The sequence below is a fragment of the Chamaea fasciata genome, unplaced genomic scaffold (assembly GCF_029207755.1).
Source record: "Chamaea fasciata isolate MVZ Bird 193981 ecotype frontalis unplaced genomic scaffold, bChaFas1.0.hap1 SCAF_616, whole genome shotgun sequence".
NCBI classification, from domain to species: domain Eukaryota; kingdom Metazoa; phylum Chordata; class Aves; order Passeriformes; family Sylviidae; genus Chamaea; species Chamaea fasciata.
In genome coordinates, this window is record NW_027094701.1 from 1 (window position 1) to 62,344 (window position 62,344).

Below are 62,344 nucleotides of genomic sequence, written 5' to 3' on the forward strand. Positions count from 1 at the left end.
CGCCAACCCCGCGCTGTGATTGGCCGCTCCACCTGCCAATCAAACCAATCCCCGCCTCCCGGAAGCTTCGCCCTCGCCCTCCTCCCTCTCCGCGCTTCCCATTGGCTGCGCTCCCGCCAGTCACCGCCGTTCAAACCGGCGGCCCGCCCCTTTTCCGCCGACCGTTACGGCGCAAACAACGCGCCCCCTGGCCCCGCCCCCCGCGCTTCCTCTGCGAAACCCGCCAATCAGCGCGCAGAGCCCGCCCTCCCCCTCGCTGCCCATTGGCTCTTGAGCCCAGAGCGCGGCGCCGATTGGTCCGCGGCGGTGTGGGCGGGGCCCGGAGGTGATAAAAGCGGCGGCGCGGGCGGGGGGTCCCTCAGCGCGGCGGGCGGGCGGCGGCGCCGGGAGCGGGAGATCGCTGCCGGGGGAGGGGACACGGGGCCAGCCCCGGCCTCCCCCCGCCCCAGGGGTCACCCCCGCACCGCGGGGACCCCGATCCCAGCCCGGGACACCCCCAGAACTCCGCTCCCCGCTCGGGGCCCGCCCGGGGCCCAGCCCGGCGCCATGGTGAGGGAGGCCCCGGGACGGGGATCGGCGGGTTTTGGGGGGTCCCGGGGGGGATTTGGGGGGTTTCGGGAGGGTTTGGGGGGTCCCGGGTGAGGTGAGGCCGCTCCGGGCCCGGGCCGGGGCTTCCGAGCCGGACCAGGCCCGGGCCGGGGCCTCAGGGGCCTGAGGGGCTTTGGCGGCGATTTGGGGAGCTCTGGGGGGATTTTGGGGTGGTTTCGGTGAAATTTAGGGAGCCCTGAGGGGATCTTGGGGTCCTGAGGTGATTTAGGTGGGATTTAGGGAGATCTGAGGGGGGCCGGGGTCCTGACGTGACTTGGGGAACTCTGAGGGGATTTCTGAGCTTCTGGGCTGATTCGGGGAGAGCTGAGGGAATTTTTGGGGTCCGGGGCAGATTTGGGGAGCTCTCGGGGATTTCTGAGGTTTTGGGGCGGTTTGGGTGGGATTCGGGGAGATCTGAGGGAATTTTTGGGGTCCGGGGCAGATTTGGGGAGCTCTCGGGGATTTCTGAGGTTTTGGGGCGGTTTGGGTGGGATTCGGGGAGATCTGAGGGAATTTTTGGGGTCCGGGGCAGATTTGGGGAGCTCTCGGGATTTCTGAGGTTTTGGGGCGGTTTGGGTGGGATTTAGGGAGTTCTGAGGGAATTTTTGGGGTCCGGGGCAGATTTGGGGAGCTCTCGGGGATTTCGAGTGGCTTGAGGGGATTTGAGGAGCTCTAGGGGGATTTTTGGGGTCCTGAGGAGATTTAGGTGGAACTTGGGGAGGTTTTTTGGGTATTTCGGTCATTTTTCGGGGATCAGAGCAGCCCTGAGGTGATTTTGGGGCAATTTGAGGTGTTTTTGGGGCTTTCAGGGGGTCCCGAGAGAAACTGGGGGGAACGAAAAGGTCCCGGACGATTTTGGGGCTTCCCCACCCCAAAATTTCACAAATTCACCCCAATTTTCTCGGTTTTTGCCCGCAGGAGCCCCGAGGTGGTGCCTGGCAGGTGAGTGGGGAGGGAGGGGACACAAATTTTGGGGATTTTTTGGGGGGGATTTGAACATTTTGGGGCTCCCAAACCTCTTTTTTCCCCAGATTTTGAGGACCTTCCCTTCAATTTTTAGGTTGTTTCCGGGGATTTCAACATTTTTGGTGGGTTTAATCCCCGTTTTTGGGGGATCTCTGGGTGACTTCTGCCTGATTTTTCAGCGGGATTTTTGGTAATCTCTGACCCGTTTTGGGGCGATTTTTGACCCGTTTCTGGGCGGTTTCTGCCGGATTTTTGGGGTGATTTCGTCCCCATTTTTGGGCGGTTTCTGACCGAATTTCGGGCGATCTTCTGTGCGGTTTTTGCCCGATCCCCTGTGGGGTTTCTGGGTGGTTTCTGCCCCAGTTTTTGGTGTGATTCCAGACCCCGAACGCCGAGAACCTGCCCCCCCAGACGCTGCGGCTGCTCTGCCGGGAGGTTTCCCTGCTCAGCTCCGACCCCCCCGACGGCATCAAGGTGTTCCCCAACGACGACGACGTCACCGACGTGCAGGTGGCCCTCGAGGGGCCAGGTAAAGGACCCAAAATCGCCCCAAAATCGTCATTATTCACCCCAAAATCACCCCCAAAATCATCATTATACATCCCAAAATCACCCCAGGAATCACCGACGTGCAGGTGGCCCTCGAGGGGCCAGGTAAAGGACCCAAAATCACCCCAAAATTGTCATTATTCACCCCAAAACCTCCCCAAAATTGTCATTATACACTCCAAAATCCCCCCAAAAATATCATTATACACCCAAAAATCATCCTAAAATTATCATTACACACCCCAAAACCTCCCCAAAATCACCGATGTGCAGGTGGCCCTCGAGGGGCCAGGTAAAGGACCCAAAATCGCCCCAAAATTGTCATTATTCACCCCAAAATCATCCTAAAATTATCATTATACACCCCAAAGTCACCCCCAAATCACCCCAAAACTCCCGGGGATCCCTCCCTGGAAGTCCTGGGCATCCTCCCAAAAAAGCCCCTGGGGATTCCAGCTCCGAAGTTCCTGGGGATCCCCCCGAAAATCCCAAGAGCTCCCCCGAGAACCTTGGGGGTCCCGCCCCGAGATCCTGGGGTCCCCCCAGACATTCCCGACTCTCAGGATTTATTGGGGGTAGTTTGGGGTGGTTTGGGGATGTTTTGGGGCTGGTTTGGGGGTTAATTTTGGGTCCATTTGAGCCGTTTCTGGCCGGTTTTGGGTTATTTTGGGTCCATTTGAGCCGTTTCTGGCCGGTTTTGGGTTATTTTGGGTCCATTTGAGCCGTTTCTGGCCGTTTTTGGGTTAATTTGGGTCAATTTGAGCCGTTTTTGGCCGTTTTTGGGTTATTTTGGGTCAATTTGAGCCGTTTTTGGCCGTTTTTGGGTTATTTTGGGTCAATTCGAGCCGTTTCTGGCCGTTGTTGGGTTATTTTGGGTCAATCTGAGCCATTTTTGGCTGGTTTTGGGTTAATTTGGGTCAATTTGAGCCGTTTTGGGCCATTTTTGGGTTATTTTGGGTCAGTTTGAGCCGTTTCTGGCCGTTTTTGGGTTATTTTGGGTCAATCTGAGCCGTTTCTGGCCGTTTTTGGGTTATTTTGGGTCAATTCGAGCCGGTTTTGGCCGTTTTTGGGTTATTTTGGGTCAATCTGAGCCGTTTTTGGGTTATTTTGGGTCAATTTGAGCCGTTTCTGGCCATTTTGGGGTTAATTTGGGTCAATTTGAGCCGTTTTTGACCATTTTTGGGTTATTTTGAGTCGATTTCAGCCAGTTTGGGGTTATTTTGGGTCAATCTGAGCCGTTTTTGGCCGTTTTTGGGTTATTTTGTGTCAGTTCGAGCCGTTTCTGGCCATTTTTGGGTTATTTTGGGTCGATTTCAGCCGTATTTGGGTTGTTTTGTGTCAGTTCGAGCCGTTTCTGGCCGTTTTTGCGCCGTTTTCGGGGTGGTTTGGGGGGCGCAGCTCAGGACGTTTCGGGCCGGGTTTTGGGTCAATTCCTGGTGTTTTTGGGTTCCCCAGAGGGCACCCCGTACGCCGGGGGCGTGTTCAGGATGAAGCTGGTGCTGGGGAAGGATTTCCCGGCCTCGCCCCCCAAGGGATTCTTCCTGACCAAAATCTTCCACCCCAACGTGGGGCCCAGCGGGGAGATCTGCGTCAACGTGCTCAAGAGGGACTGGAGGGCCGAGCTGGGGCTCAGACACGTGCTGCTGGTGCGACTGGGGGCACTGGTTTATACTGGGATAGACTGGGAGGGACTGGGAGGGGGCTTGGGGGGGATTTGGGGAGGTTTGGGGGCACTGGGATAGACTGGGATATACTGGGAGGGACTGGGAGGGCCGAGCTGGGGCTCAGACACGTGCTGCTGGTGCGACTGGGGGCACTGGTTTATACTGGGATATACTGGGAGGGACTGGGATATACTGGGAGGGGGTTTGGGGGGGATTTGGGGAGCTTTGGGGGCACTGGTTTATACTGGGGTATACTGGGAGGGACTGGAGGGCCGAGCTGGGGCTCAGACACGTGCTGCTGGTGCGACTGGGGGCACTGGTTTATACTGGGATAGACTGGGAGGGACTGGGATAGACTGGGAGGGGGCTTGGGGGCGATTTGGGGAGGGTTGGGGGCACTGGGATGTACTGGTTTATACTGGGAGGGAATGGGAGGGGGTTTGGGGCCGATTTTGGGATCAGATGAGTGGGATTTGGGCTGTTTTGGGGGTAGAATTCTCAGATTTTGGGGCCGTTTTTTGGGGTAGAATTCTCCGATTTTGGTGCCGTTTTTTGGGGTAGAATTCCCAGATTTTGGGGTCGTTTTTTTGGGTATTTTGGTGCCGTTTTTTGGGGTAGAATTCTCCGATTTTGGGGCCGGTGTTGAGGGTCCAGTCACCGTATTCTGGGGCCGTTTTTTGGGGTAGAATTCTCCGATTTTGGTGCCGGTTTTTGGGGTAGAATTCTCCGATTTTGGTGCCGTTTTTTGGGGTAGAATTCTCCGATTTTGGTGCCGTTTTTTTGGGGTAGAATTCTCAGATTTTGGTGCCGTTTTTTGGGTATTTTGGTGCCGTTTTTTGGGGTAGAATTCTCCGATTTTGGGGCCATTTTTTGGGTATTTTGGTGCCGTTTTTTGGGGTAGAATTCTCCGATTTTGGTGCCGTTTTTTGGGGTAGAATTCTCAGATTTTGGTGCCGTTTTTTGGGTATTTTGGTGCCGTTTTTTGGGGTAGAATTCTCCGATTTTGGTGCCGTTTTTTGGGGTAGAATTCTCCGATTTTGGGGCCGTTTTTTGGGGTAGAATTCTCCGATTTAGGTGCCGTTTTTTGGGTATTTTGGTGCCGTTTTTTGGGGTAGAATTCTCCGATTTTGGTGCCGTTTTTTGGGGTAGAATTCTCCGATTTTGGGGCCGGTGCCGGGGGTCCAGTCACCGCACTCTGGGGCCCCTGACGCCGCCCGTGCCGCCCCCAGACCATCAAATGCCTGCTGATCCACCCGAACCCCGAGTCGGCCCTGAACGAGGAGGCGGCGCGCCTGCTCCTGGAGGACTTTGAGCGCTTCGCCGCCCCGCGCGCGGCTGCTGACGGAGATCCACGCGCGCGGCCCGCCCCCGCGAGGCCGCCCCGGCGCCGGAGCCGCCCCCGGGGCCCTCGGGGGGCGCCCCCCCAGCCCGCCGCCGCCGAGGGGCCCGTCCCCAAGAAGCACGCCGGGGACAGGAAGGCGCCGCCCAAGAAGAAGGGGGACAAGAAGCGGGCGCTGAGGAGGCTCTGAGGGGGCGCGCGGACCCCCTTGGGGGGTCGCCCTGGGGGCGCGGGGACCCCCGCTCGATGCGGGGAGGGGTCTGGGGCCCCCCAGGGTTGATTTGGGGGGGTCCTGGGTCACCCCCAGGCTGAATTGGGGGGGGGGGTAGAATCCCCCAGACTCATTTTGGGGGTCCCAGAATCATTCTGGGGTCCCCCCGAACACCCCCAGACTCGATTTGGGGGGGTCAAAAGCCCCCGTCCTCCCCCCCCCAGCCGCCCCCAGACCCATTTTGGGGTCCCCCAAATCCCCCCACACCCATTTTTGGGGGTCCCAAAATAAATTTTTGGGGGTCCCAGACTCGTTTTTGGGGGTCCCGAGCCGCCCCCAGACCCATTTTGGGGGGCGGGGGAGGGGATTGGGGGGGTGGGGGAGGGGATTTGGGGGGTCCCGGGGGGCGGGGCTGCCCCTCCCCCACCCCGTAAGTTATTTTTAAGTTATGAGGGAAAAAAAAAAACCAAAAAACGCCCCAAAAAATCCCCCAATTAAAGGGTCGGTTTTGTAACGAGCTTGTGTGACTGCGACACACCTGGGACAGGTGAACACACCTGGGGACAGCTGGGACAGGTAAACACACAGCTGGGACAGGTGAACACACACCTGGGGACAGCTGGGACACACCTGGGACAGGTGAACACACAGCTGGGGACAGCTGGGACAGGTAAACACACACCTGGGACAGGTGACACACCTGGGACACACCTGGGACAGGTGAACACACAGCTGGGGACAGCTGGGACACACCTGGGACAGGTGAACACACACCTGGGGAGAGCTGGGACAGGTTTGGGACACACCTGGGCACACCTGGAGACAGCGGATCTCACCTGGGACACACCTGGAGATGTCACCTGGACACACCTGGGCACATTCTGTTCTCACCTGTTCCCACCTGGGCCCGCTCAGAGCTCACCTGTTCTCACCTGTTCTCACCTGTTCAGGTCCCGCCCCTTCCCGGCGTCCCGCGGGCTGTCCCCTCCCCCCTCCTTACACAACCCCGGGGCCTGATTAATTAACCCCGACGTTAATGAGGTTTAATGAGCCGCCCCTCCCCCCGCGCCATCTGCCGCCCCCCGCGGGGGGGGGAGGGGCGCACGTGCGGGGGGGGAGGGGAGTTCACGGGGGGTTCGGGGATTTCGGGGTTAATTTCGGGGTTAATTTCGGGGTTAATTTCGGGGTTTTCGGGGTTTCGCTGTTCCCGGGGCTCGTTCCGGGCCCGTTTGGGTTCGTTTGGGTTCGATTCCGAGTTTTTAAAAATGGTTTCGGTTCTTTCGGGGGCTCGTTGACTTCCCGGGGCGTCGTTTGAGGTTGTTTTGGGGTTATCTCGGGGGTTTGGGTTATTTTCGGGATTTTTTGGGGTTATTTCGAGGGGTTTTTTGAGTTATTTTTGCGGTTTTGGGGTTATCTCGGGGGTTTGGGTTATTTTCGGGATTTTTTGGGGTTATTTGGGGGGGTTTTTGGAGTTTTTTGGGGGATTTTTGGGGTTATTTCGAGGGGTTTTTTGAGTTATTTTTGGGGGTTTTTTGGGGTTATATTTTGGGGGGTTTTGGGGTTATTTTGGGGGGGTTTTGGAGGTTTTTTGGGGATTTTTTGGGGTTATTTTGGGGTATTCGGGGGGTTATCTGGAGGGGTTTTTTGGGGGGTTTTTTAGGCGTTTCTCGGTTATTTCGGGGTAATTTTTGGGATCGTTTTCGGAGTTTTTTTTCTGGGTTCTTTTTTGGTATTTTTGGTTCTTTTTTGGTGTCTTCGAGGTTATTTTGTGGTAATTTGGCGGGCTCCTTTGGGCTCTTTTTAGTTTATTTTTGGGGGGATTATTTTGGGGTTATTTTAGGTTTATTTTGGGGTTATTTTGGGGTATTTTGGGGGGTTATTCTGGGGGGTGTTTTTTGGGTTATTCTGGTTTATTTTGGGTTTTTTTGTGGGGGTATTTTTTAGATTATTTTAGGTTATTTTAAGTTTGTTTTGGGGTTTATTCTGGGGGGTGTTTTTTAGGTTATTTTGGGTTATTTTAGGTTTATTTTGGGTTATTTTAGGTTATTTTAGGGGTGATTTTGGGGCGTATTTTAAGTTTATTTTGGGGTTCTTTTAGGTTTATTTTGGGGTTTATTCTGGGGGGTGTTTTTAGATTATTTTGGGTTATTTCGGGTTTATTTTGGGTTTATTTTGGGTCGTTTTAAGTTTATTTTGGGATATTTTGGGGGTGATTTTTGCCCACTTTTGGGGTCTCCCCGCTCCCAGCCCCCCGGGGTGTGTGTGTGGGTGGGGGATGGGCCGCTGCCCCTCCCCCCCCCCCACGTGCCCGCGCTAAGCCGGGATCACCTTCATCCCCTCCCCCTCCTCCTCCTCCCCCCCCAAATCCCCCAAATCCCCCCTTGATAAAGGGGGCGGCGGCCGCGGCCCCGCAGAGGAGCCTTCGTCACCCTCGCCCTCCTCATCCTCACCGGAGCCCGGAACTTTCCAGTAAGGGACCCCCCGGGACCTTCCTCCCCCCTCCTCATCCTCCTCCTCCTCCGGGACCTTCCTCAGCCTCGGTTTGGGGCTTCGGGACCTTCCTCATCCTCATCCTCGGTTTTTTTGGGGTCTGGAACTTTCTTCGGCCTCGGTCTTGGGGCTTCAGGACCTTCCTCCTCCTCAGGTTTGGCTCTGGGACCTTCCTCGTCTTCGTCCTCATTCTCCTCCAGGACCTTCCTCTTCCTCGTTGTTTCGGGTCTGAGGTTTTTCTTCGGCCTCGGGTTTGGGGCTTCAGAGCCTTCCTCATCCCCGGGTTTGGCTCTGCGACCTTCCTCCTCCTCCTCCTCCTCCTCCTCGCTTTGGGGTTCAGGACCTTCCTCATCCTCATTTTGGGGGTTCAAGATCTTCCTCCTCAGTCTTTTGTCCGGGACCTTCCTCTTCCTCGATTCTTGGGGTTTTTTTGGGGGGGGTTGAGATTTTCTTCGGCCTCGGTTTTGGGGGTTCAGGATCTTCCTCATCCTCATTTTGTGGAGTACCAGGACCTTCCTCCTCCTCCTCCTCTTCCTCCTCATTTTGGAACCCAAAACCTTCCTCTTCCTCCTCATTCTGGGACTCAAAACCTTCCTCCTCCTCCTCCTCCTCCTCCTCCTCCACAATCTGGGACCCAAAATCTTCCTCCACATTCCAGGATTCAAAACTCAAAACCTTCCTCCTCCTCCTCCTCCTCCTCCTCACTCAACCCTTTTCTCTCTCCCCTCTCTCCAGACTCTTCCTCCTCCTCCTCCTCCTCCTCCATATTCCAGGACCCAGAACCTTCCTCTTCCTCCTCATTCCAGCACCAAAAATCTTCCTCCACATTCCGGGACCCGCAATCTTCACCCTCCTCCCCATTTCAGCACCGAACGCCTTCCCATTCCTCCACATTCCAGGACCAGGAGTCTTCCTCCTCTCCTGCATTCCAGGACCCAGAACCTTCCTCCTCCTCCTCGCTCCGGGACTCAGAACCTTCCTCTTCCTCCGCGTTCTCCGGCCCAAACCTTCCTCTTCCTCCATATTTTGGGGTCCAAAACCTCCTTTTTTTCCGCCCCACATTCCAGGACTCAAAACCTCCCTTTTTTCTTCCCCCCCCCTGCAGCATTTCAGGACCCAGAACCTTCCTCCTCCTCCTCCTCCTCCTCCTGGTGGCGGCCATGGGCAACGCCAAGAGCGGGGCGCTGTCCAAGGAGGTCCTGGAGGACCTGAAGACCAACACGCGCTACTCGGAGGAGGAGCTGTGCCGCTGGTACGAGAGCTTCCAGCGCCAGTGCCCCGACGGCCGCATCAGCCGCGCCGAGTTCGAGAAGATCTACGGCACCTTCTTCCCCAACTCGGACCCGCAGGGCTACGCCCGCCACGTCTTCCGCAGCTTCGACACCAACGACGACGGCACGCTGGACTTCCGGGAGTACATCATCGCCCTGCACCTCACCTCGTCCGGGAAAACCCACCTGAAGCTGGAGTGGGCCTTCTCCTTGTTCGACGTGGACAGGAACGGCGAGGTCAGCAAGAACGAGGTGCTGGAGATCATCACGGTGAGGAAATCTGGGAAATTCCGGGGGGGGTTGGATGGATTCGGGGGGGTTGGGAATGGAAATCGGGGCTTTGGAAATGTGGGTCAGCAAGAACGAGGTGCTGGAGATCATCACGGTGAGGAAATCTGGGAAATTCCGGGGGCTTTTTGGATGGATTCGGGGGTTTGGGAATGGAAATCTGGGCTTTGGAAATGTGGATCGGCAGGAACGAGGTGCTGGAGATGGTCACGGTGAGGAAATCCCGGGATTTTGGGGTTTTTGGATGGATTTTGGGGTTTGGGAATGGAAATCTGGGGTTTGGAAATGTGGGTCGGCAGGAACGAGGTGCTGGAGATCGTCACGGTGAGGAAATCCCGGGATTTTGGGGTTTTTGGATGGATTTTGGGGTTTGGGATTGCAGGAAAGGGGAGGTCGGCAGGAACGAGGTGCTGGAGATGGTCACGGTGAGGAAATCTGGAAGATTTGGGGTGGAGGTGGCAAATTTGGGGTGAATTTGGGGTTTGGGGATGAGAAATCCGGGGTTTGGGGAATGTGGGGATGGGGAGCTCAGCCGGAACGAGGCGCTGGAGTTCATCAGGGTGAGAAAATTCGGGAATTTTTTTTTTTGGGGGGGGGGGTGGGTTGAGAACGGGAAATTCGGGATTTAGGAACGGGAGATTCGGGGTTTGGGGTCACGGGAATGGCTCAGCCCCAAGAGGAGATTTGGGATCCCATGGAAAGGGATCCAATGAAAGGGAATCCCATAAAAAGGGAATCCCATAAAAAAGGGAATCCCATAAAAAAGGAAATTAAAAAAAAAACCAAAATCCGGGAATTCCCATCGGGCTGTGGGGGAGGGGCTCTGACCTCCCTCCCCTCCCCCCCCATTAACCCGGGGCGCTAATTGGCTTTGCCCCTCCCCCAGCCCCTACCCCCCCAATCAACCCGGGTGGTTAATTGGCTTTGCCCCTCCCCCCTCCCCTGATCCCGGATTTTGGACGGAAAAAGCTCCGGGGGGGGGGAGGGGCGGGGATGGGATAATTCCCCTCCCCCCCGAGCGGGGCCGGATTTGGGGTCTCCAGACCCATTTTTGGGGTTTTTTGTGTCCCCGGTGCGGTTTTGGGGGTCCCCGGGTGGTTCCTGGCGCTTTTTGGGGTCCCCAGATCCGTTTTTGGGGTCCTCGGGCGGTTTTGGGGGTTTCCAGACCCATTTTGGGGCTCCCAGACCTGGGTTTGGGGTCCCCGGTGCCGTTTTAGGGTCCCGGTTGGGTTTTTGGGGTCCCCGGTGCCGTTTTTGGGGTCCCGGTTCGTTTTTGGGGTTCCCCGTTCGTTTTTGGTGTCCCCGGTGCCGTTTTTGAGGTCCCGGTTCGTTTTTGGGGTCCCCGGTGCCGTTTTTGGGGTCCCGGTTCGTTTTTCGGGTCCCGGTTGGGTTTTTGGGGTCCCGGTTCGTTTTTGGGGTCCCCGGTGGGGTTTTTGGGGTCCCCAGTTGGGTTTTTGGGGTCCCCAGTTCGTTTTTGGGGTCCCGGTTGGGTTTTTGGGGTCCCGGTTGGGTTTTTGGGGTCCCCGGTGCCGTTTTTGGGGTCCCGGTTCGTTTTTGGGGTCCCCGGTTCGTTTTTGGGGTCCCGGTTCGTTTTTGGGGTCCCCGGTGCCGTTTTTGGGGTCCCGGTTGGGTTTTTGGGGTCCCGGTGCCGTTTTTGGGGTCCCGGTTGGGTTTTTGGGGTCCCCAGTTGGGTTTTTGGAGTCCCCGGTGCCGTTTTTGGGGTCCCGGTTCGTTTTTGGGGTTCCCGGTTCGTTTTTGGGGTTCCCGGTGCCGTTTTTGGGGTCCCGGTTCGTTTTTGGGATCCCCGGTGGGGTTTTTGGGGTCCCCGGTTGGGTTTTTGGGGTCCCGGTTCGTTTCTGGGGTCCCCGGTTGGGTTTTTGGGGTCCCCAGTTTGGTTTTTGGGGTCCCGGTTCGTTTTTGGAATCCCCGGTTGGGTTTTTGGGGTCCCGGTTCGTTTTTGGGGTCCCCGGTTGGGTTTTTGGGGTCCCGGTTGGGTTTTTGGGGTCCCGGTTCGTTTTTGGGGTTGCTGACGGGGTTTTTTGGGGTCCCCAGGCGATTTTCAAGATGATCCCGCAGGAGGAGCAGAAGCTGCTGCCCGAGGACGAGAACAGCCCCCAGAAACGCGCCGACAAACTCTGGGCCTACTTCAACAAGGGCGACAACGGTGGGGCCCCCAGAATGCCCCGGAATCACCCTGAAATCCGTCCCAAATCCCCCCCAAAATCCCCCGAATTCATCCCAAAAATCCCCCGAATTCATCCCAAAAATCCGCCCCAAATCACCCCGGAATCCGTCCTGGACACACCCCAAAATCTACCCCAAATCCCACCCAGGACCCCCAAAACCCCCCAAAATCCCCCCAAACCTCCCTGGGACCCCGAAATCCGCCCAAATCCCCGATTTCTTCCCAAAAACCCCCAAATCACCCCAAAATTCTTCCCGAATCCTCCCCAAATCCCCCCGAATCCACCCAAATCCTCCCGAATTCATCCCAAAAACCCCAAAAAACCCCAAAACCCCCCCAAAATCATCCCCAAACCACCCCAAAATCGCCCAAAATCGCCCCAAAATTCCCGCGGACTCCCCGGGGTTTGGGGCTCCCTCCGAAAAACCCCAAATCTGGGTTTTTTCCCCCCAAAAAACCTTTAATTTTTTGCTGTTTCTGTGCCCCCAGACAAGATCGCCGAGGGGGAATTCATCGAGGGCGTGATGAAGAACGACGCCATCATGCGCCTCATCCAGTACGAGCCCAAAAAATGAGAATTTCCCCCGGGAGAGGCGGCGTTCACCCCCGACAACGGAATTTCCGCCCCCAAAGCCGCGAGCTCCGCCGCGAAAAACGAGAAATTCACCTAAAAAACGCGATTTCCGCCCCAAAAAGGAGCGAGCCGCCCCCAAAAAACGAGATTTTCGACCCAAAAAGGAGCGAGCCGCCCCAAAAATGAAATTTTCGCCCCCCAAAAAATGAGATTTTCGACCCAAAAATGTGAATTTTGCCCAAAAATAGAGAAATTCACCACAAAAAAACGAGTTTCACCCTGAAAACATGAGTTTTGCACCAAAACCCGAGTTTGACCCCCAAAAGTGAAGGTTTTGCCCCAAAATTCGAGAATTTCACCCCGAAAAATGAGGAATTCGCCCCAAGAAAGGTTCGCACCAAACGAAGTGAATCTCGCCCCGGAAAATGTGAAATTTGCCCCAAAATTCGAGAAATTCACCCCGGAAAATGAAGATTTTTACTCCGAAAAAAAGAGATTTTACCCCAAACTGAAGATTTGACCCAAAACCCAAGAATTTCACCCCAAAATGGTGGGCGGGGGGAGGGGCGGGAAGGGGGGAGGGGCAATAAAGAGGATTCCCCCCCCCGGAAGTGCTCGGGTGGTTTTTTGGGGGGAAAAATGGGGATTTTGGTTAAAAATGGGATTTTTAGGAGAAAAAAGGTGATTTTTTATAGGGGAAAAGGGGATTTTGGGGAGGGAAAACGAGGGGTTTGGGCGGGAAAAAAAAGGGGACTGGGGGGATTTTTGGGGCGGTTTCGGGGAGTTTTGGGTCTTTTGGGTTTATTTTTATTTTCAAGGATTTTTTGGGGCGATTTTGGGGTTTTTTGGGGCAGTTTCTGGGGTTTTTTTTGGTTGTTTTTCCCCTTTATTCGGGAGGGGGTTTTTTCCTTTTTTTTTTTTTTTTGAGGCAATTTCAGGGTTTTTTGGGTGTTTTTTTCCCGGGGCTTTTTGGGGCGATTTTGGGGTTTTTTTGGGTCAGTTTTGGGGTTTTTGGGCAGTTTTGGGGTTTTTCGGGCAGTTTTGGGGTTTTTCGGGCAGTTTTGGGTTTTTCGGGGCAGTTTTGGGGTTTTTTTGGCAGTTTTAGGTTTTTTTGGGTCAGTTTTGAGCGTTTTTTGGGTCAGTTTTGGGGTTTTTTTTGCAGTTTTGGGTTTTTTTGGGGCATTTTCGGGGGTTTTTGGGTCAGTTTCGGGCGTTTTTTCCCGTTTTTTTTTTGTTATTTCACACACAGACTCGTGTCAATGGTGTTTTTTTTGGGGGGGGGTCTCCTCCCGGCCCCGATTTTATTTTCCTTTTCCCCGTCGCGAGTTCCCTTTGGGGTCGGGGGCTCAGTTCTTGTAGCCCCGGCTGGCCCGGCGGCCGCGCGCCCGCTCGAACTTGGGGCCCTTGGAGCGAACGTACGGCCTGCGGGAGGGAGGGAGGGAGGGAAAATCGGGGTGAGAAACGGGGAAATCGGGCAAGAGACGCAAACCGCCCGCACAAAACGGCCCCCGAGCCCACAAACAGCCCCAGAGCAGCCACAAAACCCTCAAATAGCCCCAAAACAGCCCCAAAACCCTTTAAATAGCCCCCAAAACAGCCCCAGAACCCCCAAATAGCCCCCAAAACAGCCCCAAAACCCACAAATACCCCCCAAAACAGCCCCAGAACCCTCAAATAGCCCCCAAAACAGCCCCAGGACCCTCAAATACCCCCCAAAACAGCCCCAAAACCCTCAAATAGCCCCAAAACAGCCCCAGAACCCACAAATACACCCCAAAACAGCCCCAGAACCCTCAAATACCCCCCAAAACAGCCCCAAAACCCTCAAATACCCCCCAAAACAGCCCCAGAACCCACAAATACCCCCCAAAACAGCCCCAAAACCCTCAAATGTCCCCCAAAACAGCCACAAAACCCACAAATAGCCCCAAAACAGCCCCAGAACCCACAAATAGCCCCCAAAACAGCCCCAAAACCCTCAAATACCCCCCAAAACAGCCCCAGAACCCACAAATACCCCCCAAAACAGCCCCAAAACCCTCAAATGTCCCCCAAAACAGCCCCAAAACCCTCAAATAGCCCCAAAACAGCCCCAGAACCCACAAATAGCCCCCAAAAATCTCCCCCAAATCTCCCCAAAATCTCCCCCAAATCTCCCCCAAATCTCCCCCAAATCTCCCCCAAATCTCCCCAACCCCCGGCCAGGCTGCCAAGAGCCCCAGAAACCCCAAAACGGCCCCAAACGTCCCCAAACGTCCCCAAACCCGCCCAGAACCCAGAAAACGAACAGGAAACGCCAAACCAGGGCAGACTGTCCCCAAAACAGCCTCCCCCGAATCCTCGCCCCTTTCCCCAAAAACCTTCAAGCTGCCCCCAAAATCCCCGTTATTCCCCCGGGATTTCCCCCCCAGTTTTCCCGAACTCCCGCGTTTTCCCCCCACAATCCCCATTTCCCGCTCACTTGGTGTGGCTGTGCGGCGTCCCCGGCGCTTTCCCGAAGTGTCGGTAAACCTCGCGCGCCTTCCGCGGGCCTGGGGGCGGGGAGAGACGGGAATTGGGGGGAAATGGGGAAAATGGGGAGAAAATGGGGAAAATGGGGAAAAAATGGGGAAAATGGGGGAAAAATGGGGAAAAAAATGGGGAAAAAACGGGGAATAAATGGGGAATAAATTAGAAAAAATGGGGAAAATGGGGAAAAATGGTGAAAATGGGGAAAAAATGGGGGGAAAATGGGGAAAAAATGGGGAAAAAATGGGGAAAAAATGGGGAAAAAACGGAGAGAATGGGGAAAAATGGGGAAAAAAACAGGGAAAAAATGGGGAAAATGGGGAAAAAACGGGGAAAAAATGGGGAAAATGGGGATTTGGGGGGAACCGGGGAAAATGGGGATTTTGGGGGGAAAATCTTTGGGAAGAAGAAGGGAATTTCAGGGGGAAAACCTGGGAATTCGCGGGAGGAATTGGGACCTTGGGGGGAAAAGGTCTGGGGCAAAACTCTGGGGATTTGGGGTTACGTGGGAGCGTTTCACGGGGGGGTTATTTTTTTAAATTTGTTTTTTGGGGTGGTCTCGGGGATTTTTGGGGTTTTTTTAGGGATAATTTCACGGGGATTTTTTGGGGTTATTTCGGGGTAATTCAGGATAATTTCACGGGGATTTTTTGGGGTTATTTCGGGGTAATTCAGGATAATTTCGCGGGGATTTTTTTGGGTTACTTCCCCGGGGTTTTGGGACAATTCAGGATATTTTGGGAGGGTTTCCAGCCCCACCTGAGAGCAGCACGGTGCCCTTGCCCTTGGGGCTGGCCATGGCCAGCTGGTCGAAGGTGAGGATGGAGCCCCCGGCGCGGAGGATCCGCGTCCGCGCCCCGCGGGTCACCCTGAGGGCGCACACCTGGGGGGGCACAAAATCAACCCAGAAATCACCCCAAATCACCCCAAAAACCATTCCGAAACGCCCCCAAAACCGCCCGAGAATCACCCCAAAAACCCACTCGAAAACCATCCAGGATCACCCCAAAATCAACCCAGAAACTCTCTGAGAATCGCCCCCAAAACACCCCAAAAACAGCCCCAAAAATCGCCCCCAAAAACCACAAGAAAATCCACCCCAAAATCACTCCAAAACCATCCCAAAACCACCCGAGAATCGTCCCCAAAATCAACCCAGAAATCACCCCAAAAACCATTCCAAAACGCCCCCAAAGCCACCCGAGAATCACCCCAAAAACACCCCAAAAACATCCCCTAAAACCACCTGAGGATCACCCCAAAATCAACCCAGAAACCACCCAAAATCACCCCAAAAATAATTCCAAAACATCCCCAAAACCACCCGAGAATCACCCCAAAATCACCCCAAAAACCCACTCGAAAATCAACGCAGAAACTCTTTGAGAATCGCCCCCAAAACACCCCAAAAACAGCCCCAAAAATCGCCCCCAAAACCACCCCAAAATCGCCCCAAAATACCACAAAAAATCCACCCCAAAACCACCCGAGAATCGCCCCCAGAATCACCCCAAAACCAGCCCCAGAAATGACCCCAAAGCCCCGAGAACAGCCCCAAATCCCACCCGAGAATCACCCCGGAACAGCCCAAAACCCCCCAAATCCCACCCGAGAATCCCTCATCTCCCATAAAAGCCCCCGAAGGCCCAACTGCCCCGAATCCGCCCCAAATTGGCCGGCGGAACCTTGAGCTTGGGCACGTCCTGGATGCGGACGTCGTCGGTGACCGTCCCCACCACCACGGCCGTCCTGTCGGCCCGGCCCGGCTTCTTCATCATGCGGATCTGCGGCCGGCCCGAGCCCAGAGTCAGGGGAAAACGCCCCGGAAAACCCGCGGGGACGACAAAACACACCCGGGGAAATTCCCCCACCCCAAAAAAATCCTGGGAAAAAAAATCCCGAAACTTTCTGGGAAAGAAAAAATTCTATAAATAAAAATCCACCCCAAACCCCAAATTCAGGGGAAACGCCCCAAAAAACCCGCGGGGAAAGACAAAATAAACCCGGGGAAATTCCCTCCCCCCAAAAAAAATCCTGGGAAAAAAAAATCCCGAAACTTTATGGAAAAGAAAAAAATTCTATAAATAAAAATCCACCCCAAACCCCAAATTCAGGGGAAAATGCCCCAAAAAACCCACGGGGAAAGACAAAATAAACCCGGGGAAATTCCCTCCCCCCAAAAAAAATCCTGGGAAAAAAATCCTGGGAAAAAAAAATCCCGAAACTTTCTGGAAAGAAAAATTTAAATAAAGAAAAAACCACCCAAACCCCAAATTCAGGGGAAAACGCCCCAAAAAACCCGCGGGGAAAGACAAAACACACCCGGGGAAATTCCCTCCCCCCAAAAAAACCCGCGAAAAAAATCCTGGAAAAAAAATCCCGAAACTTCCTGGAAAAGAAAAATTTAAATAAAGAAAAAAACACCCAAACCCCAAATTCAGGGGAAAACGCCCCAAAAAACCCGCGGGGAAAGACAAAACAAACCCGGGGAAATTCCCTCACCCCAAAAAAATCCTGGGAAAAAAAAATCCCGAAACTTTCTGGAAAAAAAAAAAAAAAATCCCGAAATCAAATCCCCGAAGGACTCCGGAAAAAAAAAAAAAATCCCAATAAAACCCACAAAAAAAAATCCTGAAAACAATTCCGAAAACCCCAGCGGGAAATCCCTCACGGCGGAGGATGTTTGGGGATAATTTGGGTGATTTTGGGCTTGTTTGGGGTTCCGCCCAAATAGATAAATAAATAAATAAACAAACAAATAAATAAATAAATATCCTTCAGGGATATTCCGGGTTTGGTTCAGGGATATTTTGGGTTTATCCCAGGGATATTTCGGGGATATTTCAGAGATATTTTGGGGATATTTTGGGTTTATTTCAGGGATATTTTGGGTTTATCCCAGGGATATTTCAGGGATATTTCAGGGATATTTTGGGATTGTTTTGGGATTGTTCTGGGCTCTCACCAGGCGGGACAGGGCCAGCGGGGGCCGGTTGGAGCGGCTCGTGAATCCCCTCGTTAATGAGATTATTCCAGGGATATTTTGGGTTTATTCCAGGGATATTTTGGGTTTATCCCAGGGATATTTTGGGGATATTTCGGGGATATTTCAGGGATATTTCGGGGATATTCCAGGGATATTTTGGGATTGTTCTGGGCTCTCACCAGGCGGGACAGGGCCAGCGGGGGCCGGTTGGAGCGGCTCATGAATCCCCTCGTTAATGAGATTATTCCAGGGATATTTTGGGTTTATTCCAGGGATATTTTGGGGATATTTCAGGGATATTTTGGGGATATTTCGGGGATATTCCAGGGATATTTTGGGGATATTTTGGGATTGTTTTGGGGTGTTCTGGGCTCTCACCAGGCGGGACAGGGCCAGCGGGGGCCGGTTGGAGCGGCTCATGAATCCCCTCGTTAATGAGATTATTCCAGGGATATTTTGGGTTTATCCCAGGGATATTTTGGGGATATTTCAGGGATATTTTGGGGATATTTCAGGGATATTTTGGGGATATTTCAGGGATATTCCAGGGATATTTTGGGATTGTTTTGGGATTGTTCTGGGCTCTCACCAGGCGGGACAGGGCCAGCGGGGGCCGGTTGGAGCGGCTCATGAATCCCCTCGTTAATGAGATTATTCCAGGGATATTTTGGGGATATTTCAGGGATATTTTGGGGATATTTCAGGGATATTTTGGGGATATTTCGGGGATATTCCAGGGATATTTTGGGGATATTTCAGGGATATTTTGGGGATATTTCAGGGATATTTTGGGGATATTTCGGGGATATTCCAGGGATATTTTGGGGATATTTTGGGATTGTTTTGGGATTGTTCTGGGCTCTCACCAGGCGGGACAGGGCCAGCGGGGGCCGGTTGGAGCGGCTCATGAAGAGACGTTTCAGCACCACGCGGTTGAACGGGGCGTTGGTGCGGCGGGCCAGGAACCTGTACAGCTGGAAACCGGGGAGAAAACGGGTAAAAACGGGCGGAAAACGGGAATTCTGGGCGTGGGGGAGAGAGAACGGGGGGCAGAAAACACGGGGAAAAACCAGGATTTATGGGGGGTGGAAATGGGAAAAAACGGGGGAAAATGGGGGTGGAAACGGGGAAAACCAGAGTCGCTGAAAGAGCAGGAGACGGGAAAGGAGGAAAAAATCCAGGAAAAGCGGAAAACGGGTTGAGGAGGGAGGGAGGGAGGAGCTGGGAAAGCAGCGGAGCGGCTGGAAACGGGGAATCGAGGAAAATCGGGGAAGACGTGAGAAAAGCCGGGAAAAACCCGGGAGAAACCAGGGAAGAATCGGGAAAACCGGGAAGAACCGAGGGAAAACCGGGACAGAGGAAAGGAAGGACAAGCGGCCGAGGCGGCGACGGGAGCTGCGGAAATCCCGGGACAGCGGGACCAGAGCCGGGATAACAGAGCCGGGATAACCAGAGCCGGGATAACAGAGCCGGGATAACAGAGCCGGGATAACAGAGCCGGGATAACAGAGCCGGGATAACCAGATCCGGGATAACAGAGCCGGGATAACCAGAGCCGGGATAACAGAGCCGGGATAACCAGGCCCGGGAGAACAGACCCGGGATAACCAGATACGGGATAACCAGGCCCGGGATAGCAGATCCGGGACAACCAGAGCCGGGATAACCAGAGCCGGGATAACCAGGCCCGGGATAACAGAGCCGGGATAACAGAGCCGGGATAACAGAGCCGGGATAACCAGAGCCGGGATAACAGAGCCGGGATAACCAGATCCGGGATAACAGAGCCGGGATAACCAGAGGCGGGATAACAGAGCCGGGATAACCAGAGCCGGGATAACAGAGCCGGGATAACCAGGCCCGGGATAACCAGGCCCGGGACAGCAGAGCCGGGATAACCAGGCCCGGGATAACCAGGCCCGGGATAACCAGGCCCGGGATAGCAGACCCGGGATAACCAGGCCCAGGAGAACAGAGCCGGGATAATCAGACCAGGGATAACCAGGCCCGGGATAGCAGACCCGGGATAACCAGGCCCGGGATAACAGAGCCGGGAGAACAGACCCGGGATAACCAGACCCGGGATAACCAGGCCCGGGATAACCAGGCCCGGGATAGCAGAGCCGTCGCCGGCCGGGCAGAGCCCGGGGCCAACCCCGCTCGCCCCGGGGCCTCACCTTGACCAGCAGGCGCAGGTAGATGTCCTGGCTCTTGGGCTCCTTCCGCCGCACCTTGCGGTCCTTGTCATGGCGGATGTCGATGCCCTGCGGGGACAGCGGGCGCCGTCAGCCATCGGCGGCTCCGGGAGCCCCGGGAAGGCCCTGGCCGCCCCCCGCGACCCCTCCGGGGCTCCCGAGGCTCCGCCGGGGCCGCCCCGGCCCGTCCCGGCCGCGGATGGCGGCGGATCCCGCGGCGGACGCGGCCCCGCGGCCGGACTCACCATGATGGCGGACGCGGAGAGAGAAGGGAGCGCGGCCGCGCGGGGGGTTATGGGAGGGCGGAGCGGCCCCGCGCCCACTTCCGGGGCACACCGGAAACCGCTGTGTCCCCGCCGTCTCTATGGCGCTGGAGGAGCGGGCCTCAATGGATCTTTAATGAGCGCCGGGAATTAACGGGAGGGCAAGACGGGGGATTAACGGGAGGAATAATGGCGTTAATGGGCTAATGGCGTTCCTTCATCGCGGCCAAGGCGAGGCTTCTCCCGGTAAACGCGGCCGCGGCGTTGCCATGGTTACGCCTCCAAGATGGCGCCGCCCTGGCTTCACTCCCCCCATTGCTCCCTTTGGCGGAGCTGCCCGGAATAAAGATGGCGGAGAGAGCGCGGGCTCCCATTGGCTGCGCGCTCTGAGGGGCGGCGGCTCGTGATTGGCTGGGAGGGAGAGGGGCGGGGAGGGGACAATGGGGGGACATGGGGACATCCTGGGGACAGGGACGGGGGGGGGACATGGGGACATCCTGGGGACAGGGACGGGACAGCGACATCCTGTGGACAGCCCTGGGAACACCCCGAGTGACGGTGCCACCCCCAGTGTCCCCAGCATGGTCCCCAGTGTCCCCGCAGGGTCCCCAGTGTCCCCCCAGTGTCCCCAGCATGGTCCCCAGTGTCCCCGCAGGGTCCCCAGTGTCCCCCCAGTGTCCCCAGCATGGTCCCCAGTGTCCCCACAGTGTCCCCAGTGTTCCCCCAGTGTCCCCACAGTGTCCCCAGTGTTCCCCCAGTGTCCCCTCAGTGTCACCTCCCTGTCCCCTTAGTGTCCCCCAATGTGTCCTCAGTGTCCCCAGTGTCCCCCAGTGTCCCCCCAGTGTCCCCCCAGTGTCCCCAGTGTCCCCCAGTGTCCCCCCAGTGTCCCCAGTGTCCCCAGTGTCCCCAGTGTCCCCAGTGTCCCCACCGAGGTCACTGCAATGGGGCGGGAAACGCGAGGGGGGAAAATGGCCGCCCCCAATCCCTGAGGGATCCCCCCCCCATACCGGGTTAATTAACCAGCACCACTCATCGGCTCCGTTAATTGATGCTGAAGGGGAAGTTTAATTGGGCAGCGGGTCGATTTTGGGTGGGGGGTCGTGCCAGTGCCCGCGGAGAGGATGAAGGTGAGGATGGAGGTGATGAAGATGAGGATGGAGGTGACGAAGGTGAGGATGGAGGTGACGAAGGTGATGATGGAGGTGATGAAGATGAGGATGGAGGTGACGATGGGAGCGGGGGCTCCACGGGGGCTCCTCCTGCAGGAAATTCGGGGAATTCGGGAAACCGTCCCGAGGGGGGTTTTGGGTGGAATCAGCGTTTTGGAAGAGATTTTAAAATCCCGAGGTTTTTAGGGGAAATCCTTGAGCTTTTGGGGGCGATCCTGGTTTATTTTTGGGGGGGAGAGGCGAGGGGGAACCCCAGGGATTTTTGGAGGGGAATCCAAAGGTTTTTGGGGGGAAATCCTGGGGGGTTTCTGGGGGAGGGTCCCGGGGGATTTTGGGGAGGATTCACAGGTTTTTGGGAGAGGGTCCTGGGGATTTTTTGGAGGGGCAATCCCAGGGGGTTTGGGGGAGAGTCCTGGGGTTTTTTGGGGGGGAAAATCCCAGTTTTTTGGGAGGTTTAACTGGGGATTTTTGGGGAGGGCTCCCGGGGATCTTTTGGGGAGAAATCCCGGGATTTTGGGGAGGTCTTTGGGGGGTCTCTCACCCTCAGGCCGCCGCCCCCTCGAACTTCTTCTTGCGCCCCTCCATCCCGCTCATGGCGTCCACGTTCTTGCGCCAGTCCCCGACCTCGTAGCTCTCCTGGGACGTTGTCACCAGTGTCCCCAACGTCCCCACGTACACCCCAAAACTACCCCAAAACACCCGGGAGTAACCCCCCAAAATACCACAGAAACTACCCCAAAAAATAACCCCGAAACGCCGCAAAAATTGCGTCAAAACGCCACTAAAATACCCCCCAAAACCCCCCGAAATTACCCAAAACACCACAAATATTTACCCAAAACCACCCCAAATATTTACCCCCAAACCACCGCAAAGCTCACCCCAAAACTCACCCACATCACCCCAAAAACACCACAAAAATCATCACAAAAACTACCCCCAAAAAACCCCCAAAATTCCCCAAAAATCACCCGAAAAATACCCCCAAAAACACCACGGAAATTACCTCAAACCCACCACAAAAACCCCCCAAAAAACCCCCAAAATTACCCTGAAACCCCACTACGATCACCCCAGGACCTCAAAAATCACCCCGGAACACAACAAAATACCCGAAAAGACCCAAAAAACCTCCCCAGAAACCCCACAAAAAAGAAACCCCACCCCAAAAATCACCCCAACCCGCACTGAAACCACCCCAAAAAACCATCCCCGATGTCCCCGCCGCCGTCCCCTCACCTTCTCGGCGTCGTCCTTGCGCACCTGGCGCGGCTGCGCCCTCAGGTCGGTGCCTCAAACCCCCCAAATCCCCCCAAAATCCCCCCAAAACGTCCCCGCCGCCGTCCCCTCACCTTCTCGGCGTCGTCCTTGCGCACCTGGCGCGGCTGCGCCCTCAGGTCGGTGCCCCCAACCCCCCAAATCCCCCCAAATCCCCCAAACCCCCCAAATCCCCCCAAAATCCCCCAAAATCCCCCAAAATGTCCCCGCCGCCGTCCCCTCACCTTCTCGGCGTCGTCCTTGCGCACCCGGCGTGGCTGCGCCCTCAGGTCGGTGCCTCAAACCCCCCAAATCCCCCCAAAATCCCCCAAATCCCCCAAAATCCCCCCAAATCCCCCCAAAATCCCCCAAATCCCCCCAAAACGTCCCCGCCGCCGTCCCCTCACCTTCTCGGCGTCGTCCTTGCGCACCTGGCGCGGCTGCGCCCTCAGGTCGGTGCCTCAAACCCCCCAAATCCCCCCAAAATCCCCCCAAATCCCCCCAAATTCCCCAGAACGTCCCCGCCGCCATCCCCTCACCTTCTCGGCGTCGTCCTTGCGCACCTGGCGCGGCTGCGCCCTCAGGTCGGTGCCTCAAACCCCCCAAATCCCCCCAAAATCCCCCCAAATCCCCCCAAATTCCCCCAGAACGTCCCCGCCGCCGTCCCCTCACCTTCTCGGCGTCGTCCTTGTGCACCTGGCGCAGCTGCGCCCTCAGGTCGGTGCCCCAAACCCCCCAAATCCCCCCAAATCCCCCAAAATCCCCCCAAATCCCCCCCAAATCCCCCCAAATCCCCCCAAAACGTCCCCGCCGCCATCCCCTCACCTTCTCGGCGTCGTCCTTGCGCACCTGGCGCGGCTGCGCCCTCAGGTCGGTGCCCCCAACCCCCCAAACTCCCCAAATCCCCCCCAAATCCCCCCAAAACGTCCCCGCCGCCGTCCCCTCACCTTCTCGGCGTCGTCCTTGCACACCCGGCGCAGCTGCGCCCTCAGGTCGGTGCCCCAAACCCCCCAAATCCCCCCAAATCCCCCAAATCCCCCAAAATCCCCCCAAATCCCCCCAAATCCCCCCAGAACGTCCCCGCCGCCGTCCCCTCACCTTCTCGGCGTCGTCCTTGCGCACCTGGCGCAGCTGCGCCCTCAGGTCGGTGCCCACGCGGGACTTCGTCCCCAGCAGCGCGGCCATCATGGCGTCGGCCGACAGCCGCACGCGGCGCAGGTTGGGCCGCACGAAGCGGCCCGCGGCCACGCGGCGCCGCAGCTCCTCCAGCTGGGGGACACGGAGAGGGGACGGCGGGGACGTGGAGGCCGCCGGGGACGCGGGGGACGGGTCCCCCCCTCAGGCGGCCCCCGTCCCCACCTCGGCGACGTTCTTGCTGACGCGCGCGCCCGTGTCGTAGCGCTCCTCGTCCACGCGGCCCACGCGGGCGTGCAGCTCCCGGCACAGCTCCTGGGGACGCCGGGCCGCGGCGCCGTCACCAGAGGCCCCGGTGCCCCCCGGCGTCCTCCAGGGTGGCCCCGGTGCCCCCCGGCGTCCCCTCAGCTGCAGCTCTGGCTCTCCCCGCCATTTCTCCCCTCGTTTCCCCCTCACGTTTCCCGCCATTTTCTCACCCTTTTCCCCTCACGTTTCCCTCTTTCCCACTCACATTTCCCACCATTTCCCCCCCACATTTTTCCCCATTTCCCCCTCACGTTTCTCCCCATTTCCCCCCCACATTTCCCCCTTTTCCCCCCCCATTTCTCCCCCCCACACCCCCGCTGTCCCCCCCACACTTCCCCCTTTCCCCCCACATTTCCCCTTTCCCCCCACATTTCCCCCCACATTTCCCCCTTTCTCCCCCCACATTTCCCCCCCCATTTCCCCCTCCTTTCTCCCCCCACATTTCCCCCCCCATTTCCCCCCATTCCCCCCCCCACATTTCCCTCTGTCTCCCCCCACATTTCCCCCTTTCTCCCCCCCCATTTCCCCCCCCATTCCCCCCCCATTTCCCCCCCATTTCCCCCCCCATTTCCCCCCACATTTCCCCCCCCATTTCCCCCCCATTTCCCCCCACATTTCCCCCCACATTTCCCCCCCCATTTCCCCCCACATTTCCCTCTGTCTCCCCCCACATTTCCCCCCCATTTCCCCCCCCATTTCCCCCCCATTTCCCCCCCATTTCCCCCCCCCATTCCCCCCCCATTTCCCCCCACATTTCCCCCATTTCCCCCCCCATTTCCCCCCCATTTCCCCCCCATTTCCCCCCCATTTCCCCCCACATTTCCCCCATTTCCCCCCCCATTTCCCCCCCATTTCCCCCCCATTTCCCCCCCATTTCCCCCCCCATTCCCCCCCCATTTCCCCCCACATTTCCCCCATTTCCCCCCCCATTTCCCCCCCATTTCCCCCCCATTTCCCCCCCATTTCCCCCCCATTTCCCCCCCCATTTCCCCCCCCATTTCCCCCCACATTTCCCCCTTTCCCCCCCACATTTCCCCCCTTTCTCCCCCCACATTTCCCCCCCATTTCCCCCCCCATTTCCCCCCCCCCCGCGCTGCCCGCTCACCTGCAGCTCGGTCACCCCCATCCCGTCCAGGGCGCCCAGGGGCGGGCAGAGCTCGCCCAGCACCCGGCTCTTCTCGGCCGCCCTGTCCGTCTCCTCCTTCTCCAGCTCCTTCTTCGCCCTCTGCAGCAGCAGCGTCTGGAAAACATTTGGGGAGCCCCCGAAAAGAACTTGGGGAGGCCCCCAGGGCCCCCGACATTTGGGGACTCCGGCCGAAATTCGGGGCTCCCCCTCCTCACCTTCAGCTGCAGCTTGCGAGACGCCGAGATTTTGGATTTCCTCTGGGGGGTGAGAGATTCGGGGTCAGGGTGGTGGGGGCACGGAGGGGTTTGGGCTCGGGGGGTTTTGGGGTGGGTTTGGGATTTGGGATTCCTGCGGGCTTCCCGGGGCTCTCAGGGGGGTTTTGGGAGGTTTTGGGGGCAGTTTTGGGGGTCTTTGGAGTGGGCTTTTTGGGGGTTTTTGGGGTGGGGTCTGTAAGGGGTTTTGGGGTGGCTTTTTAAGGTGGTTTTGGGGTTTTCGGGTTGGCTTTTTGGGGGTGTTTTTTGGGGGGTTTTCGGGGTGGGGTTTTTTTGGGTTGTTTGGGGTGGTTTTGGAGGTTTTGCGGGGGTGTTTTGGGGGCAGTTTTGGGGGTCTTTGGAGTGGGTTTTTGGGGGTTCTTGGGATGTTGTTTTGGCGGTTTTCAGGGTGGGTTTTTTTAGGGTTTTTGGGGTGGTTCTCTTAGGGGTTTTTGGGTGGCTTTTTAAGGTGGTTTTGGGGGTTTTCGGGGTTGTTTTTTGGGGGTGTTTTTGGGGGGGTTTTCAGGGTGGTTTTTACGGGGATTTTGGGGTAGTTCTTGGTGGTTTTTTGGGGTTTTCAGGGTGGGTTTTTTTGGGTTTTCGGGGTGGGTTTTGGGGTTTTTGGGGTGGGTTTTTGGGGCTGTTTTTTGGGGGGTTTTCAGGGTGGTTTTTAGGGGAATTTTGGGGTAGTTCTTGGTGGTTTTTTCGATTTTTGGGGTGTTTTTTTGGGTATTTGGGGTGGGTTTTGGGGGTTTTCAGGGTGGGTCCTGGGGTTTTTCGGGGCGGTTTTTTTTGGGTTTTGGGGGCGTTTTCTGGGTTTTTGGGGGCGTTTCGGGGAGCTTTCGCCCACCTTGGCGTGGGGCTCCACGGCGTAGCTGCGGTAATTGGCCGAGGACTTGCGGCGGAGGGGGGGCGGGCTGCGGGGGGGGCTCCGCGGGGGCCTCCCCCTCCTCTTCCTCCTCCTCCTCCGGGGGTCTCTGGGCCACGGGCACCGAGGGGTTAACACGGGGGGAGACCCCAAAAATGGGGGAGGGGGGAGGGGGAATTGGGGGAGGGGTCTCACCGGGGTGTCCTCCCTGGAGGGGGGGGGAGAGAACGGTTAGAGACCCCCAAAATGGGGTGGGGGTCCCCAAATTGGGGTGGAGACCCCCCCAAATGGGGCTGGGGACCCCAAAATCCCCCCCCCCCAGGACCCCCACTCACTCTCGGCCATTCGGAAGCTTCTGGAAGGTTCTGGAGGGGTCACGGGGGGTCCGGAGGGGTCACAGGACCCCCCCCCCCCCAAAATTCCAACCCCCCTTCCCCCCCCTCCCCTCCCCTCCCTGTTTGGGGCCGGTGCTGATAAGGGAGAGGGAGGGGGGCTAAAAATAGCCCCTTATCAGCCCCTCCCCCACCACGGCGGGGACAGAGCCGGCCCTCCCCCCCACACCAAAACAACCCCCCCAAGGACACCCAGGACACTGAGACCCCCTCCCCGAAAATAACCCCAGATCACCCCCAAAATCCCTCAAGGGACCCCAAAACCTCCTGGGATCCCCCCCCTCAATCCCCCCCAAAATCCCCCCGGGACCCCCGAATCAACTCCCCCCAAATTAGAGACAACCCCCCCTCCTCCCCAAAACCCTCCCTGGGAATTTGGAGCCCCCCAAGACCCCCCAAAAACGGGATCCCCCCCGGGACCCTCCAAAAACGGGGACCCCCCCCGAAACCCCCCGGGACCCCCAAAAACGGGATCCCCCCCAAAAACGGGACCCCCCCCAAAACCCCCCGGGACCCCCCAAAAACGGGACCCCCCCCAAAACCCCCCGGGACCCCCAAAAACGGGATCCCCCCAAAAACCCCCCAAAACCCCCCAAAAACGGGATCCCCCCCGGGACCCCCCAAAAACGGGACCCCCCCCAAAACCCCCCGGGACCCCCAAAAACGGGACCCCCCCCAAAAACCCCCCGGGACCCCCCCAAAAACGGGATCCCCCCAAAACCCCCCCAAAACCCCCCAAAAACGGGATCCCCCCCCAGAATCCCCCGGGACCCCCAAAAACGGGATCCCCCCCCAAAAAACGGGATCCCCCCAAAACCCCCCAGAAACGGGACCCCACCCCGGTACCTGCGGGAGCGGAGCCGTGGGAAAGCGGCGGCGCTTTATGAATGGGAAGGGGCGTGGCCTCGTGCGGGGGGGCGTGGTTATGAATGGGTAAATGGGCGGAGCTTAAAGGGGAGTGGGCGGGGATTTGGGGGGTCCCCGAGGGGATTTTGGGGACGATTTGGGGCGGGGGTCTCGGGCACTGGCAGGAGAATTTGGGGAGGGGTCTCGGGCGCCGGGAGGGGGATTTGGGGGGGATTTGGGGAGTGGGATTTGGGGTGATTTCGGGGTAATTTGGGGAGGGGGATTTGGGGTGATTTGGGGGTAATTTGGGGAGGGGGATTTGGGGTGATTTGGGGGTAATTTGGGGAGGGGGATTTGGGGGTGATTTCGAGGGTAATTTGGGGAGGGGGATTTGGGGGGCATCTGGGGGTAATTTGGGGGTAATTTGGGGACAGGGATTTGGGGTAATTTGGGGGTAATTTGGGGAGGGGGATTTGGGGTGATTTGGGGGTAATTTGGGGAGGGGTCTCGGGCACCGGGAGGGGGATTTTTGTGTAATTTGGGGAGGGGTCTCAGTCCGCGGGGACCTTCCGGAAGCGCGCGTGGGCGGGGGGGCTCCCCGGGGCCCCCCCAGGGCTCGAAGCCCCCGGCCCGCGCTAGCTCCGCCCCCCGCGCCCGGAACGCCTCCAGCTGGGCGGGGCCAAGGGTGGGCACGAACCTGGGGGGATTAATGTGGGGAGGGGGCGTCAATTGGGGCTGGGGGCTCCGAGGGGAGTTAATTGGGGGCGGGGGGGCTCCCGGGTTAATTGGGGCCGGGATCTCCCGGGGCGTTAATTTGGGTCTGGGGTCGCGGTACCCACGTGGGCAGCTCCAGCAGCAGCGTGGCCCCGGGGGCGGCCAGAGCCCCCAGCTCGGGGGTCAGCGCCGGCAGCGCCCTGCGGAGACCCCAGACCAAATTGGGGACCTCGGATCCCCCCAAAAACCCCCCGCCCGGTGCCTCCGACCCCCCGCCCCAAATCCACCCCCCGAACCATCCTCCCGGTGCTCGGGACCCCTCCCCGAATTATCCTGTCAGTGCCCGAGACCCCCAAACCTCCCCCCAAGACCCCTCCCAGACCCCCCGGACCCCCCCAAATCCCCCCCAGGACCCCCCAAATCCCCCCCAGACCCCCCCAAATCCCCCCCGGGACCCTCCAAATCCCCTCCAGACCCCCAAATCCCCCCCGGGGACCCCCCCAAATCCCCTCCAGACCCCCAAATCCCCCCAGATCCCCCAAATCCCCCCCACATCCCCCCCGGTGACCCCCCGCCCACCTCCAGCCCAGCACCAGCAGCCGGCAGAGCCCCCCGAGGCGGGCGGGGGTCGCGGGGGGGCGCCCCAAGGGCAGGAAGCGGATCCGGAGCGGGAGGGGGGCCAGAGAGCCTGGGGGGGGCACGGGGGGTTACTGGGGGGGGCACGGGGGGGCTTTGGGGGGGCCAGGGAAGGGTTGGGGGTGTCCCGGGGACAGTTGGGGACACACGGGGGCGGGGGGCGCCACTCACCCAGCGGGTGGGAATCGTCCCCGGGGGGGGGGTCCCGCTCCTCGGCGGGGGGGGTCTCGGTCCCCGGGGGGGGCCCCGGCGAGCAGCTCCTGCAGCAGCGCGGGTGACAACGGCCAGGGACACCTCGGTGGCCGTCTGCCGTCAGAGAGGAGACCCCCCCTCTAATTAAACGTCGGGACCCCCCCCCAAATAAACCCCGGGCCCGTTTTCCCGCCCCCCGCTCACCCTGGGGGGGCTCCGGGGCCCGCCGGGCTCGAGGCCGAAGCTGAGGAAGGGGCCGCTCACCGTGTCCCCCCCAGTACGCGGGGGGGGACAGCGCCCGTCCCGTCCTGGGGACACGGAGGGGACAGTGAGCGCTGTGTCCCCCCCCCCCCGGCCCCCGCTGTCCCCCCCGTGCCCCCACTCACGGCTCGGGGCCGCGCGTCGCTCAGCAGGGTCGGGTTGGGGGTGGCGCCCCCGCCCCCGAAGGCGTCGCCGCTCTCCCGCCAGCGCCCGAACTCGGCCGGTGACACCGCTGGTGGCCTTTGGGGACAGTCCCCGTCGGGCCGGGGGGGGTCACCGAGCCCTCCGGGGTGTCCCCGTGTCCCCCCCCGGTGTCCCCTCCCCGGGACCCTCCGATGTCCCCGCGTCCCCCCGGGATGTCCCCGAGGCTTCCCCCGGTGTCCCCCTCCCGGTATTTGCTGGGGCCTCCCCAACGTCCCCGCTGTCCCCCCTTTGTCCCCCGTTTGTCCCCCCCGCTGTCCCCCCCGTTGTCCCCGTGTGTCCCCCGGTGTCTCCGCTGTCCCCCGTTGTCCCCGTGTCCCCGCTGTCCCCCACTGTCCCCGGTGTCCCCCCGGTGCCCCCGTTGTCCCCCGCTGTCCCCCGGTGCCCCCCGTTGTCCCCGTGTCCCCGCTGTCCCCCGTTGTCCCCGCTGTCCCCCACTGTCCCCACTGTCCCCCGGTGTCCCCCGCTGTTACCCCTCGCGGGTGCAGCGCCATCCGCAGCTCCCAATCGGCCACGGCCGCCCGGGACTCGTACCGGACCCCCGGCGCCGCCGCAGCCGCCGGTCCCAGCCCGGGGGTCCCGGTACCGGCTCTGGTTCGGCCTCCGGTACCGGCCCCGGTTCGGCCCGGGACCCCGGGCCCGGCACCGCCCGCTCCCAGCGCCGCAGAACCGCCTCCAGCGCGTCCCGGTCCCGGCACTGCGGGAGGGACAGCCCGGTACCGGCAGAACCGGGACCCCGAGACCCCGGTAGCAGACAGTCCAGACAGTCCCAGTGTCCCCAGAACTCCGGTACCGGCCAGTCCTAGTCTCCACAATGTCCCCAGAACTCCGGAACCGTCCGGTCCCGGTGGCCCCGGTACCCCAGAACCCCTCCCAGCCCCGGTCCCGGCCGGTCCCGGTGTCTGGGCACGCGGCCCCCCGGTCCCTTCTGTCCCCCCTGTCCCCCGGTTCCCCCCTGTCCCCCGGTCCCCCCCTGTCCCCCTGTCCCCCTGTCCCCCGGTCCCCCCCTGTCCCCCGGTCTCCCCTGTCCCCCCTGTCCCCCCTGTCCCCCTGTCCCCCTTGTCCCCCGGTCCCCTGTCCCCCGGTCCCCCTGTCCCCCTGTCCCCCTGTCCCCCTTGTCCCCCGGTCCCCCGGTCCCCCCTGTCCCCCCTGTCCCCCCTGTCCCCCTTGTCCCCCTGTCCCCCCTGTCCCCCTTGTCCCCCGGTCCCCCCTGTCCCCCGGTCCCCCCTGTCCCCTGTCCCCCCTGTCCCCCTGTCCCCCTGTCCCCCCTGTCCCCGTCCCCCCTGTCCCCCTGTCCCCCCGGTCCCCCCTGTCCCCCCGGTCCCCCGGTCCCCCCTGTCCCCCGGTCCCCCCTGTCCCCCCTTGTCCCCCTGTCCCCCTGTCCCCCTGTCCCCCTTGTCCCCCTGTCCCCCGGTCCCCCGGTCCCCCCTGTCCCCCGGTCCCCCCTGTCCCCCTGTCCCCCTGTCCCCCCCGGTCCCCCCCCGTCCCCCCGGTCCCCCGGGCCGGTTCTGACCTTCATGAGCTGCAGGTCGGCGGGCCCGGGGCGGTCCCGGCCCGGTTCGGAGCCGAGCCAGCGGCGCAGGCGGCCCGCGGCTCCCCGGAGCTGGGCGGCGGTGCCGGCGCGGAGCGAGCCCGAGCCCAGCAGCTCCAGCAGGGCGGCGGCGCGGGCTGCGGCACCCCAATGTCGGGGGTCTTAGCCCCAAATCCCGAGGGTTCCCCCCCAAAATCCCGAAGATTCGCCCAAAACTGGGGCGATTTCCGGTCCCCGGGGGCTGTTGTCACCGGCGGGTTCCCGGTACCTGCGGGTCGCGGCCGCTCCGGCGCCTCCAGCGCCAGCAGCAGGAACAGGAGCTGGCGGGCCACGGGCTCGGGGCTCTGCTCGGCCACCAGCACCTGCCGGAGCACCGGGAGACAGCGGGATAAAGCCCCGGCGACACCGGCAAAAACCCCGGAGAAACCGGGACAAAAACCCGGTAAAACCGGGAAAAAACCCCCCGGAACCGGGACAAAAACCCCCCGTAAAACCGGGACAAAAACCCGGTAAAACTGGGGAAAAAACCCTGGAAAAACCCCCGGTAACACCGGGAAAAACCCCGGAAAAACCGGGACAAAAACCCGGTAAAACTGGGAAAAAAAACCCGGTAAAACCAGGACAAAAACCTGGTAAAACGGGGAGAAACACAGGTAAAACCAGGAGAAACCGGGAACACCGAGAGAAACCCCGGTAAAACCGAGACAAAGCCCGGAAAAAACCAGGCTAAACCCCAGTAAAACCGGGAGAAACCCCGGTAAAACCGGGACAACTCCCGGTAATAGCGGGAGCTCCATCCCGCCCCCGCGCCCCGTGAGCCGGCCCCCTGCACCCCGCCCGGTGTCCCCTCCCGGTTGTCCCCTCCTCTGCCCGTGTCCCGCCCCGCTGTCCCCTCCGGTGTTGCCGGTGCTCACGGTGATGTCCCGGGGCGGTCCCCGCCGTGCCCGGGCCGCCGTCATCAGCAGGTGCCGGCCCTCAGCCGCCCCCACCAGCAGCACCGAGGCGCCGGCGTCCGGCTCCGGCGGGACTGCGCGGGGCGGGAACGTGAGGGGAGAGCGGTTACCGGGAGCCCCGGCACGGGCGGAGAGCGCCGGGAAAGGGGTTTGGGGCTCACGGTGAAGGCGGAGATCGATGGCCGGGGACAGCCCCCACCAGCACACGGTGCCCACGGCTTCTTCCAGCGCGGCCGCCATGGCCGAGCCCTCACGGAGCCCTCACGGATCACGGAGCCCTCACGGATCCCTCAGGGAGCCCGGAGCCCTCACGGAGCCCTCACGGATCCCGGAGCCCTCACGGATCCCTCAGGGAGCCCGGAGCCCTCACGGAGCCCTCACGGATCCCGGATCCCTCCCGGAGCCCGGAGCCCTCACGGAGCCCTCACGGATCCCGGAGCCCTCACGGAGCCCTCACGGATCACGGAGCCCTCACGGATCCCTCCGGGAGCCCGGAGCCCTCACGGAGCCCTCACGGAGCCCTCACGGATCCCTCACGGAGCCCGGAGCCCTCACGGAGCCCTCACGGATCCCTCACGGAGCCCGGAGCCCTCACGGAGCCCTCACGGATCCCTCACGGAGCCCGGAGCCCTCACGGAGCCCTCACGGATCCCTCCGGGAGCCCGGAGCCCTCACGGAGCCCTCACGGAGCCCTCACGGATCCGTCACGGAGCCCGGAGCCCTCACGGAGCCCTCACGGATCCCTCACGGAGCCCGGAGCCCTCACGGAGCCCTCACGGTTCCCTCACGGAGCCCCGGTAACCGCCGCTGACCAATCAGGAGAGAGAACGGCGCCGGTGAGACGCGAGCGGACCAATGGGAAGCCAGAGCAGAGGCGGGAAAAGCCGGCGAACCAACGAGAAGCGAGAGAAGAGGGGAAGCCCCGCCCTCAAGGACGCGGTTGCCACGGTAAAACCAACGAAACCACGCCCACACACTTTATTAGCACGAATCTCATTAGCATAACCACGCCTTCTCATCAGCATAACCCCACCCCACACTGATTTTGCCGAATTTCGGGGTTTTTCCCCCATTTTTCCTCAATGACGTCACCGATGACGCCCCCCACCCCTATTTCACCCCCAAATCTCCTCCAGGGTCGGGCGCGGAGCGTTTATTCCCCCCGCATCGGGGGGGTCGCCGGATTTTGGGGAGTTTTTCGGGGCCCCCCGAGGCTGGGAGGGATTTTTGGGGCGATTTGGGGCGGTTTTGGGGTCACCGGTCCATGGTGGATTCCTCGGGGGGGGGTCTCGAAGCACAGCTGCAGGAGCCGCTCGCAGAATTCCAGCTCTTCCTGTCGGGGGGGATTTCGGGAGGGCTCGGCCTCAAAATCCCGGGAATTCACCCCAAAACCTGGAGAGGTTTTAGCCCCGAAATCCCCCGGATTCTGCCCAAAATCCCCGAGGGTTTCACCCCAAAATCCCCGAGGGTTTTGCCCTTAAAATCACACGGATTACACCCCCAAAATTCCAGGGATTTCCCCCCCAAAAACCACGGAGATTTCCCCTTCAAAATCCCACAGATTTCCTTGGGATTTGCCCCAAAATTTCAGGAATTTTCCCCCCCCCCCCAAAATCCCATTAATTTCCTCCCCCCAAATTCTGATGATTTCCCCCGAAATCTCAGGAATTTCCCTCCCCAATATCCCCGAGGATTTCCCCCAAAATCCCAAGGATTTGCCCCACAATTTCAGGGAATTCCCCCCTCAAAACCCATTAATTCCCCCCCCCAGAACTTCCCCTAAAAATTCAGATTTTTTTCCACCCAAAATCCCGTGTGTTTTCCCCCGAATTTCAGGATTTTTTTTTTCCCCCAACCCCCCTCAGATAAAACCTCGTTTTTTTGCCCCAAATCCCGGGATTTCAGCCCGATCCGTGACCTGGAACTCGTCGTGTCCTCGCAGCAGCTGCCGCCGCTCCCGGAGCAGCTCCTCCAGCCCCAGGCCGGGGGCTCGGCACTCCCGCAGCCCCTCGGGGAAATCCGTGGCCAAACTGGGGCGAAAAAAGGACATTTTGGGCAATTTGGGTTCTGGGCCGGCACGGGGGCGGGGAACGGCCCGAAAACAACCCCAAAACTGCACAAAAACTGCTCCAAAACTGCACAAAAACTGCTCCAAAACAACCCCAAAACTGCTCCAAAACTGCTCCAAAACAACCCCAAAACTGCACAAAATCTGCTCCAAAACAACCCCAAAACTGCTCCAAAACTGGACAAAAACTGCTCCAAAACTGCACAAAAACTGCTCCAAAACTGCTCCAAAACAACCCCAACACTGCACAAAAACTGCTCAAAAACAACCCCAAAACTGTGCCAAAACTGCACAAAAACTGCTCAAAAACTGCTCCAAAACTGCACAAAAAACTGCTCCAAAACAACCCCAAAACTCCCCAAAAAACTGCTCCAAAACAACCCCAAAACTGCTCCAAAACTGCACAAAAACTGCTCCAAAACTGCTCCAAAACTGCTCCAAAACTGGACAAAAACTGCTCCAAAATAACCCCAAAACTGCTCCAAAACAACCCCAAAACTGCTCCAAAACTGGACAAAAACTGCTCCAAAACTGCTCCAAAACTGCTCAAAAACAACCCCAAAACTGCTCCAAAACTGCACAAAAAACTGTTCCAAAACAACCCCAAAACTCCCCAAAAAACTGCTCCAAAACAACCCCAAAACTGCACAAAAACTACACAAAAACTGCTCCAAAACTGCTCCAAAACTGCTCCAAAACTGGACAAAAACTGCCCCAAAACAACCCCAAAACTGCTCCAAAACTCCCCAAAAACTCCCCAAAAACGCTCCAGAATTACCCCCAAGCCCCCCCGCGGCCCCCAGCCCCGGATAAACCGCCCCAAAGCTGCCCCGAAATCCCCCACCGCCCGAAGAGCCGCCTCAGCCCCGGCCTTCCCCCCCGCAATCCGGCTTTTTATCCCGAGATTCGGATTTCTTCTTCATCACCTCCCCCCGACACCTCCGGGATTTTTCCTCCGGCTTCTCCGTTTCCCCACGGGATTTCCGGGGTTGTTTTGTTCCCCCCGACTTTCCGCGCTCCTCGGGGAAGCGGGGAATTGCGGGGGCAGGTTTTCGGGGATCGGAGGGTTCCGACGCACCTGCAGAGCGCGCCCAGGCCGTGCTCGTGGGCGCCGTCGTGCTCGGAGCGCAGCAGCGTCACCACCCGAGGCACCAGGCCCAGCCCCACCAGCGGCCCTGCCGGGATTCTGGGGTCAGCTCCCGGGAATTCCGGGAATTCGGGGCCCGAGGGGGCTCGGGAAGGCCGGGAACGGGAATATCGGGGGGGGTTGGGGGGATGTTTTGGGCTTTTTCTTTATTTTCGGAGGGGTTTTTGGATTTTTTGGGGGGGATTTTTCGGGGGGTTTTGGGGTCAGTCCTGGGGGTTTTGGGTCAATAAAGAAAACTCGGGGGTCCGGAGGGTCTCGGGAAGGGCGGGAAAGGGATTTTGGGGGGAGTTTTGGGGGTTTTTTTGGGTTATCTCACCCCTCAGGGGGTTTGGGGTAATTTGGGGGGATTTGGGGACCCCAAAGGGCGCTGGCAAGGGTACGACGAGATCCAAAAACGGATTTTTTTGGGGGAATTTTTGGGTTTTTGGGATTTTTTTGGGGTCTCACCCCTCAGGGGGTTTGGGGTTATTTTTGGGGTGAATTTGGGGGTTTTGGGGTAACCTGGAGACCCCGAAGGACACTGGGGAGGGGGCGAGGGGCTCAGAGAAGGGATTTTTGGGGGAATTTTGGGGTTTTTGGGGTTTTTTTGGGATCTCATCCCTCAGGGGTGTTTGGGGTTATTTTTGGGGTGAATTTGGGGGTTTTGGGGTAACCTGGAGACCCCACAGGACACTGGGGAGGGGCTCAGAGAAGGGATTTTTGGGGGGATTTTGGGGTTTTTGGGGTTTTTTTGGGGGGTCTCACACCTCAGGGGGTTCGGGGTTATTTTTGGGGTCAATTTGGGGTTTTGGGGTCACCTGGAGACTCCGAAGGACACTGGGGAGGGGCTCAGAGAAGGGATTTTTGGGGGGATTTTGGGGTTTTTTTGGGGGGTCTCACCCCTCGGGGGGTTCGGGGTTATTTTTGGGGTGAATTTGGGGTTTTGGGGTCACCTTTGAGGCGGGGGTGCTCCTTGAGCAGACAGTGCAGCAGGAACGCAGCTCTGGCCCTCAGGGCGGGCTGGGGGCTCTGCAGGACCCCCCCCAAAACCTCGAGACCCCCCAGAGCCTCCAGCTGCTCCAGCCCCTCGGGCTGGGCACGCACCAGGCCTGGAGGGGGAAACGAAAAACAAACTGGGGTGAAAAACCTCCAAAACCGGGCAAAAATCACCCACAACCGGGCAAAAATAACCCCGAAACCCGCGCCAAAAATGCCGAACCCACCCCGGAACCAGCCCAAAGAGATCCCCCAAACCGCCCAAAAAAACTCCTGCAACCCCCCAAAACCATCCCCAAAATCATCCCCAAAAATTCCCCGAGTCCCACCCCGGGTCACGCAAACTCCATCCCAAAAACCCCCGAGAAAACCAGCCCAAAATCCCCCCCCGAGATCCCCCAATTCCACCCCAAAACCCGCCCCAGAAATTCCCGAAAATCCCCCGAAACACACGAAAAACGGACAAAAAAAAAGCCAAAAAACCCAGAAAAATTCCCCCCCCAAAAAAACCAAATTGAGAAATTGCCCCAAACTTCCCCAAACACCCCAAATCCCCCCCAAAACCACCCCAAACCTCCTGAAAAACCCAAAAGACTCCCCAAAACATCCCAAATCCACCCCGAAACACCCAAACCTCCTGAAAAACCCGAAAGATTCCCCAAAACACCCCAAATCCACCCCGAAACATCCAAATCTCCTGAAAAACCCAAAAGATTCCCCAAAACATCCCAAATCCACCCCGAAACACCCAAACCTCCTGAAAAACCCGAAAGATTCCCCAAAACATCCCAAATCCACCCCGAAAAAATTTAAAAAACCCAAAAATTCCCCCCCAAAAAAACCCAAATTGAGAAATTGCCCCAAACACCCCAAATCCCCCCCAAATCACCCAAACCGCCTGAAAAACCCAAAAGATTCCCCAAAACACCCCAAACCCACCCCGAAAAAATTTAAAAAACCCAAAAAGTTTCCCCAAGACACCCCAAATCCACCCCGAAAAAATTTAAAAAACCCAAAGATTCCACAAGACACCCCAAATCCACCCTGAAAAAATTAAAATAAAAAACCCCAAAAACATGGAAAAATTCCCAAACCCCCCCAAACGGCCCCAAACTTTCCCCCAGACTCACAGGAGACGGCGAAGAGGGCGGCGGGGGGCACGCGGGGGTGGGGGTCCGCGCGCAGCGCCCCCAGCAGGGCGGGCAGAGCCCCCAGCCCCAGCGCCCGGCCCTGCGCCCGCGGCAGGTTCTGCGCGCAGCAGCCCAGCAGGCGCGCGGCGCCGGCGCGGAGCGGCGCCCAGGGGTGCCCCAGCAGCTGCACAGCCGCCTCCAGGCCGCCCAGGGAGCAGAAATCTGCCCGGGAGCGGGGAGGGACGGGGCTGAAAGGGCTGCAGAACGGGCGGGAATGGCGCCCCGCGCGCAAGAAACGGCCCGAGGCCGCCCCAAAAGCCCAATCCCAGCCCAAATCCGCCCCAAAACCTCCAACTCCAGCCCAAATCCGCCCCAAAACCCCAATTCCAGCCCAAATCCGCCCGAAAACCCCCAATTCCAGCCCAAATCCCCCCAGTGACCCCAAATCCGCCCCAAAACCCCAATCCCAGCCCAAATCCCGTCAGTGACCCCAAATCCACCCTAAAACCCCCAATTCCAGCCCAAATCCCCCCAGTGACCCCAAATCCGCCCTAAAACCCCAATTCCAGCCCAAATCCCCCCAGTGACCCCGAATCCGCCCCAAAACCCCCCAATCCCAGCCCAAATCCCCCCAGTGACCCCAAATCCGCCCCAAAACCCCAATCCCAGCCCAAATCCCCCCTAAAACCTCCAATCCCAGCCCAAATCCCGTCAGTGACCCCAAATCCACCCTAAAACCCCCAATTCCAGCCCAAATCTCCCCTAAAACCCCAATTCCAGCCCAAATCCGTCCCAAAACCCCAATCCCAGCCCAAATCCGCCCTAAAACCCCCCAATTCCAGCCCAAATCCCGTCAGTGACCCCGAATCCGCCCCAAAACCCCCCAGTTCCAGCCCAAATCCCCCCAGTGACCCCAAATATGCCCCAAAACCCCCCAATTCCAGCCCAAATCCCGTCAGTGACCCCGAATCCGCCCCAAAACCCCCCAATTCCAGCCCAAATCCCCCCAGTGACCCCGAATCCGCCCCAAAACCCCCCAATTCCAGCCCAAATCCGCCCAGTGACCCCGAATCGCTCAAATTCCACCCCAAAGCCCCTCAAAACCTCCCCGAACCCCCCAAATTCCCCCCAAACCCCTGAGCCCCTGCCCGTGGTGCTGTCGAGGCTCTCGCAGAGCTCGGCCAGCTCCCCCAGACCACCCCAAATCCCCCCAAATCCACCCCAGACCACCCCAAATCCACCCCAAACCACCCCAAATCCACCCCAAATCCACCCCAGACCACCCCAAATCCACCCCAGACCACCCCAAACCACCCCAAATCCACCCCAAATCCACCCCAAATCCCCCCAAATCCCCCCCAAAGCCCTCAGTTACCCCACTAACCCATCCACCCCGTACCCGTGGCGCTGTCGAGGCTCTCGCAGAGCTCGGCCAGCTCCCCCAGACCACCCCAGACCACCCCAAATCCACCCCAAATCCACCCCAAATCCACCCCAAATCCACCCCAGACCACCCCAGACCACCCCAGACCACCCCAAATCCCCCCCAAGCCCTCAGTTACCCCACTAACGCATCCAGCCCGTACCCGTGGCGTTGTCGAGGCTCTCGCAGAGCTCGGCCAGCTCCTCCAGACCACCCCAAACCACCCCAAACCACCCCAAATCCACCCCAAATCCACCCCAGACCACCCCAAATCCCCCCCAAGCCCTCAGTTACCCCACTAACGCATCCAGCCCGTACCCGTGGCGTTGTCGAGGCTCTCGCAGAGCTCGGCCAGCTCCTCCAGACCACCCCAAACCACCCCAAATCCACCCCAAATCCACCCCAAATCCACCCCAGACCACCCCAGACCACCCCAGACCACCCCAAATCCCCCCCAAGCCCTCAGTTACCCCACTAACCCATCCAGCCCGTACCCGTGGCGTTGTCGAGGCTCTCGCAGAGCTCGGCCAGCTCCTCCAGCGCCCGCTCGTGCTCGCCCGTGTCCCCCGGGCCCCTCTCGGCCGCCTCCTCCCCCGGGCACGGCCGGGCCAGGACCCGCAGGCAGCGCTGCAGCTCCGCCCGGGAGCCGCCCGTGCTGCCCAGGGCCTCGGTCACGGCGGCCCGCAGCCACCGCTGCCGCTGGAACAGAAACAGATGTGAAATTGCGGCCGAAACCCGCACAAAATTCAGCCGGGGTTAACCCCGGGCCGGCCCCGGAGCCGCCCGTGCTGCCCGGGGCCTCGGGCACCGCGGCCCGCAGCCGCCGCTGCCGCTGGACAGCGACTAAACATAAAACACACGTGGGAATTGTATGGGAAAGGGGCCGGGAATTAGCCCCAGGGTCGGCCGGAATTGTATCCGGGATCGGCTTAAACCACCGCCAGAGGTCCCGCCGAAAGGGGCCGAAAACAGCCCCGAAATCGGCCAGAATTAACCCCAAATCGGCCGGAAACACCGCCCAAGCTGACCCAAACTGCACCCCCAAAACTGGCTCCTCTGAGACCCCAAAATCGGCCCCCCCCCCCCCAAAAAAAAAATAAATCAGCACCATGGACCTAAAATCGGCCACAATGTCCGCCAAAATCAGCCGAAACCACCCCAAAATCACCGCCAGAACCAGCGGAAATTAGCCCAAATTACCGCCCGGGACCCCAGCGCACCTGAGGACGCCCCAAATCCCCCCCAAACCCCAACAAAGCCCCCGCGGACCTCCTCGGCCATGGGCTGCCGGGGCTCGGGCTGCGCCTCCCCGGCCACCAGCGCCATCTCCAGCAGCCCCTGCAGCGTGTGCGGAGGTTCCCGCCGGCCCCCGCCGGCCCCGCCGCCCTCGGCCGCGGCCATGGCGCTGCGGGAGAGCCGGGGATCCCTGCGGGGCCCGATCCGCCCGCCCCGGGAGCACCGGGAGCGCTTAACGGAGCCAGCCGCGCCCGGGCGCCGCCATCCTGGAACGGGCGTGGCTAACGGCGGAAGCGGGCGGGGCTTGGCGGAGGAAATGGGCGTGGCCTGGGGTGTATTGTTTATGGCCGGCCGCACGCTGAGCTCATTGTGAGCCGGCGGCGGTGAGTGACGGCGCGTTAGACTAATTAAAACAAAGTACCGGCGAGGGAAAGCCAATGGAAGGCCAGGAAGGAGGTTGGTTTTAGCCAATACAAAGGGAAGGGAGGGACTCGCTGGGTTTTAGCGAATGAAAAGCGAGAGCGGCGTGACCGGCCTCCCTCTGGGCCAATAGGAAGCCCCGCACGCCGCGGACCAATGGGGAAGCGCAGCCGCCTTCGCCAATCGGATCGCCGAGCGCCTCACGGCGGGGGCGGGACTCCCCGCGGGCAGCCAATAGACGCGGCGGCGCGGGGGGCGGGCGGCCAATGGGGATGGCGGAGCGGGCGGCGGGAGCCGGCGGGCGGCGGCGGCGGGGCCGGGCCGGGCCCGGTACCGGCGGCGGCTCCGGCCGGTCCCGCGCCCGCGGCGCTGCGGTAACGGCGGGGACGGGGCTCTCTGGGGGATCCCGCCCCGCGGCATCCCCCGGTAACTCTCCCCGGTGCTGCAGGCGCGGCGGCGGCGGAGGAGGCGGCGGCCGCCCATGCGGCCCCGGACGGCGGGCACGGCGGTGACGGCGCGGGAGCTCTGCGAGAACGACGATCTGGCCACCAGCCTCGTGCTGGACTCGGTGCTCGGATTCCGCACGCACAAGATGGGGGTCAGGTGAGGCCGGGGGGGGCACCGAGAGCCCCGGGAGGGGGACACCGGCGGGCACCGGGAGCCTCCGGGCGGGACAGCCGGGGAGCTCAGGGGGACGCGGCACCGCCGGGGCTGTTCAGTGGGGATCCCCACGAGGAGTGCCGGTCCTGAGGGTCTCCGTCCGCCCCACAGCCCCCTGCCCGCCCTGCGGCGCCGCGCTCAGCTCAGAGCGGCCATCGAGGCGTTCCGGCAGCGCCGGGACCTGGAGGCGGCCTGGAGGACCCTGAGCGGCGCCTGGGCTCCGGCTTTCTTCCGCCAGCGCCGCCCGGTGCAGCGGGCGGCGCTCAAGACCCACGTACGGGGGGCTTCGGGGAGGGCTCGGGGGCTCGGCGGGGTGTCTGTGGGGCAGAGGAGTCGCCGAGGGGGAGGAATGGGCTCTGTGGGTTCGGGGGGGGGTCCCGAGCCCCCCTTTTGTCTCCTCCAGGTGTTCCGGTACCTGCGGACGCTCCTGCCCGAGAGCGGCTTCAGCATCCAGCGCTGCACCCGCTACAGCCGCGACACCAACGGCGCCAGGGTGGTCTCCACCCGCACCTGGTGAGGGCAAAACTCCCCAAAAGTTCCCCTCGGGGCTCCGAAGCCCCTGGTGGGCTCACACCCCCCTCAGGGTCTGGGGGTTTTTGGCTCCCCGAGGACACCAAACCCCTCAGGATCTGGTTTTCCCCGTTTTTGGCTCCCCGAGGACACCAAACCCCTCAGGATCTGGTTTTTCCCCCGTTTTTGGCTCCCCGAGGACATCAAACCCCTCAGGATCTGGTTTTTCCCTGTTTTTGGCTCCCCGAGGACACCAAACCCCTCAGGATCTGGTTTTCCCCCGTTTTTGGCTCCCCGAGGACACCAAACCCCTGAGGGTCTGGGTTTTCTCCCGTTTTTGGCTCCCCGAGGACACCAAACCCCTCAGGATCTGGTTTTCCCCATTTTTGGCTCCCCGAGGACACCAAACCCCTCAGGATCTGGTTTTTCCCCCGTTTTTGGCTCCCCGAGGACATCAAACCCCTCAGGATCAGGGTTTTTCCCCCAATTTTGGCTCCCCGAGGACGCCAAACCCCTCAGGATTTGGTTTTTCCCCCGTTTTTGGCTCCCCGAGGACACCAAACCCCTCAGGATCTGTGTTTTCCCCCGTTTTTGGCTCCCCGAGGACACCAAGCCCCTCAGGATCTGGGTTTTTTCCCCATTTTTGGCTCCCCGAGGACACCAAACCCCTCAGGATCTGGTTTTCCTCCCGTTTTTGGCTCCCCGAGGACACCAAGCCCCTCAGGATCAGGGTTTTTCCCTGTTTTTGGCTCCCCAAGGACACCAAGCCCCTCAGGATCTGGTTTTCCTCCCGTTTTTGGCTCCCCGAGGACACCAAGCCCCTCAGGATCAGGGTTTTTCCCCGTTTTTGGCTCCCCGAGGACACCAAGCCCCTCAGGGTCTGTTTTTCCTCCCGTTTTTGGCTCTCCAGGCACAAGCACGAGACGCTGGAGCTGCTGGGCGGCTGCGGGGTGGAGCTGCGGGGCTCGGACCGGGCGCTGCTCCGGGCCGGGGACAACGACTTCAGCCTCATGTACTCCACGCGCCGCAGGAGGACCCAGCTCTGGCTGGGGCCCGCCGCCTTCATCAACCACGGTGCGAGCCTCACGCGTCCCAAAGAATCGGCCTTAGCCCCCAGAGCCCGTCCTGGCGGCGGCCCGAGCTTCCCTGAGCGCCCCCGGGAGCCTCCTGGGCGGTTTGGGAGCTCCTGGCGGGTGCTGACGGTTGTTTTTCTGCTCCCAGATTGTCACCCGAACTGCAGGGTGAGTCTGAGGAGCCTGTCGGGGGCTGTTTCTGTGGGTTTGGGGCAGAAATGCTGCGTTCCGGGGCGGGTTTGTGTGGGGAGCGCGAGGGGAAAAGCAGGGAGAAACGGCGCGAAAAGTTGGAGTAAACGTCAAGGGAAAAACGGTGGGAAGAACAAAGGAGAAGTGGAGGGAATGTGAGGGAAAGATGGCAGGAAACAGGAGGGGAAAACCGGTGGGAAACCCGAAAGAGAAATGGGAAATTTGAGGGATAAAAGGTGGAAAAGAGGAGAGGAAAATGAAGCGTGGAGGAGAAGAGTGGAACAGGAGGAAAAGGGCGGGAAATGTGAGGGGGGGAAAGGGCGGGAAAGGTGAGGGGGAAAGGGCGGGAAAGGTGAGGGGGGAAAAGGGCGGGAAAGGTGAGGGGGGAGGGGCGGGAAAGGTGAGGGGGGAAAGGGCGGGAAAGGTGAGGGGGAAATGGTGGGAAAGGTGAGGGGGAAAGGGCGGGAAAGGTGAGGGGGAAAGGGCGGGAAAGGGGAGGGGGAAAGGGCGGGAAAGGTGAGGGGGAAAGGCGGGAAAGGGGAGGGGGAAAGGGCGGGAAAGGTGAGGGGGAAAAGGGCGGGAAAGGTGAGGGGAAAAGGGCGGGAAAGGTGAGGGGGAAAGGCGGGAAAGGTGAGGGGGAAAGGCGGGAAAGGTGAGGGGGAAAGGGCGGGAAAGGTGAGGGGGAAAGGGCGGGAAAGGTGAGGGGGAAAGGCGGGAAAGGGGAGGGGGAAAGGGGCTCTCTCGTGCTCGGGGCCCCTGTTTCGGCGCTCACGGCGCTCTCTCGCGTTTCCGCGGCGCAGTTAGTGTCGGCCCCGGGCGGGGCGCGGGTGCAGGCGCTGCGGGACATCCCGCCCCGGGCAGAAATCACCTGTTTCTATGGCGACGGCTTCTTCGGCGAGGGCAACTGCGGCTGCGAGTGCCGCACCTGCGAGAGGTACGCCAAAAACCCTCAGAGGGAGCCCCAAAAAACCCTCGTGGTCGAGGGGGGATTCTGAGAACTTCACAGAGGAGACGAAAAATCTCCTCGAAAAACCCCAGACACCTCACGGAGGACGCCAGGAACGTCCGCGTGGGGACCCCTAAATGGGGGAAGATTCTAAAACGTGGGCAGACCCCAAAACACTTGGGAGAAAATCCCCAAAAACCCTGAGGGGACCCCAAAACGGGGTGGGACGCACATCTGGGGAGGGGCCCCAAAAACAGCTGGGAGAAGGATAAACCCTGAGGGGGGACCCCAGGATGGGAAAACAGGGAGGGATCCCTAAAATCTCCGTGCGGATGGGTCAGAACGAGCTTCCAAACTGGAGCTGGGGCAACAAGGAGCCCCCAGAGTGCTTTGGCCGGGTGGTGGGACACCCTGACCGTGGTGCCCGCGTCCCCCCTCACCTTTTCTGCGCTTTTCCCTCCTCATTCCCCTCACGGTTCTCCCCTCACATTTCCCTCTCTTTCCCCTTCACGTTTCCTGCCCTTACACTCTCACATTTTTCTCCCTTTTCCTCTCACGTTTTCCTCTGTTTTCCCTTCGCATTTCCGCCCTCCATCTTTTTCCCCTCATGTTTTTCTTTCTTTTCCCCTCACCTTTCCTGCCCTTTTCCTCTCACCTTTCCCGCCCTTTTCTCCCCTCATGTTTCTCGCCATTTTGAGGCGAGGATCCCTAATCTTGCGGCGGGGATCCCTAATTTCGGGATGGGGATCCCAGATTTCGGGATGGGGATCCCAGATGTTGGGATGGGGATCCCAATTTCGGGATGGGGATCCCTAATTTCGGGATGCGGATCCCACTTTCGGGATAGGGATTCCAGTCTCGGGATGTGGATCCCAGTTCCGGGATGTGGATCCCAATTCCGGGATGCAGATCCCAATCTTGGGATGCGGATCCCAATCCCGGGATGCGGGTCCCAATCCCGGGATGCGGGTCCCAGTCTCGGGATGCGGATCCCAATCCCGGGATGCGGATCCCAATTCCGGGATGCGGATCCCAATCCCGGGATGCGGATCCCAATCCCGGGATGCGGGTCCCAGTCTCGGGATGCGGATCCCAATCCCGGGATGCGGGTCCCAGTCTCGGGATGCGGATCCCAATCCCGGGATGCGGGTCCCAATCCCGGGATGCGGATCCCAATCCCGGGATGCGGGTCCCAATCCCGGGATGCGGGTCCCAATCCCGGGATGCGGATCCCAATCCCGGGATGGGGATCCCAGTCTCGGGATGCGGGTCCCAATCCCGGGATGCGGATCCCAATCCCGGGATGCGGATCCCAATCCCGGGATGCGGATCCCAATCCCGGGATGCGGGTCCCAATCCCGGGATGCGGATCCCAATCCCGGGATGGGGATCCCAATCTCGGGATGCGGGTCCCAATCCCGGGATGCGGGTCCCAATCCCGGGATGCGGATCCCAATCCCGGGATGGGGATCCCAGTCTCGGGATGCGGGTCCCAATCCCGGGATGCGGATCCCAATCCCGGGATGGGGATCCCAGTCTCGGGATGCGGGTCCCAATCTCGGGATGCGGGTCCCAATCCCGGGATGCGGATCCCAATCCCGGGATGCGGGTCCCAATCCCGGGATGCGGGTCCCAATCTCGGGATGCGGGTCCCAATCCCGGGATGCGGATCCCAATCCTGGGATGCGGGTCCCAATCCCGGGATGCGGGTCCCAGTCTCGGGATGCGGGTCCCAGTCTCGGGATGCGGGTCCCAGTCTCGGGATGCGGGTCCCAATCTCGGGATGCGGGTCCCAATCCCGGGATGCGGGTCCCAATCCCGGGATGCGGGTCCCAATCCCGGGATGCGGGTCCCAGTTCCGCGGCGAGGGTCCCTGTGTTCACACCGGGGGCTCCCTAACGCGGCGCCGTCCCCCCAGGCGCGGCGAAGGCGCCTTCCGCCACCGCGGCGAGCCGGCCGCCGCCGTCCCCGCCGCGCCGCCCTCGGAGCCCGTCCCCAAATACGAACTGCGCGAGACCGGCGTCCGGCTGCGGCGCGGGGCGGCCGTTCCCCCCCGGGGCCGGCCCCGGCGCCGTGGCCCCCGGAGCCGCCGCCGCCGTCGTCGCCGGGCCGCGGGGCCGTCGCGGCGCGCCGCCCCGCCCGAGGCCCGCGTGGCGCTGCACGACTGCGTGTCGTGCGGCCGCGCCTGCCGCCTGCGCCGCGGCGTCCCCGCCGTGCTGCTGCGGCCGCCCGCGCCGCCCGGGGCCGCGGCCAAGGCCGGCGCGCCGCGCCCCGACCCCAAGCTGTCCCTGTACGCCCACGTGCGCCTGGGCGGCGGGCCCCGCGGCCGGCCGGGCGACGGCGACCGCGACGGCGACGGCGACGGCGACGGGACGCCCCCCAGGCTGAGGCTGGTGGTGACGCAGGCGGGGCTGGCGCTGGCGCTGCCGCCCGAGCCCTGAGCCCTGAGCCCTGAGCCCCGAGGCCGCCAACCGGGCCCGGCCGCGGTCGGGGGCTCCTCCGGGGTTGGGGTTACGCCTGGATTGGGGTTACACCTGGATTGGGGGCTGCACCTGGATTGGGGTTACACCTGGATTGGGGGCTGCACCTGGATTGGGGTTACAGCTGGTTCTGGGGGTTACACCTGGATTGGGGTTACAGCTGGTTCTGGGGGTTACACCTGGATTGGGGGTTAGACCTGGATTGGGGGGTTACACCTGGATTGGGGGTTACGCCTGGATTGGGGGTTACGCCTGGATTGAGGGGTTAGACCTGGATTGGGGGTTATACCTGGATTGGGGTTACACCTGGATTGGGGTTACAGCTGGTTCTGGGGTTACACCTGGATTGGGGGTTACACCTGGATTGGGGTTACACCTGGATTGGGGTTACAGCTGGTTCTGGGGTTACACCTGGATCTGGGGTTACACCTGGATCTGGGGGTTAGACCTGGATTGGGGTTACACCTGGATTGGGGTTACACCTGGATTGGGGGTTAGACCTGGATTGGGGGGTTACACCTGGATTGGGGTTACACCTGGATTGGGGTTACACCTGGATCTGGGGGTTACACCTGGATTGGGGTTACACCTGGATCTGGGGGTTACACCTGGATTGGGGGGTTACACCTGGATCTGGGGGTTACACCTGGATTGGGGGTTAGACCTGGATTGGGGGTTACACCTGGATTGGGGGTTAGACCTGGATTGGGGGTTACACCTGGATTGGGGGTTACACCTGGATTGGCGTTACACCTGGATTGGGGTTACACCTGGATTGGGGGTTAGACCTGGATTGGGGGTTACACCTGGATTGGGGGTTACACCTGGATTGGCGTTACACCTGGATTTGGGGTTACGCCTGGATTGAGGGGTTAGACCTGGATTGGGGGGTTACACCTGGATTGGGGTTACAGCTGGATTGGGGTTACAGCTGGTTCTGGGGGTTACACCTGGATTGAGGGTTACACCTGGATCTGGAGGTTACACCTGGATTGGGGGCTGCACCTGGATCTGGCAGTTACACCTGGATTGGGGTTACAGCTGGATTTGGGGTTAGACCTGGATTGGGGGTTACACCTGGATTGGGGGCTGCACCTGGATCTGGCAGTTACACCTGGATTGGGGTTACAGCTGGATTTGGGGTTAGACCTGGATTGGGGGTTACACCTGGATTGGGGGTTACACCTGGATTGGGGTTACACCTGGACCTGGGGTTACATCTGGACCTGGGGATTACACCTGGATTGGGGGGTTAGACCTGGATTGGGGGTTAGACCTGGATTGGGGGTTACACCTGGATTGGGGTTACACCTGGATCGGGGGTTACACCTGGATTGGGGTTACACCTGGATCGGGGGGTTAGACACCCCCAAAAGGTGCTGGGGCCCAAGTTTGGGGGGCTCAGGCCCGGGTTTGGGAGGTCGGGCACCCCGGTTTTGGGGTCCGGCCCCGATTTTGGGGGTCTGGCCGCGGATTTTGGGGCTCCAACCCCATTTTCAGGGCCGGCGCCCAGCTTTGGGGCGCTGAGCCACCTCGCCGGCGCCCGGACTTGGATGGTGCTTCCCAAACCTCCCCAGCCCCAATCGAACCCGAATTATTTTTTGGGGGGTGGGGGGGGGGGCTGAGCCCCCTCCCCCCTTTTTTTGGGGGAGGGGGAGGGGAACCGGATCTTTTTTGGGGGAGGGGAGGGAAATTTTGGGGCCATTTCGGGGTCGTTTTGTACCGAAATAAATTTGGAACAAAAACCAAAACGAAAACATTTTAAAATTTTAATGGAAAAAGGGAATAAAAGTTCGGGAGGGTGGGGGAGGGGTGAAGGTGACCCCTCCCCCCCCTTCCCCCCCCTTTAAACTTTTTTTGGGGGGGTCCCAGAAAACCCGCGACAGGTGCGGGGGGTGGGGGGAGGGGCGGGCGGTGACGTCATCGCCGGGAATAGACCCCCGCCCCTCCCCCACCTTTTGTTTTTTCACCCAAAAAAGGTTTTGGGGGGGTCGCGGCCCCTCCCCCCCCCCCCCCCCCGTGTCGGTGTCGGATGTCGCGACATCCGCGGGAACAATGGGCGGTGACGTCACCGCGGGGGGAGGGGCGGGGGGACATAAAGGGACCCCCCGGGGGGGGAGGGGCGGCACAGGGACCCCCGGAGAGGAGGCTGCGGTGGGGGAGGGGAACTGGGGGTTCCCGGGGGGAATTGGGGGGGTTGGGGATTGCTCGGGGGGTTTGGGGGGCATTTGGGGAATTTTGGGGAGTTTTGGGGGGTTTGGGGGATTTTTGGAGAGTTTGGAAGAATTTTTGGGGGGTTTGGGGGGATTTTTTGGGGTTTTTGGGGGGATTTGGGGTTTTTTGGGGGGGATTTGGGGTTTTTTTTGGGGGGGTTTGTAGTTTTTTTGGGGTTTCGGTGGTTTTTTGGCGGTTTGGTGTTTTTTGGGGGGGTTGGTGGTTTTTTGGGGGGTTTGGTGTTTTTTTTAGGGGTTTTGGGGTTTTGGGGGGTTCAGACCCCCCCCGCCCCTCCCCACCCTCAGGACCCCCCGAGTCGTTGCCATGTCGGAGCCCGAGGAGGAGTTTGAGTGAGTGACCCCCAGAAACATCCCCAAAATCCCCCCGGGACCCCCAAAACATCCCCAAAATCCCCCCGGGACCCCCAAAACATCCCCAAAATGCCCCTGGGACCCCCAAACCATCCCCAAAATCCCCCGGGACCCCCAAACCATCCCCAAATTCACTCTGGGACCCCCAAAATTCACCTTAAGACCCCCAAACTCTCCCGGGACCCCCAAAACATCCCAAAACTCCCCCCGGGACCCCCAAGTGGGGCGCCCCCCCCTCACCCTCTTCTTCCTCCCCCCAGGGAGCAGCAGGAGGGTGAGTGACCCCGAGTGACCCCAATTAACGCCGTTGATTAACGCTAATTAGCCCCAATCGACCTCCTTAACGAGCTACTGACCTGAAACCCCCGTTAATTAACCCCGAGCCGTTAATTGATCCCGGGTTAATTTGCGTTAAAACCCCCCCGAGACCCTCAAAGGAACGGTCTGGGGGGGTTAATTATGGTAATGAGCTCATTAACGCCTCCCTAATTACCGGGGGGGCATTTCCCTCCCCCCGCAGAGGAGGCGGCCGAGGAGGAAGAGCAGGAGGAAGGTGAGGAGGAAAAACCCCCAAAACCCCAAAATTCAAAAATTTGGGGGGAAAACCCCAAAAACCCCAAAATCTGGGGGAAAAAACCCCAAAATTCAAAAATTTGGGGGGAAAAACCCAAAAATCCCAAAGTTTGGGGGGGAAAACCCAAAAATCCCAAAATTTTGGGGGAAAAACCCCAAAACCCCCAAAATTTGGGGGGAAAAAACCCCAAAAAATCCTAAAATTTGGGGGGGAAACCCAAAAAATTCCAAAATTTGGGGGGGAAACCCCAAAAATCCCAAAATTTGGGGGGGAAAAACCCCAAAAATCCCAAAATTTGGGGGGAATTCCCCAAAAATCCCAAAGTTTTGGGGAGGGAAAAGCCCAAAACCCCCCAAATTTGGGGGAATTCCCCAAAAATCCCCAAAATTTGGGGGGAATTCCCCAAAAAACCCCAAATTTGGATTTCCCCCACAGCCTCGGAGCCCCCCAAACCTCCCGAGGAGCCAGGTACGACCCCCCGGCCCCAAAACCCCAAATCCTGCCCAAAACCCCCGAAATCTCCAAATCCCCCCAAAACCTCTCAGAAAAATCCCCCAAATCCCCTGAACCAACCCAAAGCCCCAAAACCCCAAATTTCCCCCCAAAAAACCCCAAATGACCCCGAATTTACCCTCCCGGACCCCAAATTCCCCCAGAACCCCCCAAAACTCCCAAATTTTCCCCCAAATTCTCCCAAATTCCCCCAAATTCCCCCAGATTCCCCCAAATTTCCCCAAAATTCCCCCAAAATTCCCCCAAATTCCCCCAAATTCCCCCAAATTCCCCCAAAATTCCCCCAAAATTCCCCCAAATTTCCCCAAATTCCTCCAAAATTCCCCCAAAATTTCCCCAAATTCCCCCAAATTTCCCCAAATTCCCCCCAATTCCCCAAATTTCCCCAAATTCCCCCAAATTTCCCCAAATTCTCCCAAATTCCCCCAAAATTTCCCCAAATTCCCCCAAATTTCCCCAAAATTTCCCCAAATTCCCCCAAAATTTCCCCAAATTCCCCCAAATTTCCCCAAATTCCCCCCAATTCCCCAAATTTCCCCAAATTCCCCCAAAATTTCCCCAAAATTCCCCCAAATTTCCCCAAATTCCCCCAAAATTCCCCCAAATTCCCCCCAATTCCCCAAATTCCCCCCAATTCCCCCCTGAGCCCATTTTTATCCCCCCAGGCGAGGAGCGCCCCCGGCCCCGGTGAGGGAAGGCGATCCGGGGGATTTGGGGGATTTTGGGGGTTTTGGGGGTTTTTGGGGTTTTTTTTTTGGGGAATTTGGGGATTTGGGATTTTTGGGGTTTTTTGGGGGGGGGATTTTGGGGATTTTTGGGTTATTTTGGGGGTTTATTTGGGGTTTTTTGGGGAATTTGGGTTTTTTTTTGCGGTTTTTTTTGGGGTTTTGGGGGGAGATTTTGGGGATTTTTGGTTTTCTTGGGGGGGTTTCTTGGGTTTTTGGGGAATTTGGGGGTTTTGACGGTTTTTTGGGGGGAATTTGGGGTTTTTGGGGGTTTTTGGGGGCATTTTGGGGTTTTTGGGGGAGATTTTGGGGATTTTTGGGTTTTTTGGGGGTTTTTTGGGTTTTTTGGGGGTTTTTTGGGGAGTTTTGGGGGGTTTTTTTGGGGAATTTGGGGATTTGGGGAGCTGCGGAGGGAAAAGGGGGTCGGGGGCGGCTTTTTTGGGGTTTTGGGGCTCTGGGGGGGAACTCTGGGTCCTTTGGGGAGGAAATTTGGAATTTGGGGGGGTTGAGTTCTGGGGTTTGGGGGAATCCGGGCGCGGGGGAGTTTTGGGGTGAATGTTTGGATTTTTGGGGTGGATTTGGGGCTTTTTGGGGGTTTTGGGGTGGATATTTGGGGTTATTTTGGGGTTTTGTGTTGGATTTGGGGCTTTTTAGGGGTTTTGGGGTGGATATTTGAGGATTTTGGGGTTTTTGGGGTGAATAATTGAGATTTTGGGGTGAATAATTGAGATTTTGGGGTCCCCGCCCCCCCAGGCACATGGTGTCCCAGCTGGCGCCCCCCAAAATCCCCGAGGGGGAGCGGGTGGACTTCGACGTGAGTTTTTGAAGATTTTGGGGTTTTGGGCGAAATTTGGGTTTTTTGGGGGGGAAATTTTGGGGTCCGGGTGGGAAAATTTGGGATTTTTGGGGGAAATTTGGGGTTTTTTTGGGTCATTTTGGGTTATTTTCGGCCGGGATTTTTTTTGTGATGCTCCATTCAAGTTTCATTAATTAATTAACGACGTTTTAATTAACTTGGGGCAGGACATCCACCGGAAGCGGATGGAGAAGGACCAACTGGGGGAAATTTGGGGTTTTTTGGGTCATTTTGGGGTATTTTCGGCCAGGATTTTTTCTGCGATGCTCCATTTGACTTTCATTAATTAATTAACAACGTTTTAATTAACCTGGGGCAGGACATCCACCGGAAGCGGATGGAGAAGGACCTGCTGGGGGGGAAATTTGGGGTTTTTTGGGTCATTTTGGGTCATTTTGAGCCGGGATTTTTTCTGTGATGCTCCACTCGAGTTCCACTAATTAAACTAACGACTTTTTTAATTAACCTGGGGCAGGACATCCACCGGAAGCGGATGGAGAAGGACCTGCTGGAGCTGCAGACGCTCATTGACGCCCACTTCGAGCAGCGGCGCCGCGAGGAGGAGGAGCTGCAGGGGCTCATGGAGAGGATCGTGAGTGGATTCGGGGCAGATTCCGGCCCTCTGGGGCTTTCGGGGCACTCTGGGAGGTCTTTTTGCTTCTCCGGGGGCAATTTTTGGGGGGTTTTGGGGCAAATTTCATTTTTTTGCCAGGCGATCTGGGGGATTCCGGGGGAGGGTTTGGAATATTTGGGGGTTTCGGGGCGATTTCGGGTGATTTTGGCTTTCCTGGGGGGCAGGTTCAGGGGATCTGGGGTTTTTTCTGGGGTCAGTTGGTTTTTTGGGGGTGATTTGGGGGTTTTTTGGGGTGATTTGGGGGTTTTTGGTGGGTTTTGTGCTGTTCCTGGTGGATTTGGGGTTTTTTGGGGATGTTTTGGGGGTGTTCCTGGTGGATTTTTTGGGGTTTTTTTGGGGTGATTTGGGGTGTTTTGGATTTTTTGGGGCTGTTTTTCTGGGTTTTGGGGTGTTTTGGGCTGTTTTCGGGGTGTTTGGGGCGGTTTTGGGGCGGTTTTTGGGGTGGTTTTTGGGCATTTCGTGTCCCTCGCCCCAATCAGGAGCGGCGCCGCGCTGAGCGCAACGAGCAGCTGAGGAACAGGACGGAGAAGGAGAGAGAGAGACAGGCCAGGCTGGCGGTGAGGGCCCCAAAACCCCCAAATCCACCCCAAAATCTGCCTTGGGGGGTCCAAAACCCCAAATCCACCCCAAAATCCGCCTTGGGGGCCCCAAAAACCCCAAATCCACCCCAAAATCTGCCTTGGGGGGTCCAAAACCCCCAAATCCACCCCAAAATCCACCCTGGGGGCCCCAAAAACCCCAAATTCACCCTAAAATCCGCCTTGGGGGGTCCAAAAACCCCAAATCCACCCCAAAATCCACCCTGGGGGTCGTGGAGAGCTCCAAATTCAGCAGAATTCTCCCCAAATTCGATGAAATCGAGTCAAATCCATCTCAAAGTCACCCCAGTTCCCCAAAAATCGCCCAAATTCACCCCAAACCCTCCAAAATCCGCCCCAAACCCTCCAAAATCCGCCCGAATCCTCTGAAATCCACCCCACGTCTTCCCCCCGACCCCCAAATTCCCCCGAATTCACCCCAAATCCTCCCCGGGGCTCCCAGATCTCCCCCAGACCGACCCCAATCCCCCCGAATTTCCCCGAATCCCCCAGGAGGAGAAGCTGCGCAAGGAGGAGGAGGAGGCCAAGAAGAGAGCCGAGGACGACGCCAAGAAGAAGAAGGTCCTGTCGGCCATGCCCCACTTCGGCGGGTACCTGGCCAAGGTGCGGCCCCACGGGAGCGCCACGGCCCCCAGAGATCCCAGAGAACCCGAATCCCCCCCTTTGGGACCCTCAAATCCCTTCTGAGACCCCCCAAATCCCCAGATTTCAGCCCAAAAATCCCCCCCAGGCGGAGCAGCGCCGGGGCCGGCGGCAGACGGGCCGGGAGACCAAACTGAGGATCCTGGCCGAGCGCAAGAGGCCCCTGGAGATCGAGAACCTGCGGGAGGACGAGCTCAGGTGGGGCCCCAAATGTCCCGAAACACCCCGAAATCCCCCCGAAATTCTGTCCCAAAATGTCCCCAAAATACCCCGAAATCCACCCGAAATTCCGTCCCAAAATGTCCCCAAAACACCCCAAAATCCACCCGAAATTCCGTCCCAAAATGACCCCAAAACACCCCAAAATCCCCCCGAAATTCCGTCCCAAAATGACCCCAAAACACCCCAAAATCCCCCCGAAATTCCGTCCCAAAATGTCCCAAATTCACCCCAAAATCCACCCGAAATTCCGTCCCAAAATGACCCCAAAACACCCCAAAATCCACCCGAAATTCTGTCCCAAAATGACCCCAAAACACCCCAAAATCCACCCGAAATTCTGTCCCAAAATGACCCCAAAACACCCCAAAATCCCCCCGAAATTCTGTCCCAAAATGACCCCAAAACACCCCAAAATCCCCCCGAAATTCCGTCCCAAAATGACCCCAAAACACCCCAAAATCCCCCCGAAATTCCGTCCCAAAATGACCCCAAAACACCCCAAAATCCCCCCGAAATTCCGTCCCAAAATGACCCCAAAACACCCCAAAATCCACCCGAAATTCCGTCCCAAAATGACCCCAAAACACCCCAAAATCCACCCGAAATTCCGTCCCAAAATGACCCCAAAACACCCCAAAATCCACCCGAAAATCCATCCCAAAATGACCCCAAAACACCCCAAAATCCCCCCGAAATTCCGTCCCAAAATGTCCCCAAAACACCCCAAAATCCACCCGAAATTCCGTCCCAAAATGACCCCAAAACACCCCAAAATCCACCCGAATTTCCGTCCCAAAATGTCCCAAACTCACCCCAAATCCTCAAATCCCCCCCAAACCCCCCAAATCTCCCTGGAATCCCCCAAACTGCCCTCGAAGCAGCCCCGGGACCCCCCAGCATCCCCGAATTGCCCAAAATCCCCGGAATTTCCCCCAAAACAAGGGCCAAGGCCAAGGAGCTCCACGACTGGATCCAGCAGCTCGAGTCCGAGAAGTTCGACCTGATGGAGAAACTGCGGCGCCAGCGCTACGAGGTGGGGCCCAACAACCCCAAAAAACCCAAAAAACCCCCAAAATCCTGAATCTGGGACCCCAAAATTCTGAATTTGGGACCCCAAAAACCCCCAAATCCTGAATCTGGGACCCCAAAAACCCCCAAATCCTGAATCTGGGACCCCAAAAACCCCAAAATCCCGAATCTGAGACCCCAAAAACCCCAAAATCCCGAATGTGGGACCCCAAAATTCTGAATTTGGGACCCCAAAAACCCCAAAATCCCAAATCTGAGACCCCAAAAAACCCCAAAATTCTGAATTTGTGATCCCAAAACCCCCAAAATCCCGAATCTGGGACCCCAAAATCCTGAATTTGGGACCCCAAAAACCCCAAAATCCCAAATTTTGGCGCTCCTCATCCCAATTTTGGAGGTTGTTTTGGCTTTTTGGGGATTTCCTCATCCCCCATTTTGGATTTTTTTGGGATTTTGGGGATTTCCCCATCCCGATTTTGGGTTTTTTGGGATTTTGGGGATTCCCCATCCCCAATTTCGGGATTTTGGGGATTTTCCCGTCCCGATTTTGGGTTTTTTTCGGGAGGAATCCCGGATTTTGGGGCTCACCCCTCCCTTCCCCCCAGATCAACGTTCTCTACAACCGCATCAGCCACGCCCAGAAATTGTAAATTCGGGGGGATTTGGGATGTTTTGGGGGAATTTGGGGGATTTTGGGGTTGGGGAGGACTGGGGGGGTTGGGGAGGACTGGGGGGTTGTTGGGGGGAATTTTGGGGTTTTTTGGGCGAATTTTGGGTTTTTTTGGGCAAATTTTAGGTATTTTTGGGGGGAATTTTGGGGCATTTTGGGGAGGGAATATTTCGGTTTTTCAGGGGAATTTCGGGCGGTTTTGGGGGAATTTTGGGGTATTTTTTGGGGAAATTTTGGGATATTTTTGGGAGGGAATTTTGGGGTATTTTTGGGAGGGAATATTTCGGTTTTTTGGGGAATTTTGGGGTATTTTTGGGAGGGAATATTTCGGTTTTTTGGGGAATTTTGGGGTATTTTTGGGAGGGAATATTTCGGTTTTTTGGGGAATTTTGGGATATTTTTGGGAGGGAATTTTGGGGTATTTTTGGGAGGGAATATTTCGGTTTTTTGGGGGGAATTTCGGGCGGTTTCGGGGTCTCCGGGGGGTGTGACCCTCCCCGCCCCTCCCCCACAGCAAGAAGGTCGCCAAGGGCCGCGTGGGCGGGCGCTGGAAGTGACCCCGCCCCGTGACGTCACGCCAATAAAACATTACGTCATCGCAACGCTAATTGCGCGTTTACCTTTCCCATCATCCCCAGCGCGCCGTTACGGTGTAGCCACGCCCCCCGCGCTGCTGGCCACGCCCCCGGCGGATTTTGGGGGCTTTGGGTGGGATTTTGGGGCCTCGGGAGGCGATTTTGGGGTTTTTTGGGGCTCCCGAGGTGTTTTCGGGGGAAATTTGGGGTTTTTGGGGCTCCCGAGTTATTCCGGGGAGGGATTTTGGTGTTTTTTGAGGGAATTTGGTCCTTTTTTGGGGACGGGGCCATGTTGGGTGTTTTGTGGCGGGGTTCGGGCTGTTTTGAGGCGATTTTGGGGGTTTTTGGGGCTCCCGAGTTATTCCGGGGAGGGATTTTGGTGTTTTTTGAGGGAATTTGGTCCTTTTTTGGGAACATTTCGGGAATTTTTTCGCCGCCGCTCCCTCAGGAGCTCAACCCCCGTGACGTCACACCCAAGAGCCCCCCATGGCATCCCCTCGCCCCGTGACGTCACGTCCGCCGTTCCCACCTCCCGGCGCCCCCCGCGCGCCGTTGCCATGACGACCCCGCCCCCGCTGTTCCGGCCCCGCCCTCCCCGCCCGCCCCGCTCCGTGCGGCGGCGGCGGCGGCGGCGGCGGCGGCCCCGCGATGGCGGCGGCGGCGGCGGCGGCGGCGGCGCGGGAGCGGCGGCGGGAGCAGCTGCGGCGCTGGGAGGAGGCGGCGGCGGCGGCGCCCAGCCCGCGGGACGTTCCGCCGCGGCCGCCGCGGGTGCGCTTCGAGCGGCAGGCCGAGTTCCGCGCCGTCTGCGCAGGCGCCGAGCTGGCCGAGGCCCGCGCCATGGTGGCGGCGCCCGAGGGCGGCGGGCGCGCGCTGCTGGGCGGGGCCAACGCCGACGGCATCAGCGCGCTGCACCAGGTGGGCGGGGCGCGGAGAATGGAGGCGGGGGTTTAGGGAAACGGGCGGGAATCTCTGCGCTGCACCGGGTGGGCGGGGCGCGGGGGACGGGGGCGGGGTTTGGGAGAACGGGCGGGAATCTCTGCGCTGCACCGGGTGGGCGGGGCGCGGGGAACGGGGGCGGGGCTTGGGGAAACGGGCGGGAATCTCTGCGCTGCACCAGGTGGGCGGGGCGCGGGGAACGGGGGCGGGGTTTAGGGGAACGGGCGGGAATCTCTGCGCTGCACCGGGTGGGCGGGGCGCGGGGGACGGGGGCGGGGTTTGGGAGAACGGGCGGGAATCTCTGCGCTGCACCGGGTGGGCGGGGTTTATAGAAAGGGGCGGGAATCTGTGCCGCACCTGGTGGGAGGGGCTTGGGTAAGAGGCGGGGCTGGGGAAAGGGGAGGGGGGGAACACGCCTGTGCTGCAACAGGTGGGCGGCGCTTGATAAAGGGGTGGGTTTGAGAAAAGGGGCGTGGTCACTTTTAAAGGGATAACCGTCTGTATGAGGTGCGCAAGGTGTGCTCAAAGGAGGCGGGGCTTGCATTAGGAAAAGGCGTGGCTTTAAAGCAGAGGGGGCGTGGTTATGGCAAAGGGCGCTGTGCGCTCCTCAAGATGGGCGGCGCTGAATGAAAATGGGAAACGGGCGTGGTCTAAAGGGGGCGTGGTTTTTGAATGTGGGGAGGGCTTAAATGCATGAATGGGCATGGCCAGGGTGAAAGGGGTGTGACCTGAGCATTTGGAAGGCGTGGCTTCCGTGTGAGTGACAACTCTAATGAGAGTGGGCGTGGTCACTGGTTGCAGGGGCGGGGGTCTGTGGAGGAATGGGAGGGGCTTGAAGTAGAGTGGGCGGTGCTTATACCCCTTTAATGGGGTCCCTGGGGAGGTCTTGGGGACCCCTTTGGGTGGGTCTGGGCGTCCCTGGGGTGTCCCAGGTGTTCCCAACCCCGTCCCAGGTGTCCCCATGGGGTCCCCTGATGTCCCCAGGAGTGTCCCAGGTGTCCCCGGGTGTCCCCAATGTCCCCAGGAGTGTCCCAGGTGTCCCCATGGGGTCCCTGATGTCCCCGGGAGTGTCCCAGGTGTCCCCAGGTGTCCCCAGGAGTGTCCCAGGTGTCCCCAGGTGTCCTCAGGAGTGTCCCAGGTGTCCCCAGGAGTGTCCCCGGTGTCCCCAATGTCCCCGGTGTCCCCAGCCTGCATTGACGAGAACATGGAGGTGGTGCAGTTCCTGGTGGAGAGCGGCGCCGACGTCAACCAGGCCGACAACGAGGGCTGGACCCCCCTGCACGTGGCTGCCGCCTGCGGCTGCCGGCAGATCGCACAGTGAGGGCCCCGAAATGTCCCCAAAACATCCCAAAAATACCTCAAAAACCGCCCCAAAAATACCTCAAAAACCGCCCCCAAAAATACCCAAAAACCGCCCCAAAAATACCCAAAAAACTGCTCCAAAAATACCCCCAAAAACCGCCCCAAAAATACCCAAAAACCGCCCCAAAACTGCCCCAAAAACCGCCCCAAAAATCCCCCAAAATCCCCTAAAACGTGTCTCCTGAAACTCACCTGAACACACCTAAAACTGACTCTAAAACCCCCAAACTCACCTGAAAGCACCCAGGGCTCCCCTAACCCACCTGAGCTCACCTGTACTTACTTGTAACTCACCTGAGCTCACCTGTCCTCACCTGTCCTCCCCGAGCTCACCTGTCCTCACCTGTAACTCACCTGTCCTCACCTGTCCTCACCTGTCCTCACCTGTAACTCACCTGTCCTCACCTGAGCACAACCTGTCCTCACCTGTAACTCACCTGTCCTCACCTGTAACTCACCTGTCCTCACCTGTCCTCACCTGTAACTCACCTGTTCTCACCTGTAACTCACCTGTCCTCACCTGTCCTCACTTGTCCTCCCCTGAGCACACCTGTCCTCAACCTGTCCTCACCTGTCCTCACCTGTAACTCACCTGTAACTCCCCTAAGCTGCCCTGTCCTCCCCTGCCGCAGGTACCTGCTGGAGCACGGGGCGGACGCCGCCGCCGTCACCAGTGACCTGGAGCTGCCGCTGGAGGTGGCCGAGGACGAGGCCCTGGAGGAGCTGCTGAGGGCGGAGCTACAGCGGAGAGGTGGGCGGGGCTTCGGCGCGCTGGGTGGGGCTTGCCGGAGCGGGCGGGGCTTATCTGGGGGTGGGCGGGGCTTCTGGTGTGCCTGATTTGTGCGCGTGGCCAGGTGTGCTCAGGTGTTGCTCGGGGCGTGGCCAGGCGTAGCCGGGCATAACCAGGGTGTGTCCAGGTGTGCTCGGAGTGTGTCCGAGGGCGGTCAAGGTGTCCCCAGGTGTCCCCAGGTGTATCTCAGGTGTGTCACCTGTCCCCAGGTGTACTCAGGGTGTCCCCAGGTGTGCCCAGGTGTACCCAGGGTGTGCCCAGGTGTATCTCAGGGTGTGCCCAGGTGTGCCCAGGTGTGTCACCTGTCCCAGGTGTCCCAGGTGTACCCAGGGTGTCCCCAGTTGTACTCAGGGTGTCCCAGCTGTATCTCAGGTGTCCCCAGGTGTACTCAGGGTGTCCCCAGGTGTCCCCAGGTGTACCCAGGGTGTGTTTAGGTGTGCCCAGGTGTATCTCAGGGTGTGCCCAGGTGTCCCCAGGTGTCCCCAGGTGTCCCCAGGGTGTGTTTAGGTGTGCCCAGGTGTACTCAGGTGTCCCCAGGCGTGCCCAGGTGTGCCCAGGTGTGCCAGGTGTGCCCAGGTGTGTCACCTGCCCCAGGTGTGGACATCTCGGCGGCCAAGCGGGCGGAGGAGGACAGGATGCTGAGGGACACGCGGCTCTGGCTGTGCCCGGGTGTCCCCGGGTGTACTCAGGGTGTCCCCAGGTGTCCCCAGGTGTACCCCAGGGTGTGCCCAGGTGTACTCAGGGTTGTCCCCAGGTGTCCCCAGGTGTACCCAGGATGTGCCCAGGTGTATCTCAGTGGTGTCCCCAGGTGTGCCCAGGTGTGCCCAGGTGTACCCAGGGTGTGCCCAGGTGTATCTCAGGTGTCCCCAGGTGTACCCAGGGGTGTGCCCAGGTGTATCTCAGGGTGTGCCCAGGTGTGCCCAGGTGTGTCACCTGCCCCAGGGTGTGGACATCTCGGCGGCCAAGCGGGCGGAGGAGGACAGGATGCTGAGGGACACGCGGCTCTGGCTGGACTCGGGGCAGCTCCGCGACTGTCCCCACCCGGCCACCGGCGCCAGCGCCCTGCACGTGGCGGCCGCCAAGGGCTACATCGAGGTCATGAGGTCAGCTCGGGGGAATTGGGAATTTGCGGAATTTGGGGATTTTTGGGGGGTTTTGGTGCTCTCGGCAGGGGCAGAACGGCCGCAGGTGCCCCGGGAGCGGCTCCGGGCCGAGGCCGGGTGAGGAGAGCGCGCCCGGAAAGGGCCGAGCGGGATTTGGGCTGAAGGGATTCGGTTCTGAGCCGAAGAAACACCAAACCCAACCCGGCGTCGGTGCTGGCCGAAGGAATGGGATTTTGGGGAAAAAAAATGGGATTTTGGAGGGAAGGGGAAAATGGATTTTGGTGGGGAAGAAATGGGATTTTGGTGGGGAAAATGGATTTTGGTGGGAAAAAAGGGGATTTTAGTGGGGAAAATGGGATTTTGGTGGGGGAAATGGGATTTTGGTGGGGGAAAATGGGGATTTTGGTGGGAGGAAAATGGATTTTGGTGGGAAAAAAAAAAGGGGATTTTGGTGGGGAAAATGGATTTTGGTGGGGAAAATGGGGATTTTGGTGGGAAAAAAGGGGATTTTGGTGGGGAAAAAAGTGGATTTTGGTGGGAAAAAAAGGGGATTTTGGTGGGAAAAATGGGGTTTTAGTGGGGAAGAAATGGGGTTTTAAGGAAATAAAAAAATAGGATTTTAACAATAAAAAATCAGATTTTAAACAGAATAAAAAATCAGATTTTAATGGAATAAAAACTTAGATTTAAAAGGAATAAAGCATCAGATTTTAACGGAATAAAAGATCAGAATTTAGCCGAATAAGAAGTGAGATTTTAATGGAATAAGAAATCAGATACTGACAGAGAAGAAAAAGAGATTTTAGCGGAGTAAAAAAACCAGATTTTAATGGAATACAAAATGAGATTTTAATGGAATAAAAAATGAGGTTTTCAGGGACGAATCGGGGTTTTAACGGGATAAAAAGTCAGATGTTTGCGGAATAAAAAGTTAGATGTTAACGGAATAAAAAATCAGATTTTAACGGAATAGAAAATCAGAATTTAGCCGAATAAGAAATGAGATTTTAACGGAATAAAAAATCAGATTTTAACGGAATAAAAAATCAGATTTTAACGGAATAAAAACTTTGATTTAAACGGAACAAAAACTCAGGTTTTCGTGGAATAAAGAATCAGATTTTGACGGAATAAAAAATCAGATTTTGATAGAAAAAAAATCAGATTTTAGTGGAATAAAAACTTCGATTTAAACGGAATAAAGAATCAGATTTTAACGGAATAAAAAATCAGAATTTAGCCGAATAAAAAATGAGATTTTAACGGAATAAAAATCAGATTTTAACAGAATAAAAAATCAGATTTTGGCGGTATAAAAACTTCGATTTAAACGGGATAAAGAGTCAGGTTTTCGTGGAATAAAAAATCAGATTTTAACGGAATAAAAATTTAGATTTAAACGGAATAAAGAATCAGATTTTACGGAATAAAAAAATCAGAATTTAGCTCAATAAAAAACGAGATTTTAATGGAATAAAAAATCAGATTTTAACGGAATAAAAAATCAGATTTTAATGGAATAAAAAATCAGATTTTAACGGAATAAAAACTTAGATTTAGACGGAACAAAAAGTCAGGTTTTGGTGGAATAAAGAATCAGATTTTGACGGACTTAAAAAATCAGATTTTAACGGAATAAAAATTTAGATTTAAATGGAATAAAGAATCAGATTTTAACGGAATAAAAAAAATCAGAATTTAGCTCAATAAAAAACGAGATTTTAATGGAATAAAAAATCAGATTTTAACGGAATAAAAAAATCAGATTTTAACGGAATAAAAACTTAGATTTAGACGGAACAAAAAGTCAGGTTTTGGTGGAATGAGGAATCAGATTTTGGCGGAATAAAAAGCCGATTTTGGCGGGATAAGGAATGAGGCATTAGGGGAGTAAGAGGCCGGCTGACGAGCTCGGCGCGCCGTCCCCGGCAGGCTGCTGCTGGCGGCCGGCTACGACCCCGACGTGCGCGACAAGGACGGCTGGACGCCGCTGCACGCCGCCGCGCACTGGGGGCGTGGAGGAGGCGTGCCGCTGCTGGCCGAGCACCTGTGCGACATGAGCCCCCAGAACAACGTGGTGAGCGCGGCCGCGCCCCGCGGGCACGCCGGGACTTGCGGGCTGCTTTGGGGGGTTTTGGGGGTTTTTGGGGGATTTTGGGGGTTTTTGGGGTTTTTTTTGGATTTTTTGGGGTTTTTTTGGGGATTTTTTGGGGGGGTTTTTGGGGATTTTTTGGGGGTTTTTGGGGATCTTTTTGGGATTTTTGGGGGTTTTTTGGGTATTTTTGGGATTTTTTGGGGTTTTTTTGGGGGATTTTTGGGGGGATTTTTAAAGGATTTTTTGGGGATTTTTTTGGAATT

At 58.7% G+C, this 62,344-nt stretch overlaps 9 protein-coding genes across 11 annotated transcripts; 5 read left to right on the forward strand and 4 right to left on the reverse strand.

The window, feature by feature from the left end:
* Window positions 1-21: 21 nt before the first annotated feature.
* On the forward strand, window positions 22-5,831 carry UBE2S (ubiquitin conjugating enzyme E2 S). The gene is given in 7 exon segments (XM_066209046.1): window positions 22-549; window positions 1,507-1,530; window positions 1,936-2,083; window positions 3,559-3,749; window positions 4,997-5,092; window positions 5,094-5,172; window positions 5,175-5,831. Coding segments are annotated over 7 exon segments (663 nt in total). The 5' UTR covers window positions 22-546; the 3' UTR covers window positions 5,297-5,831.
* RCVRN (recoverin) lies at window positions 2,001-12,687 on the forward strand. Of its 2 annotated transcripts, none has more exons than XM_066209047.1 (4): window positions 2,001-2,083; window positions 8,913-9,348; window positions 11,419-11,530; window positions 12,041-12,687. In XM_066209047.1, exons 2-4 carry the CDS (start codon window positions 8,968-8,970, stop codon window positions 12,124-12,126), a joined length of 579 nt encoding a protein of 192 aa, XP_066065144.1. In that variant the 5' UTR covers window positions 2,001-2,083; window positions 8,913-8,967; the 3' UTR covers window positions 12,127-12,687. The 2 variants fall into 2 exon arrangements, with proteins under 2 accessions (XP_066065144.1, XP_066065145.1); XM_066209048.1 differs by lacking the exon at window positions 2,001-2,083 and adding an exon at window positions 7,711-7,786.
* LOC136305733 (nucleolin-like) lies at window positions 7,849-8,573 on the reverse strand. Its single transcript, XM_066209044.1, has 3 exons — window positions 8,513-8,573; window positions 8,314-8,448; window positions 7,849-8,225 (listed from the first exon to the last, which is right to left on the reverse strand). The coding sequence occupies exons 1-3, from the start codon at window positions 8,571-8,573 to the stop codon at window positions 7,849-7,851; spliced, it is 573 nt and encodes a 190-aa protein (XP_066065141.1).
* A 686-nt stretch (window positions 12,688-13,373) lies between the features above and the next one.
* RPL18 (ribosomal protein L18) lies at window positions 13,374-20,166 on the reverse strand. Its single transcript, XM_066209049.1, has 7 exons — window positions 20,060-20,166; window positions 19,797-19,883; window positions 18,486-18,593; window positions 16,319-16,417; window positions 15,393-15,516; window positions 14,587-14,656; window positions 13,374-13,547 (listed from the first exon to the last, which is right to left on the reverse strand). Exons 1-7 carry the CDS (start codon window positions 20,060-20,062, stop codon window positions 13,472-13,474), a joined length of 567 nt encoding a protein of 188 aa, XP_066065146.1. The 5' UTR covers window positions 20,063-20,166; the 3' UTR covers window positions 13,374-13,471.
* A 956-nt stretch (window positions 20,167-21,122) lies between these two features.
* On the reverse strand, window positions 21,123-28,439 carry LOC136305739 (troponin I, cardiac muscle-like). The gene is given in 10 exon segments (XM_066209053.1): window positions 21,123-21,336; window positions 21,788-21,882; window positions 23,602-23,772; window positions 23,863-23,952; window positions 25,049-25,183; window positions 25,285-25,326; window positions 26,171-26,222; window positions 26,224-26,396; window positions 28,262-28,340; window positions 28,417-28,439. Coding segments are annotated over 9 exon segments (858 nt in total). The 3' UTR covers window positions 21,123-21,336; window positions 21,788-21,789.
* Window positions 28,440-32,822: 4,383 nt separating this feature from the next.
* HSPBP1 (HSPA (Hsp70) binding protein 1) lies at window positions 32,823-40,191 on the reverse strand. 2 transcript variants are annotated; one of them, XM_066209050.1, is made up of 7 exons: window positions 39,927-40,191; window positions 39,152-39,356; window positions 37,235-37,456; window positions 36,062-36,217; window positions 35,061-35,157; window positions 33,833-33,944; window positions 32,823-33,247 (listed from the first exon to the last, which is right to left on the reverse strand). In XM_066209050.1, exons 1-7 carry the CDS (start codon window positions 40,056-40,058, stop codon window positions 33,068-33,070), a joined length of 1,104 nt encoding a protein of 367 aa, XP_066065147.1. In that variant the 5' UTR covers window positions 40,059-40,191; the 3' UTR covers window positions 32,823-33,067. The 2 variants fall into 2 exon arrangements, with proteins under 2 accessions (XP_066065147.1, XP_066065148.1); XM_066209051.1 differs by lacking the exon at window positions 37,235-37,456 and having other exon boundaries at window positions 39,927-40,190.
* A 423-nt stretch (window positions 40,192-40,614) lies between these two features.
* Window positions 40,615-46,132, forward strand: KMT5C (lysine methyltransferase 5C). Its single transcript, XM_066209055.1, has 8 exons — window positions 40,615-40,687; window positions 40,762-40,916; window positions 41,085-41,247; window positions 41,377-41,486; window positions 42,394-42,557; window positions 42,705-42,724; window positions 43,546-43,679; window positions 45,610-46,132. Exons 2-8 carry the CDS (start codon window positions 40,795-40,797, stop codon window positions 46,130-46,132), a joined length of 1,236 nt encoding a protein of 411 aa, XP_066065152.1. The 5' UTR covers window positions 40,615-40,687; window positions 40,762-40,794.
* A 2,173-nt stretch (window positions 46,133-48,305) lies between these two features.
* Window positions 48,306-55,822, forward strand: LOC136305738 (troponin T, slow skeletal muscle-like). The gene is made up of 11 exons (XM_066209052.1): window positions 48,306-48,325; window positions 48,691-48,735; window positions 49,277-49,309; window positions 51,322-51,382; window positions 51,900-52,016; window positions 52,538-52,615; window positions 53,150-53,260; window positions 53,388-53,497; window positions 54,464-54,554; window positions 55,156-55,196; window positions 55,735-55,822. The coding sequence occupies exons 2-11, from the start codon at window positions 48,710-48,712 to the stop codon at window positions 55,775-55,777; spliced, it is 711 nt and encodes a 236-aa protein (XP_066065149.1). The 5' UTR covers window positions 48,306-48,325; window positions 48,691-48,709; the 3' UTR covers window positions 55,778-55,822.
* Window positions 55,823-57,736: 1,914 nt separating this feature from the next.
* Window positions 57,737-59,551, forward strand: LOC136305741 (protein phosphatase 1 regulatory subunit 12C-like; the record flags this gene model as incomplete). Its single annotated transcript, XM_066209056.1, has 3 exons — window positions 57,737-58,048; window positions 58,726-58,844; window positions 59,478-59,551. Coding segments are annotated over exons 1-3 (342 nt in total), but the record flags the coding sequence as incomplete, so codon positions are not given.
* Between the last annotated feature and the right edge of the window lie 2,793 nt (window positions 59,552-62,344).

Bases quoted from the DNA above. Each gene is read 5' to 3' on its own strand.
- RCVRN (XM_066209047.1), top strand. From the start codon at position 8,968: ATGGGCAACGCCAAGAGCGGGGCGCTGTCCAAGGAGGTCCTGGAGGAC. The intron at 9,349-11,418 runs GTGAGGAAATCT...TGGGGTCCCCAG, and splicing joins AGGTGCTGGAGATCATCACG to GCGATTTTCAAGATGATCCC. The intron at 11,531-12,040 runs GTGGGGCCCCCA...CTGTGCCCCCAG, and splicing joins CTTCAACAAGGGCGACAACG to ACAAGATCGCCGAGGGGGAA.
- LOC136305733 (XM_066209044.1), bottom strand. From the start codon at position 8,573: ATGGAGGAGGAGGAGGAGGAGGAGGAAGAGTCTGGAGAGAGGGGAGAG. The intron at 8,449-8,512 runs GTGAGGAGGAGG...ATGTGGAGGAAG, and splicing joins GGGAGAGAGAAAAGGGTTGA to ATTTTGGGTCCCAGATTGTG. The intron at 8,226-8,313 runs GTACTCCACAAA...AAAAACCCCAAG, and splicing joins GGAGGAGGAGGAAGGTCCTG to AATCGAGGAAGAGGAAGGTC.
- KMT5C (XM_066209055.1), top strand. From the start codon at position 40,795: ATGCGGCCCCGGACGGCGGGCACGGCGGTGACGGCGCGGGAGCTCTGC. The intron at 41,248-41,376 runs GTACGGGGGGCT...TGTCTCCTCCAG, and splicing joins GGGCGGCGCTCAAGACCCAC to GTGTTCCGGTACCTGCGGAC. The intron at 43,680-45,609 runs GTACGCCAAAAA...CCGTCCCCCCAG, and splicing joins GAGTGCCGCACCTGCGAGAG to GCGCGGCGAAGGCGCCTTCC.
- RPL18 (XM_066209049.1), bottom strand. The intron at 14,657-15,392 runs GTGGGGCTGGAA...CCCCGCCCCCAG, and splicing joins GGGCACCGTGCTGCTCTCAG to GCCCGCGGAAGGCGCGCGAG. The intron at 13,548-14,586 runs GTGAGCGGGAAA...TCCCTCCCGCAG, and splicing joins ACGCCGCACAGCCACACCAA to GCCGTACGTTCGCTCCAAGG.
- LOC136305738 (XM_066209052.1), top strand. From the start codon at position 48,710: ATGTCGGAGCCCGAGGAGGAGTTTGA. The intron at 48,736-49,276 runs GTGAGTGACCCC...CTCCCCCCGCAG, and splicing joins GAGCCCGAGGAGGAGTTTGA to AGGAGGCGGCCGAGGAGGAA. The intron at 49,310-51,321 runs GTGAGGAGGAAA...CCGCCCCCCCAG, and splicing joins GGAGGAAGAGCAGGAGGAAG to GCACATGGTGTCCCAGCTGG.
- HSPBP1 (XM_066209050.1), bottom strand. From the start codon at position 40,058: ATGGCCGCGGCCGAGGGCGGCGGGGCCGGCGGGGGCCGGCGGGAACCT. The intron at 36,218-37,234 runs GTGAGTCTGGGG...TTCCCCCTCCAG, and splicing joins CGCCCTCTTCGCCGTCTCCT to GCCTGGTGCGTGCCCAGCCC. The intron at 33,945-35,060 runs GTGCGTCGGAAC...TTTTCGCCCCAG, and splicing joins GGCCTGGGCGCGCTCTGCAG to TTTGGCCACGGATTTCCCCG.